The sequence below is a fragment of the Cannabis sativa genome, chromosome 8 (genome assembly GCF_029168945.1).
Source record: "Cannabis sativa cultivar Pink pepper isolate KNU-18-1 chromosome 8, ASM2916894v1, whole genome shotgun sequence".
Classification (NCBI taxonomy): Eukaryota; Viridiplantae; Streptophyta; class Magnoliopsida; order Rosales; family Cannabaceae; genus Cannabis; species Cannabis sativa.
The window spans coordinates 26,260,032-26,332,120 of record NC_083608.1 but is presented as its reverse complement, the minus strand read 5'-3'; the positions used below and the strand labels follow the sequence as shown (position 1 = coordinate 26,332,120).

The following is a 72,089-nucleotide window of genomic DNA, read 5'->3' as shown; positions in this document are numbered from 1 at the left end:
TGAACAATCGAGTTCAAGATATGAGCAGAGCATTTCATGTGAAGTAGTTCCCCTTTCATTAGTAAAGAAGCATTTCTCAATTTTTTTTTTCATTTGATCCATCATGGCAATGTTCACAGTACAGTTATCTAAGGTATGGGTAGACAACTTACGCTCAACAGACCATTCAATCAAACACTCCATCAACACTTTTGCTAGAAGTTTAGCAGTATGAGGTGCGGGCACATATATAAACCTGAATGTATACAAAAAAAATTATTAGCATATATCGATATCAAATATTGACATAATAAAAAAAATTCTAAGCAATTTATCATATTACCTGATAATTCGATTACGCAAAATCCAAGAATCATCAATATAATGTGCAGTCACCACCATATACCCTCTCTTTTGATTATTTGATGTCTACATGTCAGTTGTAATCGCAACTCTACTACGATTGTCATTCATTGAGTTCATCGTCTTGGTCTTTTCATTATCATATATCTTCAATATATCCCTCCTAATAGTAGTTCGAGATACATGTCTGAATAATGGCTGGAGAGAGTTGACAAAGCTTCTAAATCCATCATGCTCAACCATATTGAGTAGATACTCATGCAAAACAATCATCTTAGCAAGTTTTTCTCTTGAAAACTCTTGGTCAAAGTTGTGGGCAGCAAGAGAAGTACTTCCATCCTTCTTCCTACTTGGATTCAAGATAGATTGTTTTATATCACGATTCTTTCTAAGAGGACAAATCTTGAAGTGATTATGTAAATGTCTCGTTCTATTTCTGTTTGATTCTCCCAATTTCTTTTGACAGTAGTTGCAAATTGCCTTGTCAGGCCATGCATGTCGAGCAGGTCACTTTCGGGCATTCTCAGGTGACCTATCAGTGGCTATCCCCGAGAATGAAGTTTTTCCTTCCCTAAAATTAACTTTAACTAATCCTGAGGGTTACTAGTCCTAATTTGAGGTTAAAAATATCCAAAGGCAAGGCAAGTTTAGCAGGATTATGAGTAAAGAGTTCGTATAACAAATAAAAAAGAGAAACTTAGAAATATTAACATGATTACAAATAACATAAATGTCTTTAAACAAGTCTCTCTTGTGTAGGATATGGACACCGCATTGACAATCCGATTCGACCTCTCCACATTATTAAAACCAAGGCGCGAACAGAGAAGTAAGCCATGAAGGACTACCACAGCTTCCGCCACTGGATGGGAAAGGGTGCCCAAAGCTAGAAAAGCCACAAAAGCCAAATAATTTCCCAACTGATCATGCAGCAATGCACTGTATCCCACACATTTTTCGCACCCCAAAGCCCCGCATCAATGTTCAGTTTCAACAAATTACAACCAGGCAACACCCAAGCAGGAGCAATCAGACACAGAATAGGCAGAGCGGGACACACATTAGATTGAGACTTCTTTGCATTAGCAGTCTAAAAATTCTTTGTGACTCGGAAGCCCACCCCAAAACCCCTTCAGTGTTGACAAATTTCTTATTATAAATCTATTGGTTCCTACAAAACTAATTTCTCCAAAGCAAGACCGAAAAAATTCCATTTCATCTCTATTTAAAATCACCTCATGTTCTCCGAGAAAAACATGAAGGTTGGTCAAGGGCAATGAGGAAGGAGAACTCTAGGGGTGTTCATAAAATAGTCAATACAATTCAATTTGCACGATTTAATTCGCAAAATACGGATATCCGCACTTGTGCGGATTGGATTGGATTGGAAAATTCAAAATCTACACTTGTGCGGATCAAATGTTGATTGACATGTAAAAGTAACCGATCTAATTAAATTTACGTATATTTAGATAAATTATATATATATAAAACTAATATTTTATGTAAAAAAAATAGCAATTTAAAAATCTAACACATCTAATACAAATATATTCCAAAACTTAATAAATCAAATGTATATTCCATCCTTATGTATAATTTATTTTTTTTAACATAAATTTAAACAAAATTAAACATTTCTTTGTACATACAATTATTTTTTCTTCATTTGAATTTGTTATTTTTATTTTATTTATTTTAATTCTTTGTTGGAGACATAAAGCAATAATAATTTGTTTTATTTTTTATTTCTTTTGTAAGATAATTTATTTTATTGTTAGTTATGTGAAAAAAAATTTGATAAATATTAAATAATTTCATACTAAAAAGTAACCAATCTGAATGGTAGACTTCGTGGTTCATTTCAAGGAAGAAAGGGGCTTTGATAAGGAGATCCCATTTGTCCTCTTCTTTTCGTTCTTGTCATGGATTACCTTACTCGACTTCTAAGATATACTCAGGTACCAAAGGATTCGGATATCACCCCTTATGTAAGTCTCTAGGCTCATTAATCTTTGTTTTGCTGATGACTTGGTCATCTTTTGCAAGGGCAATGTGTCCTCTCTTCAAATTGTCCATAAGGCTTTTTCTGACTTTTGAGATGCTGCGGGTTTAGTAGCCAATAAGTCTAAATCCTCTATCTACTTTGGAGGTATTTCGGCTGATATCAAAAAGCACTTATTGGAGATTATTGATATCAAAGAAAGTTTATTTCTTTTGAATTACCTTGGGGTAAATTTACGGCCTACAAAATAGAAGTATGCTGACTGTGTTGGCATTATTGATAAGATTCAGAAAAAGCTGCATGGGTGGAGTACTAGGCACCTTTCTTTTGTAGGTTAAGCGCCATTAGTCCATTCTGTTTTAATGAGCATTAAGAATTGCTAGGTGAGCATAATTATCTTGCCTCAAAGAGTTACCAAGAAAATTGACAAGTTATGCAGAGATTTTCTCTGGGGATTCTCTAGTAGCTGATGCAAGCTCCATTTTGCCTCGTGAGAAAAAGTGTGTTTCCCTACCTGTGTATGTAGGAATCGGGTTTAGAGAAGGGAAAAAAAAACAAAATATTACTCTTATGGCTAAATAAATTTGAGCTCTTTCCATGAAACAAGATAATGTCTACGTTCGTTGGGTGAATGCCATTTATTTGAAGGAAGAGGACATTTAGATGTTCAAACCGAGCTTGAATATAAGCTGGTACTTCCGTAAGCTTGTTAATCTTCGAGATAAAATTAGTAGGCAGACCATGTTTGATGTAGAGGATGACGGGTACCTTTAAAGCTAAGAAGTTTTATCACTCTCTCATCTCGGTTTCGAAGGTTATTTACCGTAAAGATGTGTGATACAAACTTAAAGTCCCAAAGCACAAATTCTTTTTGTGGCAGGCCTGAATTCCAATCTCTTAAGTCGGGATCTCCTTGCTAGGTTCGTGCAACTAGACTCCTTGCTCTGTCCGATTTGTGTTAGCGCTCTTGAATCTCACAACTATCTTTTTTTTTTATTGCTTTCTCTAAAAGTGCTATCTTGAAGTTACAAGTTGGCTTGGTCAAATTGATTGGCCGTTAAATCTTGAGGAATGGCTGAATGGACTGAAAGGGAAGCAGGGCAACTTGATGATGATACAATATTTGCTGCTATTGCAGCAGTGGTCTATTACATTTGGCGTAATAGAAATAAATGTGTGTTTGAAGGGATTTGTGAGATTTAGCTTGAAGATCAAACCAAGTCTCAAGGCTAGAACCAATAGATAGCATTAGGTAATACTGGTGCCCAGTCTCTCTTTTTTGAGAGTGTTTAGTCTCTCTTTTTGAGTGTTGTCTTTTGAAAAGTTCCTTTTTGTCTTTTGTTATTCTCTGTTTGTTACTCTGTCAATCTTCTCATGGCTTCAAGCAGTAGTACGACTGATCCAATAACAAAAAGGTGGGCAGATATCTGTTTGGAAGAAGAAGAGGACCAGGAAGCCTTTTTCGATGATGGCAATGCAGAGGAGAATGATCCTGATTTTGATGATAGATGGTGTCTCGTTGGTCGTCTGTTAACTGGAAAAATTTCTGATTTTCAGATATTTCAAAATATTATTGCTGACTTATGGAAACCAGGCAAAGGTATGTTGGAATTTATTTTACCAGAATCTTAGATCTACTCACAATTATGTTTATTAACACCCTAAATATGAACTTTCTAAAACGATGAAATAAACACATATAAAGTTAAAGAAAACTTACATTGGGTGCAGCGGAATTAAATGACTCCTTCCGTTCAGATATCTAGCCCTTGATTCCTTTCTGTAGCAGAGCATTATCAATATCTGAACCTGGATCTCTTTCTCTGAATCTTTGATGCTGAAACCTCCTTCTTGCTGAAAGTCTTTCTTCACGATCTTCCTCACTATGATTGAGGTATTGCTTGATGTGTGTGGGCACTACTCTAATCACTAAGGATTTCGAAATTCTAAGGAAGAAGAGAGAGAGTAGTCAGCTAAAGATAGGGAGAGAGAAGGCTCAGGTTTTTCTCTGAAGGAAAAATAGAAAATTTAAGTGTAATTTTCCTGAAGCCTTCACTATCTATTTATAGCATTCCACTAGGGTTAGGTTTGAATTATTTGGCATTAAAATAATGAAAATATCAGTTTAAATTTCCTACAAAAGTGGCAGGCCCTATACTAGTGGATTTGGGACTCACTTTTTGTAATTTTGCAGTTTTATCTTTTCTGCATCTGATTTTCTCAAAAACGCCAATTTTCTAATTCAACCATTTAAATGCCAATTCTAACTATTTAATAACTATAAATAATTATTAAATAATATTGTCATTTATCATATTTATTAATTGAACCATACAAAGTATCATAATTAACAAATATGCCCCTATAAACTCTTTCTTTACAATTTCGCCCTTACTTAGTGAAAATTTCACAAATAGACATAGTCTAATTTGAGAATTATAATTGATTAATCAAAACCAATTATATGAGTCTTACAAGCAATATTATCTCAACTAGTGGGGGGACCATGGGTCTATATAACCGAGCTTCCAATAAGTAGATCAAGAATTTAGCACTAAAATTCACTAACTTATTAATTCTTCGTTGAATCCACGCATAGAACTTAGAATTGCACTCTCAGTATATAGAATGCTCTATATGTTCCACCATATAGACGCATCATTAGTTATCCATTGTTATAATCCTAATTTGATCAATGATCCTCTATATGAATGATCTACACTGTAAAGGGATTAAATTACCGTTACACCCTACAATGTATTTATTCCTTAAAACACTTGACCCCGTATAAATGATATTTCAGCTTATGTGAAATGAGTACTCCACCATTTATGTTCGTTTGGTCAAGCTCGAAGGAGATCATCCTTTGCTTACTATTCGCCAGATAGAAGCTATAGATTCCATGTTTATGCTAGCGCTCCCACTCAATTGCACTACTGTGTTCCCAAAATGTACGTATCACCCTGACCTAAAAGTAGGCTTAACTAACAAATCAAAGAACACGAATAGCCTCTCGAGATTGAGCCTAATCATAACAGGATTAAGAACATTTGATCTAGGATCAACTAGGCGATATTGACTTGAATAGATATTGCGGTAAGTTTAATAAATCTAAGTCAAAGTTCAATATCGGTCCCTTCCGATGCATACTCCATGCATCCAACCTGAGCTTTACTTTAACCAATGTTCTGGAAAGAACATAGTATTTCTCCAAATACAAGTAAACTCTGTTGTAGATTATCATATCAGTAAAACCCTGTGTCTGATAAATCTAGGAAACTTTATTCACATAGTCATGTTTACTTTCCAATGTGTTGACGGCACAATAAACAGGATCAAGTATGTGAAAAGGGTTTCAGATGAATCTATACATTATGTACATATAATCATGAAATAAATCATGTGAACCATGCAACATTAAATGTTATTTCTGATCTATATTAATAAGTAAATCTGATTATATTGAAATGAGTTTTATTTAGGGCATAAAACCCAACAAACTCCCACTTGCACTAATATAAAACAAAAAGTGCGTTTCAAATAATCTCAACATCTTGATATACAAATTAAGTGTAGTAGTAGTAAACTCCTCGTAATAGGATCTGAAAGGTTGAATTAACCACAACCTTTTCTCCACCATTACTCTTCCTTTAATCACAAAATCATTGATAATGTGAAATTCCTCTCTATATGTCTACTCTCTTGGGATACTGGATTCTATATCTTTGGCAACTACTTTTGGTTAATCAGGAAATTAACACTAGTAGTTTAAGGCAATTTGGAATGATGCCAAAATTGTATAGAACTTTCCTTAGACTGAATAAGTACCTTTCCTACAACCTTAACATTCAGTCTCTCTCTGGTAGACCTAGAGACTTCAGATAGGTTTTTACACTTCTCCAAAATCACTATTCCACCCCCAGAGTAACCACCATCTTATCAGAAAGATTTACTAGCACAAAGGCAAATTTCGAAATCTGATATGGTGTAGTCTAAGAGTTTTAAACACACCCTTATAGACTAACATATAGTTCCTCTTCTTTATCTTAAGATTTACTTGATTGTCTTCCAATGTTCTTCTCCTGGATTAATCTGATACCTACTCATTACTCCCACTCAACAGCAGATGTCTGGTCTAAGGCATACAAAAGCATATCTAAGACCTCTCAGTGTTGATATAAGAAATTCTTTCATGGCTTTATCTTTTCTGGAATAGTTGAAACTTTTCCTTAGATAAATAAAATCTATGTCTAAGAAGTTGTGAAGCTTCTATAGATTGCCATTAGAAAGAAAATGCTTCAGCATCTTACTAAAGTAAGTTGCTTGCATTAGAGTAAGTAATTACCAGGTATACCACAAGCCATAGGTTTAGATAAACTCAAACCTATAATACTAGGAACAGGAAGTTTGTTAAGTCCATTGAATAGACTTATAAACAAAAATTTCCTTTTATGTCCTTGTAATAGAAAACTTTAGGTTACTCCATGTGAATGGATTAAACCATAGTTCTATTGGCTTTCTTCTTAGTTTCTTATCTTGACAATCCATTACTTGTTTAAACTCACAATGGATTTTAACCACTAGTGTCTCCCAAGTCATAAGAAGGTGAGTTCCTAGAAACTCTCCCACTACGACAAGGTACCGTGAATTATGTCTAAGAAAACTAAATGGTATTGATCTCTTCGGTTGTGACAAGACAACAGAGGCAGTGGGATCATCATATGTTATATAAGATGATAGAACACTTTTGGAATCAAGAATTAAATATCTCCTTTATTTGCTACTTGTTTTTCAGACTTAGTCATTTTCTTAGAAAAGTAGTATTTGTTTGAACAAACACTTTCTTATCTATTGACAATGGGATGGCCCACCCCTAATCACTTAGAATAGCTAAGAAACCATGGTTAACAGTTCTAGCTTTTCTTAAGATTTTGATTAGGTCATCCATGAATCTAGTAATGATTTACATTAAGTATACAATCATTACATCATTCTGAAATTGTATTACCATAGAAGGAATTAGGCAACGACTAGTAACTAATCATCAACATGCAACTCGAAATTTCTTGGGAGGTAAGTTTGGATATAATTCAAAAATCAATTTAATGATCTTTGAACTGCAAATCTACTAACTATTTCTCCACCCCTATCAGTTCGCAAGATCTTTAACCACTTACCTTAATAGTTTTAACCATTGCTAGAAATTAATGAAATTTTTCAAACATTTCAAATTTCTTTGCTAAAAGGTATAATCTAGAGTTATCGTTTTAAGAATACAGCAAAAAACTCATATCCACCCCTGAATGTACATCCATCTGCGAATGAGATGAACTACTTTCAGTGGATATAGGCATATTAACTCTTTGCAGAGATTGATTTTGTCAAATCCACTATGAACAAGATACAAATGCCATAGATTAAAAAAAATGTGGTAGTGTCTATGATGACATAGGTTTAGTTACATGAAAGAGTTCTTAGAATACTGCAAGTGGATCCTGGTCACAGAATACCTAACTCATATTCCATACGCTTAATCCATTAATAGAAGATGGATATTAAACACTTGAGAAAGTGTAACTGTATTGTATCTGGAATTAGAAATATAAGAAAATTTCTGTTTGGATTCTAAAATTAAAGTCAAAGACTTAAATTCAACCAAATATAATGAGTAATTCTTTCTTGGACCACCACTACTAATACAAACTCTAAGTCAGATTTGCCCATACAAGTAGGAGATTTCTAAGATTGAGGATTTATATCAATTGGGAATAGAATTTCGGGATTATAATCATATACGTCATTTAATTTCTTAAGAGAAAATATAATGACATGAAATGATTTATAGACCATTCATCCAATGATATGTTTTGAAGCTAATTCGAAATGAATAAGCTAAGAGGAATTAGGATAATTTCGTTTATAAATAAGAATCCAACGATGCTTCGATTAGCGAAAGACAAAGTAATCTTATTTATGTAATCTTCTTGTTTCATATTGTAAAAATACTAGTCTAAGGTGTCATCAATTGATGAACAGTTAGATGTCGCATATACAATACTTATCTTTCGAGATCTTACACTATTATGTATGTCTAATGGTGAAAATCCATTAGGGATTTATCTCATTAGAAAAACAAACATGTTAGACCAACAATGAAGATTCGAAATTAAACTACAACTTAATAACAGAAAATAACATGGTTCAATATAAATTCATACACAATTCAGAAATTATAAACATATAGCAAGTAGGAATGACTAGTGAAAATACTAAAACATACAATCCTAAATAATTTCCAAGGTTTTCAACAAACTAATACAGTGTCCCGGTAGGCGAGACTCAAAGCATCATTTATTGAATAGAGTTGTCAGCTCATCTAAAATAGAAACCATTCTAGCAACCTTTTATTCGATCAAAATAAGAATCCAACGTTGTCCCGGTAGGCGAGAGTCAAGGTTATTCTCATTTTATGAGCTTCTACCATTGTTTCATGTTTTATGAGTTTATCTCTAAGTAGTCACCGTAGGGGAGAGTTTAATAGAGACGAAAACTCACAAAACACTTATCAAATGAAATCTTACGGTATTAAATGCGTTCAACGAATAACCATCCATAGGGGGACGAAGTCTAGCTTCTCGAGGTTATATTGAAAACATTTAACTTTTGTAAGACCAACAATGGAGATCGAATATCTTAATAATAATCAAGCTCATTATTTAAAGTGAGTTGTATTTTCTTTGATTCTCTTTATTTATTCTATTTATTTTAAATATATATTTATTTAAAATTTCTAATTTAGAATGAAAAATTCTAAATATAAATTTTAATTTAATATTTATAAATTTTACTTAGATGGATATAAAAATAACATGAATTATTTCCATCTTAGTAATAATTTCCAATAAATATTTAGAAAAATATTTAATTTAAGTTGTTACAAAATTAATATAAATTAATTTACAACTCAAATTTAATTTTCTATAAATATACATTGCATTTCGAAAAATTAAAGTCTTTAAGAATACAATTTTCGAAAAATGCATATTAAAATAAAAAATAAATCCTGGAAAAATTATTCTAATTTAACGTTGGCCCAAAATTAATTAATAAAATTAATTTACAACAAAAATTATAATTTTCCTATTTAATTAAATATATAAAAAAAATTTCAAATATTTAAGTATGATGATGAAAATCAACTTAAATATTAATTTTCTATTTAATTAAATACACTAGAAAAATACTTCAAGCAAAAATATCATCTATCTAGATTTTTCTTTGACTAATTAATTCAATTTCTAATAATATACTTTAATTTAATTTATTTTAAATTATCAATAAATGAAAAAATCATTGATTTAAGTTGATCCAAGAATTAATTAAAATAAATAATTAATTTACAACTTAATCTATTTTTCAAGATAAAATTCGAAATTCTAGCATTTAAGAAATGCAATTTCGAAAATTGATTAATAAAATAAAAAAAAATATATATATTTTGAAAATTATTTAAATTTAGTTGAAAAAATAAATTTCAACTAAAAATAATTTTCTATCTAATTAAATGTCATGAAAAAGAAATATTTAAGTATGATGATAAAAATCAACTTAGATATTTAATTTTCAAATTAATTAAATGTATTAAATTCAAGAAATAAATAATTAAGTGTAGAGAAGGCTTAATTATAAATCTCTAGTTTAATACTAGGAAAAAATATACTTAAAATAAATTGTACCAAAATTAATTATATAAATAATTAATTTCACAATGTATAATATTTTCCTATTTAATATTAGAAATAATAAGTAGTCTAGAAATAACTATCTAGAAAATATCTTATTTGACTAAGTATCTTTTCTACAAAATTTGAAAAAAATATCTAATTTAAGCTGTATTAGAAAAAATCTAGAACTTAAATATTTTTCAAATTTAAATTTAATTAAATATCAAAAATTAAGTTGTAACCACTTAATTTGAAAATATTCCATTTTAAGTTAATATTTGAAAATATATTAACTTAAAAAATATCTAAAGAATCTTAATAACCAATGCCTAAAATTCCTCAACTTAATTTTGAAATTTTGAATTCAAAAGATATTCAGATTTAAGTTGGTTAGTTGAAGATAACTAAATATCAACTTAAATAAGAATATTTAATGAAAAATTTAAATTAAGTTCCAGAAAGAATCTAGATGGTTATAATTCTATATTTAATTAAATACAAGAAAATACATATAGTTTAGCTTAGAATAAAAAATTCTTTAAACTATAATTTTCTTAAATTAATTTCAAAATAAATGAAATTAATTATGTTGCTAATCAATTTTATTAGGTTAAACTAGTGTAATTAACCTAGTACAGTCATTCAAATCAGGAAAATGGGCCTTCACAATTGGGGTGGTTTGTGTGAGGGGGTGCTGGGTTCAGTATGTCGTACCCACTTCTATGGCTCCCAACTCTCACACAAGGCCCAAAAGAGAGGAATTTAACCTTAATAAGAACAACTGTTATTAATTGAATAAGCCCAATAACTAAATGGGCCTAAATAAATTCTATCAAGAACTATGATAATTTATTTTAGCAACAACAACCTATATGTATCTATAATCAAATTAAACACATAGGCTCACACAGGCACACTTTGGATGGGTCCTATCATGTTGCTAGGTCAGATGAAAGAAGATTGTAAATATACCTGTTACAAATTATTAACTTGACCAAGGGAGCCATCAGATCAATAGATCTGGCAAAAAGTAACCATGGCTATTTGCAATCAAGTAATAATAGGTTTTGAAAACTTACACATAAGCTAAAACACATACTCCTGCAACAAGGTTAGCTGGATAGTTGGATGTAAGATTTATTTAATTTTAAATTAAATATTTAATTTTGAAAATAATTAATTAAATAAAAAATAATTTTTCGAAAATTTTAAAAAGAATTTGAAAATTCGAAATTTTAAAAAAAATTAAATTTAAAATTAAACCTACTATTTTGAAAAATTAGGTTTCAACCAACCTAAATATCATTTCAAAATTTGCTAACTACTTTTAAAAATTAAATGTTATTTTAAAAATAAAAATTAAATAAAAATTAGAAAAGATAAATGAAATATCTTTTCAGATTTTAAATTTAATTTAAATAAATAAAATAACAAAATTTAAAAGTTAGCAAAATATCTTATATCTATTTAAAATTACATGATTTATAAATATCTTACTTTAAATTTAAATAAGGTCAAAATATTTAAAAAGATTTAATTTTAAAAAAAATCTTAAAAGATAAGATATAATTAAAAATATCTTAAAAGATAAGATATCTTAAAAATATCTTAAAAGATTTTATAAATATCTTATAAAATCTAACCTTAAATTTAAAAAAAAATAAGATATAATCAAATTTAAAAATAAGATAGATTTTTAAGCAAGAAGATAGATACTAATTCCATTCAAATTCAAATTACACTAATATCTTGAATTAAATTTAAAAAAACATATTAAATTAATTCAAAATGATAATTAGAATTGAATTAGGAATAGTAATAGTATATATACAAAACCATACAAAAAATCGGAAGTTAATTACATGAAAAAGCATGAAAAATCGAAGAAAAACGAAAAAATTCGAAACTGTACGGACAGATTTGCGATCGCAGGAAAATATCGGACAAATTCTCGATTTTTTCAAATCTTCAAAAAATCATAACTAATTCAAATAAAATCCAAATTAAGTTCTGTAAAAGGCTAACTTGCTTAATTTTTTCCATACTATCCAATAAAAATAATTTCAGAGATGAAATCGCAATTATTTTTCACAAAAATTTCACAAACATCAATCAATCATCAAATAACACTCAATACAACATGATATCATCCAAAGAACATACAAAGAATCGTTTTAAAGTCCAAATTTCATGTAAGTAAATCAATTACCATGGCTCTGAGGCCAGTTGTTGGAATTTATTTTACCAGGATCTTAGATCTACTCACAAGTATGTTTATTAACACCCTAAATATGAACTTTCTAAAACGATAAAATAAACACATATAAAGTTAAAGAAACCTTACATTGGGTGCAGCGGAATTAAATGACTCCTTCCGTTCAGATATCTAGCCCTTGATTCCTTTCTGTAGCAGAGCATTATCAATATCTGAACCTGGATCTCTTTCTCTGAATCTTTGATGCTGAAACCTCCTTCTTGCTGAAAGTCTTTCTTCACGATCTTCCTCACTATGATTGAGGTATTGCTTGATGTGTGTGGGCACTACTCTAATCACTAAGGATTTCGAAATTCTAAGGAAGAAGAGAGAGAGTGGTCAGCTAAAGATAGGGAGAGAGAAGGCTCAGGTTTTTCTCTGAAGGAAAAATAGAAAATTTCAGTGTAATTTTCCTGAAGCCTTCACTATCTATTTATAGCATTCCACTAGGGTTAGGTTTGAATTATTTGGCATTAAAATAATGAAAATATCAGTTTAAATTTCCTACAAAAGTGGCAGGCCCAATACTAGTGGATTTGGGCCTCACTTTTTGTAATTTTGCAGTTTTATCTTTTCTGCATCTGATTTTCTCAAAAATGCCAATTTTCTAATTCAACCATTTAAATGCCAATTCTAACTATTTAATAACTATAAATAATTATTAAATAATATTGTCATTTATCATATTTATTAATTGAACCATACAAAGTATCATAATTAACAAATATGCCCCTATAAACTCTTTCTTTACAATTTCACCCTTACTTAGTGAAAATTTCACAAATAGACATAGTCTAATTTGAGAATTATAATTGATTAATCAAAACCAATTATATGAGTCTTACAAGCAATATTATCTCAACTAGTGGGGGGACCATGGGTCTATATAACCGAGCTTCCAATAAGTAGATCAAGAATTTAGCACTAAAATTCACTAACTTATTAATTCTTCGTTGAATCCACGCATAGAACTTAGAATTGCACTCTCAGTATATAGAATGCTCTATATGTTCCACCATATAGACACATCATTAGTTATCCATTGTTATAATCCTAATTTGATCAATGATCCTCTATATGAATGATCTACACTGTAAAGGGATTAAATTACCGTTACACCCTACAATGTATTTATTCCTTAAAACACTTGACCCCGTATAAATGATATTTCAGCTTATGTGAAATGAGTACTCCACCATTTATGTTCGTTTGGTCAAGCTCGAAGGAGATCATCCTTTGCTTACTATTCGCCAGATAGAAGCTATAGATTCCATGTTTATGCTAGCGCTCCCACTCAATTGCACTACCGTGTTCCCAAAATGTACGTATCACCCTGACCTAAAAGTAGGCTTAACTAACAAATCAAAGAACACGAATAGCCTCTCGAGATTGAGCCTAATCATAACAGGATTAAGAACATTTGATCTAGGATCAACTAGGCGATATTGACTTGAATAGATATTGCGGTAAGTTTAATAAATCTAAGTCAAAGTTCAATATCGGTCCCTTCCGATGCATACTCCATGCATCCAACCTGAGCTTTACTTTAACCAATGTTCTGGAAAGAACATAGTATTTCTCCAAATACAAGTAAACTCTGTTGTAGATTATCATATCAGTAAAACCCTGTGTCTGATAAATCTAGGAAACTTTATTCACATAGTCATGTTTACTTTCCAATGTGTTGACGGCACAATAAACAGGATCAAGTATGTGAAAAGGGTTTCAGATGAATCTATACATTATGTACATATAATCATGAAATAAATCATGTGAACCATGCAACATTAAATGTTATTTCTAATCTCTATTAATAAGTAAATCTGATTATATTGAAATGAGTTTTATTTAGGGCATAAAACCCAACAAGGTATGTATGTTAAGATCCTTGAACAAAACCGATTTCTATTTCAATTCTACCATGAAATAGATATCCAAAGAGTTATCTCAGGCAGCCCCTGGACCTATGATCGCAAACAACTTATCATCCAAAGATTGAAACCTGGTGAGGATCCGAAGCTGACTATTATGAACACGTTAGACATGTGGGTTCAGATTCATGATTTGCAAGCAGGGTTCAAAACGGATTGGGCAATACGTGAAGCTGCTCGTTACATTGGGGAATTTGTTGATACCGATCCTAATAATTTCCTAGGGATTTGGCATGACTATCTACGAGTTCAAGTAAGGATTAATGTTGATCTACCGCTGAAGAGAAGAATGAAGTTCTGCCGCAGGGGTGGTGATCCCTTCTATGCAAACTTCAAGTATGAAAGATTTCCTTCATTTTGTTTTATTTGTGGTGTCATGGGGCACACTGAACGATTCTGTGCTAAAATATATGATACTCCTATTGAAGATATTAAAAAGCCATACAATATTGAAATGAAAGCCCCGTCCAAAAGACAATCTTTTCTCACTACATCACCATGGCTCCGTGGAAGCCCGATGGAGAAGCGGCGTCAGGAGGAGGAGGCGACTGTCGACAAACATGATGAGAATTTTTTTGCCACCAAATCAGTCCACACAATCAGCAAAGAATGATTTAATTACCTCATCAAATCCCAATATTGAAGCTGCTCATACTCATATTATGGGAAATCAAATGCATGGCATTCATGACCATACTATTGTGGTCAACGATAATATCTCTGTTTTTAATACAGATACTATGCTTGAGATAAATGATTCCAAAAGGAAAAGGCTTGGATCTGATCCTCTTAATGGGCCAGAAATTGCTACAAAGGAGCCAATGGATACTGATGTCATCCCAAAAAACAATTCAGCCCAGAATGTTGTTAATGTGACAAAAAACATGAAGAAGGTGTGTCCTGGCTTCCAGGCCCACCAAGAATTATGAGTACCATTAGTTGGAATTGTCGTGGGCTTGGGAACCCACGGGCCCAACAATTCCTTGAAGACATTTGTGTCCAAAAGAAACCCAAGTTTTTGTTTTTAAGTGAGACTTTATGTAAAAAAGAAATTGTGGAGAGGGTGAAAGTCCGTTTGGGCTTTGAATGCTCTTTTGCTGTTGATGTTGTTGGTAGGAAAGGAGTGCTTGCATTCTTTTGGAAAAATTCTTCTGAAGCCCATTTACTTGGTTATTCTCAAAACCATATAGATGTTGAAGTGAAGATTTCTGGCCGAGAACCATGGCGTCTTTCTGGTATTTACGGAGAACCCAACCGAGCTCATCGCGATCGAACTTGGACCTTCATTCGTGCACTTCATGCTGAATCCACTTTACCGTGGTGCCTTATTGGTGATTTAATAACATTACCAGTAACACTGATAAAAAAGGGGGTCGGCCTTATTCATCTGCTCTTATTTCTGGTTTTCAAGCTGCAATCAATGACTGCCATCTCTTGGATTTGGACTTGCAAGGGTACCCGTATACCTGGGAACGAAGCTTGGGCACTAGTAGGGGTGTGGAGATTCGTCTTGACAGAGCACTAGCTTCCCCAAATTGGCTTGCTGAATTTGTTGAGGTAACTCTTACTAATTTGGGTTTTTCTTAATCAGATCACTCTCCTATTTTTCTTGAGCCTGAATCCTTAAATTCCCATGCCACTGCTTATCATTTTCGTTATGAAAATGCTTGGAGCCGTGAACCTTTATGTGCTCAAATTGTTGGGAATTACTGGGAGCAACATGGGCAGCAAAACATTGTTGATAAAATAAAAGGCTGTAGTCACCATTTGGCAGCTTGGGGCCGAACTCTTACAGGAAATTTTAAGGTGCGATTATCTCAAAGTAAACAGAAAATGGTTGTGTTAAAGAATTCAGAAGATGAGTTTGATGCTGAAACTTTTGTGGAGGAAAAGAACAATTATTTTGAAATTTTGGCTCAGCAAGAATTATACTGGAAACAACGATCCAAACAACATTGGCTACATTCGGGTGATAAAAACAATAAATATTTTCATGCTGTAGCTAGTGCCCGAAAGAGATCAAACAAGATTCAATATCTGCAAGATGAAAATGGCAGCTGGAGGACTTGGGGTACTGGTATTGACAATCTTATACTTGATTATTTCTCTGCTCTTTATACAACTAATTCAAGTTCTTGGTCTCATGTTATTGGCAACGTTCGTAATTCTATCACTGCATCTCATAATGAAGAACTGCTTCAGCCCATTGGTGATGATGAAGTCAAAAATGCCTTATTTCAAATGCACCCTGATAAAGCCCCTGGCCCAGACGGCATGGGACCTGGCTTCTTTCAACATCATTGGAGTATTGTTGGGGCTGATATTATTAATCTGGTCAAAGAATTTTTCTCAACTAGTGTCTTGCCTTGTAGTATAAATGACACAAATCTCTGCTTGATTCCTAAGAAGAAAAATTTCTCTACCATGAATGAGCTTCGCCCTATTGCCCTTTGTAATGTTATCTACAAGATCATTTCTAAGGTCCTTGCTAATAGAATGAGGGGGTTCATTGATCAAATAATTTCGGATACACAAAGCGCCTTTATTCCAGGAAGGCTTATCTCGGATAATGTCATGGTTGCTTTTGAAATTATGCACTATCTCAAACGTAGAAGGACCAACAAGAAAGGTTTCATGGCACTTAAATTGGATATGAGTAAGGCATATGATCGAGTTGAATGGGGATTTCTTAGTGCAATTATGTCTCGAATGGGGTTTTCAGAAAAGTGGGTTGATCTTATCATGACTTGTGTCTCTTCTGTCCAATACAAGATTGTTCATGGAGGTCATAGCCTTGGACCTATTACTCCCTCGAGAGGGATCCGACAAGGCGATCCTTTGTCTACCTATCTCTTCATTATCTGTGCAGAGGGGCTGTCTTCCTTAATCCAACAATTCGAAACAAGAAGAGTTATCCAAGGATGTCGTGTGGCTCAACGAGCACCTGCGATTACTCATATGTTTTTTGCCGACGACAGTTATCTTTTCTGCCAAGCAACAAGTGGTGCTGCTGATGGTGTTCGTTCTCTTTTACAGATGTTTGAAGTTGCCTCCGGCCAGAAGGTAAATTGCTCTAAATCTTCAATATTTTTCAGCCCCAATACTGAATTATCAACCCGAACACAAATATGTTCAATTTTCAATATGGCTGAAGCTACTGAAGGAAGTCTCTACCTTGGTCTCCCCAATATTATTGGTCGAAATAAAAAGATTATTCTTGGCTTCATCAAAAACAAAGTAATATCTCGCATCAATAGCTGGGAAGGGAAGTTTCTATCTCGGGCTGGTAAAGAGATACTCATCAAAACTGTTCTCCAATCTCTACCTACTTATGCAATGAGTGTCTTTCTCCTTCCGATTGGAACTTGTGATGAAATTGAAAGTCTAATGGCTAACTTCTGGTGGAAGACTAAATCAAGTAAAGGCCGCGGTATTACTTGGATGACTTGGGATCAGCTTGCTTCTTCTAAAGAAGATGGTGGCATGGGATTTAGGCATTTGCATGATTTTAATCTTGATATGCTTGCAAAGCAAGGATGGAGGTTGTTGTGTAACCCAAACTCTTTGGTAGGACGGGTGTTCAAGGCGAAATACTTTCCTAATTCAGATTTCCTTTCAGCTGATATTGGGAATAATCCTAGTTTTGTTTGGCGAAGCGTTTGGGGTGCACAAGATTTGGTTCGTTCAGGTGCTTCCCGGGTTATTGGTGACGGAGCTAATACTAAAATTATTGGTCACCCTTGGCTGCCCCAACCAAGTAACAGATTTGTAAGTTCTACTCATCCATCTCTCCAAAATAACACTGTTGATTCACTCTTTCAAGTTGGAATCCGTAGATGGGATAGTGAAGTTATCCATGATTTGTTCTTTCCTAATGAAACTGATTTGATATTGGGAATGCCTCTTTATGATACTGATACATCCGATTGCTGGTCCTGGGCTGAAAACCGAAATGGTTTTTTCACTGTTCGCAGTGCCTATTTACTGCTACAGCAGCAGCGTGCCAGATCTCACGACTCCAACAACTCTGGTTTTTGGAGAAAATTATGGCATCTGAAAATCCCTCCAAAGGTCATCAATTTTCTATGGCGTGCTATCACTGGTTGCCTCCCTACTTGTCTTAATCTTGTTGGCAAACATGTTCCGATTTCAGTTAAATGTCCAGTGTGGTAGAATCATCCTGAATCCACCACTCACGCACTCTTATTTTGCGATTTTGCTAAAGCCTGCTGGAATGTATTTGGCTCCCCTGTGAATGCTGACAGCTCAGCTTCTTTTGGTGCTTGGGTGGATGCGTTATTACATATTAGTGATGCTGATATGATATGTCGTGCTACTGTTCTCTGTTGGGCGGTATGGAAAGCTCGCAACCAAACTGTGTGGGATAAAAGAATTGCTACCGTGAATGATGTTATAATTTCTGCTTCAACTACTTTTGATCATTGGAAGAAAGCTCAGGATAAAACAACCCTTTTATCATTATTAATTGAGAATAATAAAGAAGGGGCTGAGTATTGGATAAAACCCGAAGAAAATCACATCAAAATAAATGTTGATGCAGCTCTTTTTCATCAAGAAGGTTCTTATGGCTATGCGTTGGTTGCACGAGATAGTTCAGCGAATCTCATCGAAGCTAAAACATGTTTTCAAGGAGGTTATTACACTGCTGAGATTGTTGAGGCATTGGGGATCAAGGAAGCACTGAGTTGGATAAAGAGAGAGAATTGGACTAATGTGCAAATTGAAAGCGACAGCTTGCTCTCGGTACAGGCTATTCGAAGTAACCAACACTTTTCTTCAAATTTTGGCTTACTTATTCAGGATTGCCAACTTTTATTGTCTTCTTTACAATCTGTGAATTTATGTTTTGTTAGACGATCAGCAAATGGTGTCGCTCATGCTATTGCAAGTCACTCACGATTTCTTTCTGGTTGTAGCATTTTTGAGCATAAAGCTTGGGCTGATTTAAAAGTCCTTTTGTACTCAGAATGCTAATATTTCAATGAAGTTAAGATTTCATCAAAAAAAAAAAAAAGGTCTCAAGGCTAGAGTTTTTTATTGTAATCATTCCAAACATAAAATTGGGGAAAGAGATATAATCCAAATAATAAACAGATTTTGATTTGTGTTGCTGGAGAGTTTCTTTGTCCTGTACTTGGTTAGTAGTTGTTGGAATAAAATTTATTTTTCTTGTTGTAAAAGAAAATAATAACCAATTCAAAGTAACTGATCCAATCCACACTTTTAACTATTGTGCGAGTTAAATTGAATCTAAAATATAAATCTATACTTAATGCGAATAAGATGCACTATAAATAAAATAGTTCAGATTAAATTAGATGAACACTCCTACAAATCCTCACCAAATTAACTTTTTCAATACTAATGAAAGTACGTAGCGAATTATTTTAGGACTTAAAAGAATGGGCCTTTTGATATTACTTTTATTAATTAGAACACGTAATGAATTATTTTTTATTGTGATTATATGCAGCAAAACATTAAAAAGCCATGTGACATGATGTGAGACTGCACCTATCATTATTTTTGTCAGGACCTAAAATCTGAATATATGATGTGGACAGGCAACTGATGACCACATGTGTCCATAATGGCAGAAGACAAGCAAAACTACATAGATTTCAACAGAAATTGAAGGAGGTTCACTTTAAAAAATAACTAAAGAAAAAATTCAGAGGTAAAGTGCCTCAAAAACGAAAGAATAGGAGATTTTTTCCCCCCAATGTTCAAAGTCAGTATCATACACAAGATGTATACCCTTCGTACATTTCGTTCACAAAAGTAATAATCAGAACCGAAGTTCGAATTTACTATTAACACAAATAATAGCTTTACATAATAAACAAATTTCTCACTATTTCCACGAAACCATCCAATCATATGATTTACAACCCAATTGTGAACTAAAACTTCACCCATTCACTTGTAGCCTCTCTCTCACACACACATATCTGTTCTTTACTTGTATTATTACACACACCTTTATAAGTATAAAACAAACTTTTCTTGCCAACATGACTTAATAAAAGAGCTAAAATTGTACAGTTGAATTTGCAGAGTTCTTATTTGGGTACCTGACTTTGTTGCTGGTGACCCTGTGGTTTGCTTTGGCAAGCAGCAGACATCACCCGTAGGCGTCTTGCAATCTCCGTAAAAGATGGACGGCCAACTGGATCAGGGGCCCAGCATTGCTCCATTAGTAATCTCCATTCGGAATCACAATAGCTTGGCACAGGTGGTCTTAATGTGTTATTGACAATACCTCCTGCAATTAAGGGACAACATCATGCTCAAATACAGACATTTCTTGTTCTACAAACTTATCTCAAAACTGTTATGATCAAAGGAATATATGTAAGGACAATTAGTCATCTAAACAACAAGGTGTCCTCCATGCATCAATAAGGTTTAGCTCTCGAAGTAAAAAATAAATTCGACATCATTTATTGGATAATGCCTCAATCTTTGTTCCAATCTTTGGTTGGATAGAAATTACAACTTCCAACTTGTTGGGCCTCAAATTCGGTTCACCTATGCTAGGAGGCCTAAGGCCAATTAGTCCTAGTAGTATATTTGGTTTATTTGGCTAGGTGTTATTCTTAGTGGCTGAGTTGTTTGTATTTTTCTGAGCTGTCATTATTAGTCCTAGCTGTCAATACTATGCCCTAGCCTAAACCTATAATACTTATACTAGAGCTAATTCTTTTTACAACTAGGGAGACACCAAGCAACTCGAATAGCTTGGAACCATTTGTATTCAATTGTACAATATCAATATAAATACCAATCTCAGATTCTTTCAAGAACTGAGTATAAGTTTTGGCTATCCTATCACAACTTCTCTCTGTTTTAGTAGATTCTACCTTCTAAGGAGCTAAATTGAATCATTTTCATCTTTTATGCAAGAGCTTCAAGGATGTAGTATTGAGGGTCTTTGGGTTACTTGTGAAATTAGTATTGGAGAAGCCCCTAGACTAAGTTTAACCCACACTCTCGAGGGTTAATATAGCCTCAAACGTGCCCTGGAGGTGAAAATTGTTAATATAGCCACTTGTAATTTTTTAGGCAATTTGGATGTATAGTGCCTCACATAATTTTCTTAAAAAAGGTACAGCACTACAAGAGAGAGCAAGGTTCGAATATTGATGTGAAGGCGGCAACTGCTATGGTGCTGAAGAGATTTTCATATATTTCTCTTTGTTGAAAGGACTTGAATGATTCACTGTCCTATTTATCTTTTCTTGCGGTGTCTTGCTTCTTGTTTAGTATCATATATTTTATCAAAACAGAATAAATAAAAAATTCTCAAAGATTCTAAAAACTGATTATAAATTTCACAAGTACCAAGAAACTAGTTAAATACACACCTATAATTGCTCCATAATGCATATTGGCATAAGGCTCCTCTCCAGTAAGAATCTCCCATAGAACAATACCAAAGGAGAAAACATCAACCTAAAACAAACAAAGCAGTGAAACGTTGCGAGCAATTGTCAAAAACTGATGAAAAGATACCTGGAACCAAAACTATGTGCGATTAAGTTTTTGTTTTACAATGAAATTGATGGTTGAAAATAAGATAACTTAACACTTCCTAAATTACAAATCGGTGATGGCCATTTGAATTAGAAAAATGCCACAAATGAAATTATTCCATTAAAAAATTGATGATGTTTCATCATCATCAAATTTGAATACACTACCAACTGTTTTCACTTTGTAACAAGCAACAGTATCACTAATAATATATACATATACAAACATCAGCCTTACCGTCATCTTCACAACCACAACCACCCACTTCCATACTATTATTGATAGGACAGTGTTTAATCTATGACAGAACTACCACATATAGATGTCATAATCTATTTTCTTAAATACTCGAGTAGGAAAAAATACACTAGCATTTTTCTGATAAAAGATCGGAAACTCTTTAAATATATTTGCCACTGAAGCCCAAGAGAAGCTAAAAACTAGATTCGCCCCCCCCCCCCCCCCCCCCCCCCCCCCAAAAAAAAAAAAAAAAAAGATAGATTATCATCATCATTAGTCACTACCATTACATAACCAAACTTGGCCACTAGGATGACTAGTATCACAACCCAGCCCCATTATTATTATATTTATTCAAGCGAGAATTTTGTACCACAAAACTAGTTAGTTACCCTTAAATCCATGTTCAATAAATGGAAACACATTCAATCAGGTGCCACGTTAGAACCCAAGTCAAATGTACTATCATAAAGACATACTTAAGCACACAATACACATTTGTGTAAATTTTGCAATTGCCCAAGAGTATATTAATAATTCATCATTAAGAAAATAATTGAAAAGTATACTTTACCTTTTCAGAAACCTTACTGCTGCTACCATTTAGCAATTCTGGCGCCATCCATGGAAGGGTTCCCCTCACACCACCAGTGACTAAGGTATTTCTTTTTATTTTTGACAAACCGAAATCTCCCACCTGCAAAATGTGTGGCATTCTACTAAGAGGGGGTTCAAAGATGACGAACCCAACAAAGTATATGCTACTTTCCCACTCAAATAACTAAATTTATCATATTCATTTGTTAGCAAGTATATGCACTAATATGCTACCTTCCCACTCCAATGCTACTTTATCATATTCATTAGTTTGCAAGTATATGCACGAACTAAATCAATAGCCAAAAAGGAAAGTTACCTTGCAGATAGGGCGTAAAGGGTCCTTCAAGTTGACAAGCAAGTTGTCGCATTTCAAATCAAAATGCACTATGTTTTTGGAATGCAGATATTCCATCCCAAATGCTGCATCCATAGCAATGATGAGCCTCTTACGACGATCTAGATGCCTGGCCACACAAAATGTTGATAATAGATTATGACTGGATGTTGTTATCTAGAATCTAGTAAACTTAAGAAGTAACAAATTTAATGATGCTACCTTTCTTTGCTAAGCAAAACATGCCTAAGAGAGCCATTCACCATGAACTCTGTCACAGTAGCCATTGTTCCCCCTGGCCCATCCTGAACTACACCATAAAATGCCACCACATTTGGATGGTGAAGCTTGGAAAGAATTTCAGCTTCACGCCAGAACTCAACTGTCTGGGAAGAAAAACACCCACTATTTAATTACATAATTTATGGGGGTAGAAAATTTCAAAATACAACATCCTAAGCACACTTGGACGTTGATAAATATCAAGATGTAATTTCATTATTTCTGAGATTGTGGAGTATTTCATTATTGTTCTCAATGCTATATGTTAAAGCTACCTCTCACACCATAGCCAGTGTTATGATAAAAAATTAGAAACAAGGACCACCTTCAATCCATACTAACCAATCTTTCTTGCTCTGATGATCTCCCAGTAAAGCAACTCTTTTTAATTCGTTTGATGGCAACATCTGTTCCCCTCCATTTTCCATGGTAAACAGTCCCAAAAGTGCCAGAACCTAATTCCCTCAGCTCTTCAAGATCTTCATTCTTTATAATCTGCTATGCAGCCAGAGGTAGCAATGAGATCAAACTTCAAATGACAGCTAAAGACCAGATTCCAGGAAGAAGAAAAAAAACAGAACACAGAAAACAAAATACAAAACTCATCTACAAACAGTGATGGACGATATGGTATTAAGAATTGAGAAACATAATAAAATTACAAGAATCAGACTGTCAATAAATTCTCAACTAATTACTGCCTAGTTCACTATCCATAAGTGTTGTAAGTATCTGTACTTGTTTTTGTGTTTAGTTTGATTAGAACTTTAATTTTGTGAAACCATGGCCTTCCTCTGCCATAAGCAAGGTCTCTCAATATACTTGGGAGTAGGTCACTTGTGCTCATGCCCTTGTTTCCTTTTTCGAAAAAAATTAAAAATTCAAATCACTTTTCATATTTCGTTATTTTTATTTTACTAATGTATCTTCTGCACAAGCAGGAACACTGATAAACAACATCAGAAAAGTTTTCTAGACTCTCATAGTAACATAATGAAAGAGAAGACGAAGAAAAAAGAAGCAGGATTACTGTGACTAAAAGAAGCTTTCGTTCATGTGCATTTTACTAGGGCCACCATGAGATGCCCATAAACAACTTTTCAGTTAACAATTAAAGCTCACTGGCCAAAGCATATGTTTATTGTTCTTTTTTCTTTCTTTCTATCATTTCAAAACTTGACAGGACAGAATTTATTTGTTTATTCCTATTTTACTTCTCTTTATAGCCACATGTTCTTTTTTAGCTAAGCATAAAAAAATATAATTAAAAAAATGAGGGGAAAACTGAAAAATAGAATGATAGAAAGAATACCTTGGCTATTTCACAGTATGTCTTTGTATATTTTAACTTTTTCTTGTATTTTGTATTCTTCTTTTTCTTAGTTTATACTTTCTTTATTAAATTTTAGTTTGGACGTGGGATATAATAATAAAATTTGTAGGTTAGCAAAATACAACCATTTAGGATAAACATAATTTGGAATTCCAACCCAACCACGTGAGTTTACATTCATTTACCATAGAGTCCAAAAAACATGCACCACATTTACATTTGAATTACACATTCTCAGTTGAGTTAGAACAACGGATTAAAAATAAACCAAGGAAAAAAAAAAGTAGGTGGGCAGCATCTATTTTTGACAAAGGGTTAAACAACAAAAACTGATATTCATAGTGATGGATTGCAGGAACACAGTGCTGGAAAAAGTGCAATCAAGCCTAAGAAATTCCACCTAACACTACAATATAGGGTAAATTTTCTGAACATTGCACAAACATAGACTAAGAGGCAAATTATGAATTGAGAGTCTACCTGCAAAGTTGTAATGTCAAAATCATCAAGACTAAGATCAACAAGTGGCACAGCTGTGTTCTGAATTTCCAGCTCCCCATCCTTGAAAATAAGACAACTTGAGGTTAGAGGTAAAGATTGTGGTGGAAAATGCTATCAGTCACAAAAGAAAAAAGAAATTGATGAAATACCTCGTAATCTGATTCTGGGATTTTTGGGTTCACTGCATCCAATTGTTCACTTTCCTTCTCCTTAAACTGAGTAGCATTGTAATCTGAATGTAAATTTATCGAGCTCGGAACAGTCATATTGGTTGATTCTTGGTTGATACTATCAACAAAACCCATATTGGAGTCAATGTGACCCAAAGCACCTCCATCAGATTTCAAAGGCGGGTGGCTGTAATCTATTGGAAATCCTCCCATGTTTGCCATCAGGGACGAGAAACCTAGATGGTCCTGATCCATAAGAGACACATCTTTTCTTTCAAATTCATCCTGGGCTAACTTTCGAAAGTATGACCAACTCTTGGGCTCATGATTCTCCATGTTGATGCTCACACCAGCTCCATCACCAGGCAGAGGACTGATGCCTGAAAGGTTTTGAGATATTCTAGCTTTTATGAAAATATCTGACAGAAAATCACGAGGAAAACGATCATTTATGTCAATAAGAATATCTCCATGTTCGGAAGCATTAACACCAGCAGGAGACTCTCCTTGTGCATCACCTGTGAAAGCAATTTCCTTCCTATCATGCTCTGGTGAACTTAGAGTAGATCCTTCCTTGGGTTTATCAAATCCTTGATTTGCCATTTGATGATTCAGCCCTGATGCTTCCTTATCATTTGTGGAGTGATCTTTTACCTGGACCTGATAAGGCTTCTGTAACTTCGAGTCAAGCACCTCCTCAGAAATTTTAGAGTTCATCTTATTAATATTTTCAACAAGATTTTGAGGGATTTTTTTTGAGGGATTTGATGGTAAAGATGACTGCTCAGCATGCCTAGCAACATTATCCTCCTGAAATTTACTAGTTGAATTTGATATTGGTTGCGAGTGATCAGAAAGTGCCTGAGTTAGTAAAAACTGAGAACCAAAAGAGTCATTAGATTTTGATAAACGGTTCAGTTCAGCTTGCTCCCTGGGAATTCGCTCAGATTTAAAGATCGGCTGAGGAACAACAGGTGGTTCAAGGGAGCTGTTAAAGTCAACAGGATCAGTCTCAGAAGGACCATATCCAGGTACTTGCAGTCCGCTAGGTGAGTGAACTTGACTTTCCTGATTATAATTTTTCCCTTCATTTACGATTTCAGGAGATAATGAAGTTTGTACCTGTTCCTGGAGCTTTCTATTGCTTTTTGTACCAATTGAAGGTGGCCCAATGTCTGCTGCCGAATTAGGAAAAGATGGTTCTTCCCTTGGCATGTAATGTGGAGATGAACCATCATGGGTATGTGAAGAAAAGTTGTGCTCACTTTCCATGGCCCTACTTGTATCAGTTTCAGTAACCTTTTGGAAAGAGCTCTCTCTTTTCATCACTGACTCTTTTGACATAGCTTCCTTGTCCAAAGATTGACTTTTTTCAGGTTCACTAATCTTTTGAGCTGAGCTAACTCCTTTTAGCTTCATCTCATTTGCAGATACTTCAGAATTATGGAGATGGACGCCACCATATTGCTTATCTTCAGGCAAAGCACCATGTTGACTTCCATGCCCTGGGATGAGTGTTGGACCTGAACTGTCTCCAACTGTTGCATAATTGGGAGGGTGGGAGCTATAACTGTATTGCAGAGGCGTCATATTTCCATCTACTCCAGAGAAGCTTTCCACGGGTTGGAATGTTGATGGAGGATGTAGGCCAGCTTCTCTCAAATGCATATCATGTCCCCAGTAAGCCTGTCTATTAGATTCATAAGCACTAGTTAAACTAGGAACTGCTGTATGAGAAGATTGACGAGTAGATGAAGGCAAATGGATTGTCGAAGCCGCAGTACTAGTACCAGCTAATTCAGGTGAAGGATGTTCTCTTTCAACATTTAGACCAAGTAGCTCATCCAAATTGTTACCAGAAGTGCTTCCTAAAGCAAATGAGTTCTTTCTTGAGCCCAGGTCCATACCATTTACAGCAACTACATATTGGACCTCAGAGTCACCTTCCATGCTTCCCAGACCAAGCTGTACATCCTCCAAATCGGCACTAGAAAACAAGAATATACGAGGTTTCAGTGATCCCCCATCATGCAGGCATTCCTCCATCATGTTCTGCAAATCTTCATCGCAAGAAACAGAAACCAATGCATCAAGATCTTCACCAGGAAGCTGATATTTTATTGTATGTGTTTGGTTGTATATGGTTAATATTTTCTGCATTAGTTCTTGCCAGGAAATATCCTTGCTTATCCTTATAATACGTGTATCACCTCCAACATATCTAAGTCTTCCATCACTTGGACGGGGCAAAATTTTTCCACCAAAGCTGCAAAGAAACTTCACCTTTGTGGATGAGCTATGAGATGCTCCTGAAGAGACATAACCATGAAGTCCACGGCCAATATCACTCCGTGATGAGGTTTGTGGTACGGATCGTATAGAACCATGATAACTCTTCTCTTCATTTACAGAAGATCCTTTCCTCTCAAAATCCTGGGTTTGAGATTTCTCCCTAGAATTAACCATAGAGATATCAGATCCACTTTCAGAAGCTGCATGGCTAGTTCCCAGTATGCCGTTTAGATTCATATAAGCAGGAGCATTGTTAGGATCACCACCATAAGCATTTGGAACATAGTGTTGCCTGGAATTTACTCTTTCACGCATAAACTCGAATTCCTCCCCAGTCTGAATGGAGAAATTCAGCCCAGGTCTAGTTCCAACAGACACATTGTAACCCGGTGGCCTCAAGTTAGTATTAACATTACTGGATGGATCCTGAAAATATCTATCATTTGTAGACCCATGTCCATCATTTCTTGGTTCCATATTGCTGTACCTAACTTGTTCATAGTTTTTTTGTTGATCCATGGCCCTTTTTCCCTGATTTCTGTCCATTTTTGGCTAAATTCATTCACATGGAGAAACATACAACCTGTGACGTGTGGATCATGATACATGAGCATGTTTCAAATTGCAAACAGCTACAAACGTCACCTGCATAGAACCTTCTTCCCATGGAGGTTACTCAATCCTCACCAGATTAACCTGTTGATACAAGGCACACACAAACTTTTATAAAGAATCATCTCAATAATCAATAACGGAATTCAAAGAATATGCTAAAGAAAAATGGGCTTTTCTGTTTAAGATGTTAAAAAAAGACTAGCAAACGTATCAAGCACAAAAGTTACAACAAAGTATTCCCCACCAACCCCAAAAGTGCACAGAAATAGAATCTCAAAATTTGGGTTCCACCCTAAAATCTCAGAAACTACAATCAAAATTCAGTTGCCCACCCCGTTAGCTTTCATGAACCGGGGGGGTCTTTTTTTTCAAAAGGAAAAGATTAACTGCAATTTCTTAAAACAGAAATTAATTCTAATTTTTTTATTATAAATAAAAAAAAATAAAAACTCTAATTGTATTAAAATGTTTGGTGTTGTTCTAAGAGAAACTACAACTATTAGAAATTTACATTCTTAAATTGTAGATAGTGAGACTAGAAAATAAATATCTTTATCTTCCACAATTGCACTACAAATTACCATATGCAAATACAAACTCCACAAAGTACATAAGCTAATATTTATCATCCACAATTGAACTACAAATTCACATATGCCAATAACAATAAGGGCGTTAATGGAAAATGACAGTATATTATATATCATCTTCAAGCTTCAGGCATTTTTGAATCAGTCTGTACATAACGATTTATAAAATATATATACCAAAACAGATTAAAAAGAATGGGTTTACAAATATATATCTTCAATTTATTTTATTCTTTGAATCATTTTGTTAAACATATCTCTTTGTGAGCCAATTCATCAAACATGTGTGTTAAATTAGAGAAACTGATAAGTATTTATAGAAAGGCTAAATCCTTGCAAATGTCACGACAGTAACCCAAAACGAAATCAATTCAAACTCATATGAAACTGCAACCTTGGAAAATATATATAACATACTACTGTTAAAAAAGCTATTCAACAAAAATCCAGTAACAAAATTTCATCTTTTTTAAAAAAAAATAAATGAAAAAGAATAAGATAAACCCACTTAATTGTTTGGTCAATTAGAGAGATCTCCAAAGATAATAAGAAAAACCCAGAAGATCTAGAGCGAGAAAATGGGGATTATATATCGATAGACCTAAGAAATTATATATCTATAGAAAATGGGGAGATTTGTTGTGAAGAGAGAGAGGAGAGAGAGAGAGAGAGAGTAATAATATTATTATGTATTGAAAGGAGGAAGAAGAAGAAGACAGCAACTGAAGATCGCAAAAACTCAAAAAAAAAAAAACTGAAACCATTGATTACCGATGAGTGGGAGCTATCAGAAGAATGGAATTGAAAGCTTGGATCCGCATGTCTGGGCGTTCAGGGATTTCAATTTCGAGCGAGAGGAGAAGACTGAAGTGAGAAAATCAGAGCACTCAGGGATTTTTCCTTTTTTATTTATTTATTTTATATTATTGTTATTATTATTATTATTATTATTATTATTTGTTATGAAGCTAATTCTTTAAACCTCAAGTGGCGAGTCCCAAGTTATGTATTGTGTAATATATAAACGCTTGAATTAAAAAAAAAAAAAAAAGAAAAAAAATCTTTATTTGAGAATTGAGAGTGTGAAACCAGAGATGAAAAGGAGGATTTTTTTATTTTTTTTGTTTTTATTTGAATGAAAATGAGGAAGACTTCAATAATAATATTCTTCTTCAATAATGAAAATGAGAATGCCAACTGACTTTTCTTTATTGGTTTTCTTAATTTTTTTTTTTTTTGAGTAAACATAAAAGAATAATATTAATATATATTATTTAGGGTAGTAAGATGAGGAGTTCTATTTACACTCAAAAAACAATAAGTAGGCTTCAATATTTAAAAAAAAAATAATTTTTAAAAATTTACACCTCAATACTTATTTTAATTTTTTTTAATCATGTATTTTTTTTTTTATTTTTTCTAATAAAGTTTTATACAATTTTTTTTTATGAATAAGAATCATTGTATTATTTAAAACCAAATTACATCCGGCCAATTACAAACCAAACAATTCAAACACATTACATATCACACCCACTAATTATTTACACCTTTGAGCAAACCAAACTCTTATCTATATTTTGAGCCATTTTTGGCATTAGAGTAATTTGTATATCTCTTTTGATTTTCTGTACTTTATACACCATAATTTCTTATTCAAAAATACATCATTTCGGACTCTCCAAATGTGGTATACCAACGCTGTCAGGGTAGCATACATGATATTTTTTTTAATAACACTCAATTTTTTTTATAAATCCATTATACTAGCTGCAGATAGATTTAATGAGGTTGTCGTCCAATCAAACCAATTTTTGATCCCCTATAAGTATTTCCTGTTGTACTGGCAGTGAAAGAATAAGTGAGTTATGCTCTCATTTTTCAGCTCCACATAATAGATATGTTTGATCAACTAAAGGATCAAACTTTTGAACTTGATCTCTAGTTCTAAGTATTTGCAACATTACCAACCAGAGCACTATTCTGTGTTTTGGAATGCTCAATCTATCCCAAATTATCTTACACCAATTTACTTGAAATGACTGATCAAATAGTAAATCATGACCAAGTTTGATATCATATCTCAAAGTAGCAAATGAAGAGAGATTTATCATAGTTTTAAAGGCATTTTTGACAACGACAAGTTTTTTTCAATGTCAGCTACAATCATTCGGTGTCTGGTACTCCCACCAATTTGCATCCTTCAAATAGACTCTATTAATCCATTTAACAACAAATTGTCTTTTATGGTGGAAATTACCGAGTCATATTTCCCCATGTTGTAATATTCCAATCAAGGATCTTCCGAAAGTCTAACCCCCTGCTTTTCTTGGTAAGCAAACTTGATTCCAAGTTACCAAACCAGGGCCAATGGTATCTGCCGAACGCTTCCAAAGAAAGGCCATGCACATATTTTCCACATCTTTTAGCAGCTTTTTGGGAGGATTGTGATCTGGGCCCAGTAAGAATGAATGACAATTAATACTGAGTTAATTAGTGTAACTCTTCTCATGTATGACAAGTTTCTTGAGCTCTAAACTTTGATCCGAGCAACCATTTTCTCTAGTATTTCATTACATTTTGATGCTGAAATTCTTTGAAACATATTGGTATGCCAAGATACCTAAATGGAAGTTATGATCTTACAAAACCTAACATTTCAAGCAAACGGGTAACCACTGTCTCTGTCATTCCACCACAAAACACAGTTGTTTTTTCTTCATTTGGGAACAAAGCAAATGAAGAGGAAAAGAGTTTCAATCCCTTCAACGTTAACAATATAGTGTTGGATATTATTTTATCAGGATCTAGATTTACTACCATGTATGTTGTTTAACATCTTGAACATGAATTTCTAAAACAATGAAATTTAAACATATATAAAGTTCAAGAAACCTTATATTGGTTGCAACAGAATTAAATGACTCCTTCCACTCAGATCTCTAACCCTTGTTCCTTTCTGTTGCAGAGTATTATCAAGATCTGAGCCCGACTCTCCTTCAGTTGATTGGATTCTTCACAGTCTTACACACTATGATTGAGTACCAACTTACTATGCATGGGCATGTACTCTATCACTATAAGGGTTTCGAAAATTGAAGACAGAGAGAGAGAAGGATTCAAAAATAGAGAGAGAAAGAGAAGGCTCAATTTTGATTGAAGGCTTAAGTTTCATTAAATGGTAAAAGAGAGCTTAAGTGGCCGACCATAGGATGTGGGCCCACCACTTGCAATTTTGTCATTTTTCTCAACTATTTATTCTTTTCTTTCACAAATGCTATTTTTTCCAATTCAACCACTTAAATGTCAAAATTATTATTTAATAATTAAAATTAATTATCAAATAAAATTTCATTTAATATATTTTTTAATTAGAATTAATAAAGTCTCTTAATTAACAAATTAACCCTAGAATCTCTTTTCTTTACAATTAAGCTCTAGCTTAGTGAAAATTCATAAATAAGACATAGTCTAATTTTAGAATTATAATTGATTAATTAAAATCAATTAACTGAGCCTTATGAGCAGTATTGTCTCAACTAGTATGGGGACCATGAGCCTATATAATGGAGCTTCCAATAAGCAGATCTAGAATTTACCAAGTAAATTCCCTAACTTATTAATTCTTCCTTGCACCACTATAGATTTGAAATTGCACTCTCAATTATATAGAATGCTCTATATGTTCCACGATATAGATACGCTATGAAAATTTAACCATCGTTCTAATCCCAATAATCAAAGATCCTTTATAGATGATTTACATCGAGTATGGACAAATTTACCATTTCACCCCTCAATGTTTATTATCCTTAAAACACTTTCCTATAAACGATATTTCAATAAACTAATATGACTACTGAAATAAGAGCTCTTCCAATGATCTCTATTAAGCCAAGCTCGAAGGAAATCATCATTTCACTTCTATGTCCAAATAGAAGCTATAGATTATATATCTATGACTAGCGCTCCCACTCGATTGTACTATCATGTTCCCAAGCTGTACGTGTTACTCGAACCAAATAGTAGGTTTTGACTAACAACTCTAAGAGCACAAATAACACTCTTGAGTCTTGAGATCGAACCTAACCATGTCAGGATTAAGATCTTTTGACCTAAGATCAACCAGTGATATTGACTTAGAAAGATACAACGGTAAGATTATAATATTTTTACCAAGATTAATATCGCTCTCATTCTAATGTATACTCCATACATCCAATACTAGCATACTATGTGAATGTTCTGGAAAGAACATAACACTTATCCAATGTGTAAGTAAGCTTTATCACTGACTATCACATCAGTGTAAATCCAGTACACTGATGAATCATGTGACATTATCTTTTGAAGCATAAAATCAAAATTACCTTCTACTGTATTAACATCACTGTAATTGTGAATAACTATATGTGATATTGAAATCATTTTATCCCAATCACAACGGTAGCTCTATTCCAACAAGGGGTATGACAAGAAACTGAAGTAAAAATCGCTCAGCTCTGTATTAATACTATAATTTATCCCAATCACACATATGTTGGTAACTTGAATCTTTTAATCCAACCTCAAAAGAATAAAGAGTACAAGACACTAAGCTAATTATAGAACAATCACATATTTTGACAATGATTATTCTAGAACAATCATTGTCAACATACCATATTTGCGAAGCAACAATTTTATCAAAAAAACTAGCTAGATATTTTTTTTCATCCCACTTTTGTTTCAAAGCACTATATTTCTTTTGAAATTTTTTAAAATTACCAAAATAACTTTTTTGAGCATATTTTGCATGGTGAAACATTTATGCCTAATATTCCCCTTAATACCACAAAAATGACAAATTGAAACAAACCGCCTTACCTGAGATCTTACCTTTTTGAACTTACTGGAGACTTTGCTTCTGAGACGATGCCTTTGCTATAGTAGGTAAATTTGATGGAACATTAGATTTTATAAATTTTGTGTTTCCATAACTTTCGGAACCATTTGATCCAAAACCACCAAAGCCTATTTGACATGCATTCTAAACTTCCTTAGAAATAGAAGAACTAGGGTTAAACATTTCAACATTTTTCTTGAAATCTCAAGTTTCTTATAGAATAATTTATTCATCTTTCAACAAAAATCAATCTCGTATTCTTTAATTTTCATTTCAAAAGATTTAATTAATAAGACTCAGCTAATAACTCGTCACAGATTTCAGATTCATTAGAATCAGAATCTTCTTTTTCAATGGTATTATTCAAACTAGGGCTGTACATCGGTCGGTTTAGTCGGTTTATACTATATATTTTCCAACCCAACATAAAGATCGAGTTATAAATTTTTGCATGCAAACTGCCCAATTTAAAAAAAAAAAAATTTGTACCCGACCGACGGGTTGGGCGGGTTAATTAACCCAAGCCCGAATTAGGATGTTTTTTTTTTTTTTTTTTTTTTTTTTTTTTCAGATTCAACTAAAATAAAAATTAATAACATTAAATACATAATATTCCAAATCTAAATTCAATTTAGGGTTTGGGTTTTTTTAATATATATTATATATTATATAATATATATAAAAAAAAAAAACTGAAAATCGGGTTAAATCGGTTTGGGCGGGTTCATTGGGCGGTTTGGGTCAAAATTCAACCCGCCCAATTTACAGATTGGGCGGTTTAGAATTTTGTCAAGTTATGTCGGTTTGTATTTTTTTTCGGTTTTGTCGGTTTGGTTTAGTCGGGTTATTCGGGTTGGGCGGTTTACGAAAATTTTTGTACAGCCCTAATTCAAACATATCAATCTTTCTTTCACCTATGAATCACAAAACAAACTAGAAGAAATTGAGGTTACTACAACATTGTAAGAATTATCTCCATCACTATCAGTTTTATCATCACTCCATGTGACATTAAAACTTTTTTTTATTCTTTTTAGTGTATTTGCACATTCAGACAGAATGTGACCAAAGCTTTCACATTCCCTGCATTGAATTCTCTTTTGATTGTTAGTCATTGAAGATTTTAAAAAAGTATTAACTTTGGAGAAATTTAAAAAATTATTTTTGTCACTTATCTTTTTCATGTATTTTTGAAAGTTTTTAGTTGAAACATCCATCTCATCTTCTTCTTCATCTAAAATTTATTTTTCAGCAACATTAAAAGTAATTCATTTACCTCTATCAACTGTGGACTTGGGTTTGTCTTTTTTCTTGATTTATTAATTTATTTCAAAGGTACGCAAGGACCCCATCAACTCCTCCACCTTCATCTTCCTGAAATCTTTTACTTCTCCAAGCCAATAACTTAACGTCAAATTTGTTAGGAAGGACTCACAATTTTTCGAACTATCACCGATTCATCAAGTTTTTTGCTTAAGAGAAGATTCGTTAGCAATATAAGATAATCTTTCATAAAATTTAGACATATATTCATTATATACATTCTAAGATCATCAAACTTGGTTTGAAGCATTATAAATCTAGATCGCTTAACATCAATTATTCCTTTGAATTTGGTTTGAAGAATTTTTCATGCATCTTTTGGCAGATTCATAAGAAGATATAAGTTTGATAAAAACTTCATCTATTCCATTAAATATAGCATGTAAAATTTTTATTGTAAGCATGTAACTTATCATCTTCACTAAACCATTCAAGTTTAGCTTTCAACATTTTATTACCTTTAGAATCTACCACAACCGAATGAGACGAGCCTGAAAGAATTGATCTCTATGCTTTTCATCTTGGGATTGATGATGCCCTCATTCTAACCTTCCAATATAAATAGTTAGAATCATTGAGAAGTAGAGGACGAACAATAGAACTTCCGTCTACAAAGGGAAATATGTTGCAAAAACACAAAAAACATTAAATAACTACACTAACAATTTAGTGTCCTGCTCTAATACCAACTAAAAACCCGTGTTTTAGCATATGCCAATATATTTATTAAATTTCAGTTATTAAAAAACACAACTTTAATAGTGTGCAGTAACAGATTGAAAACCGGTCATAGCAGAACACCAATTTGTATAATCAAAATAGAAACAACTATACAGAATGTAAAAACTTGACATAAGAGAATTATACGTGGTATCGGTGTTCTTTCGAACACTCCTAGTCCACAGAGCCACGCCCAGAGAATGAAATCAATTAGTAAAGTATCAAAGATTAGAAAAGTAATTGACTTAAGCAAATTTAGACTCCCTCTAATGATTTTCTGCAACCCTTGTAATTCACCTTGCTAGTATGATCTTTGAAACACACCAAGTAGTGAACTTCCCTCAGCCATTGATGTGTACTTACTTCCTCCTGAAGTAAGGCTTAAACAAATCTTCTCCCAAACATATATGCTCATTTCCTCCCGAAATGAGACTTCAAAAAGTCTTCTCCAAAAAATCCACACTTGTTCAAACATAGTTCTTCAACCAATTTTACGAACAATATAAGAATAATAAAAAACAACAAACACTAAAACCTATCTGAACACTTTAGGTTTTTACAAAAGATACTCTCTTTTCACAAAGATGAAAATATGAAAAATAAAACTAGGAGAGGTGAAAGAGTTTGGCTGCTCTCTTGGTCCTATTTATATATCATAGAAACCCTAGAGACAGCCACAAACACATTTTCACAGCTGTAAGATTGGAATCTACAGTGGCAGATTATGTAGAATTAAGAAAGTTTCCAAATAGGTTCAAGATGGTTGAGAGAGAGAGAGATAGGGCGAGGGCGAGGGCGAGGGTGAGGGCGGCAGAGATGTGCTCCATGAAGGCCAACGATGAGCTCGAATGCCACCTATAAACAATGAGAAATAGAGAGTTAGAGTTTGAGAGGTTCATGTTGGGTTTTATGCCCTAAATAAAACTCCATTTCAATGTAATCCATTTTATTCAACATAAATAAAGAAACAGAAGTATTTTTCATTCATTTGTGTATGTTTTGGTTCACCTTATCAATTGCTTGTCTATTTGATTTATAAATTCATCTGAAACCCTTTTCACATACTTGATCCTGTTTATTGTGTTGTCAACATATTGGAAAGTAAACATGACTATGTGAATAAAGATTTCTAGATTTATCAAACATAGAGTTTTACTGATATGATAATCTACAACAGAGTTTACTTGCATTTGGAGAAATGCTATGTTCTTTCGAGAGCATTGGTTAAAGTAAAGCTCAGGTTGGGTGCATGGAGTATGTATCGGAAGGGACCGATATTGAACTTTGACTTAGATTTATTAAACTTACCGTAATATCTATTCAAGTCAATATTGCCTAGTTGATCTTAGATCAAATGATCTTAATCCTGTTATGATTAGGCTCAATCTCAAGAGGTTATTCGTGTTCTTTGATTTGTTAGTTAAGCCTACTTTTGGGTCAGGGTGATACGTACATTTTGGGAACACGGTAGTGCAATTGAGTGGGAGCGCTAACATAAACATGGAATCTATAGCTTCTATCTGGCGAATAGTAAGTAAAGGATGATCTCCTTCAAGCTTGACCAAACGAAAATAAATGGTGGAGTACTCATTTCACATAAGCTAAAATATCATTTATACGGGGTTAAGTGTTTTAAGGATAAAATACATTGTAGGGTGTAACGGTAATCTAATCCCTTTACAGTGTAGATCATTCATATAGATGATCATTGATCAAATTAGAATTATAACAATGGATAACTAATGATGTGTCTATATGGTGGAACATATAGAGCATTCTATATACTAAGAGTGCAATTCTAAGTTCTATGCGTGGATTCAACGAAGAATTAATAAATCAGTGAATTTAGATTATAAATTCTTGATCTGCTTATTGGAAGCTCGGTTATATAGACCCATGGTCCCCCCACTAGTTGAGATAATATTGCTTGTAAGACTCATATAATTGGTTTTGATTAATCAATTATAATTCTCAAATTAGACTATGTCTATTGGTGAATTTTTCACTAAGTAAGGGTGAAATTGTAAAGAAAGAGTTTTTAGGGCATATTTGTTAATTATGATACTTTGTATGGTTCAATTAATAAATATGATAAATGACAATATTATTTAATAATTATTTATAGTTATTAAATAGTTAGAATTGACATTTAAATGGTTGAATTTGAAAATTAGCGTTTTTGAGAAAATGAGATGCATAAATGATAAAACTGCAAAATTGCAAAAAGTGAGGCCCAAATCCACATAGCCATGGCCGACCACTTTTATAGGGTTTATCATCTGATATTTTCATTATTTTAATGCCAAATAATTCAAACCTAACCCTAGTGGAATGCTATAAATAAATAGTGAAGGCTTCAGGAAAATTACACTTTCATTCAGAGAAAAACCTGAGCCTTTTCTTTCTAAAACCCTAGCCGCCACTTTAAACTCTCTTCTTCCCTCTTCAATTTCGAACCACTTAGTGATTAGAGTAGTGCCCACACACAGCAAGTGATACCTCAATCATAGTGAGGAAGATCGTGAAGATAGACATTCAACAAGAAGGAGTTTCAACACTAAAGAAGGAGAGAAAGAGATCCAGGTTCAGATCTTGATAATACTCTGCGACAGAAAGGATACAAGGGTTAGAGATCTGAACGGAAGGAGACATTTAATTGCGCTGCACCCAATGTAAGGTTTCTAATACTTTATATGTGTTTATTTCATAATTCTTTTAGAAGTTCATATTTAGGGTGTTAATCAACATACTTGTGAGTAGATCTAAGATCCTGGTAAAATAATTTCCAACAGTTCATGCTTTAGGTTGGGTTGAGAAGAAAGGAGGAAGATGAAGGTGATGATGGGTGGAGAGAGTGAATTAGGTTAGAGAGAGAGATGAGAGAGGGGATGTCTGAGAGGAGAATTAAGGTTAGAAGTTGGTTTATATTTTAGGGTTAGATTTTTTTAAAATGGGCCGAAGCCCATAGCTGATTCTATATTCCTTTTTGCGTCAGTTGTGCACCGACACTAATAGTGTATATAATGGCTTTCTGCGTCAGTTGTGCACCGAAACTAATAGTGTATATATTTTTTTTATATTTCATCTTTTGCTTCAATTTTTGTTTTACCATCGAATAGATAACTGACGCTAATTAATAATTATTTACGTTGGTGGATAACTGAAGCAAAAAAGTGTGGGTTGACTTTTGCTTCAGTCAACAAGTTTGACCAGACGCGTTTATCGACGCAAAAGCCCCTTTTTGTAGTAGTGAATACATAATTCTTTCTTATTGATTATTTAAGGAACATTAGATGCTTGAGATCGTTTTTGTCGGGAGGATCATTCACTTGGACTTTTGGAAATGACATAAACACCCTCAGATTATTGACCAAACGCTGCAAAGGTACTTTATAATTTTATTTTCGAGTTAAATTTTATTAATAATATTACAAATTAATTGAATCTAATATAAATTATTGAATGTAAGGCATTTGAAAGGGTCGGAGGTTCTAATGAGTTACTTGAAATGTTTAAAGGAGCAAGCACTACAGGATATCCAAAAAAGTCAAAAGGAATAGAATGTAGTTTTATGTAGGTACATCAATGATATTGTGAAAGGTCTAAGTGGGCATGCTATTATAAATGAAAAGGTAAGTTAATTAATTAGTGTATAATTAATTTATTTAGGAGAATTACCGCTTATACTATTATTTTTTAACTTTTTTTTTTTCAAATTTACGATTTGGATTATTCTAGTGGTTTCTATGTGAGTTGCTATGTGAATTTTGGTTGCGATTTAGGTTGCTCCGTTAGTTGTTATGAGAGTTTCTATGTGGATTTCAATAAAAATGCAAAAAAAAAAAGAAAACTATTTTGAAGGTAAAAATAAAAAAACCTCATTTATTATTTTTTTTTGAGAGAAAGTGGAAATTTTATTAACTTGAAAAGCACTCTTCTCTTACAATAGAAAGTAAATCAGATGTGGCAGTAGCCTCATCAAACATACGGTCTGACGTAAAACAAGACTCTCTTGCAATGCAATGAGCAGCCCTATTAGCAGATCGTTTTACAAAAGAAATAAAAACATTATGTAATTCAGAAAGTAGCACCCGACAATCCTGAACAAGTAACCCAAACTGAGATGGCATTTGAACCAAACCATTAATAGCTTGAACAACAACTAATGAGTCAGTTTCTATTTCCACATCAGTTAATGCCTTCGTCTTGATCCAATTTAAAGCCTCTTTGACCCCCATAATCTCAGCAATCTCAGGAGAAACCGCACCAAATTTACTACTTGAGAAAGCTTCAATTAGATTGCCATTCGAATCTCGAAGAAGGAAGCCCATGCCAAACCGATAGCCCCATCGACGTTGATCTTGAACTTTGTAGAAACAGGTGAAAATTATAATCAATTTATTTATGAAAGAAACTAATAAATTATAATCAAGTGAAAATTTACATTTTAATTTTACAATTTAGAAAGAAAGTTTCTTACAATGAAGAGAGAGACTTGGGACCATTACAATCAATGGTTAGCAAAATTGATACAATATTTGTGGTAGTTAGCTTTTAGGCTCAGACTTTTAATTTTAGACAAATATTTATTTTGTGTTCTAAACTTTTATTAATGCCTAGACTTGTGTACTTATCTTGTTGTAAACTTTAACTTTGTTAATATAATTAAACTGTATTTTAATTTTAAATTAAATCTTTACAATTATAATTAATTTATAATTATTTCAAAAATATTAATATAAATTTATATAATTATTATAATTAAAACAGTAATTAGAAATATGAAATAATAAAAAAAAACAGAACTCTAAGCCTAATAATTGAAGACATAGAACACCTTGTGTGTCTAATTGGTTATTCTCTCATAACTGATGACGTAGGGTTCACGTTCTCATATGATGCCTCACTTATGTCTTCGGTTATTTTATAATAACCGAAGACTAGGTCCCCTTTACGTCTTCTATAACGAAAATTTTTATAACTAAAGATAAATGATGTTAAAAATTGAAGAGAAATGTCTTTTTTCTAGTAGTGTACAGTTTACAGGCAAGGCTGATTTTTTTTTAATACAAAAATTGAACCTCGAGCTTACTATTTATTTATTTATGTTTTTAAAAAACAACATATAAATGTATAATGGACGTCCTTTATTATTTTCTTTTATATCTAATATTTTTGGACATGATAAAAAAAATATTCATGTCCATCAATAGTAGACATGAATTTTTTTCAAAATTTTTTATATTCAACACTATTTTTACTGAACATGAGAAAGGTACATGAAAGACATTATTTTTGTGAGTAGTTAAATGGTACAAATGTAATAATCAGAGCACTATTAATTGCTACATACTTAATAATTTTTTACGCCAATATTCCTTATTTTTATTATTATTTTGTCATATATGAAAAGTCACCAAAAATATTGAGCTATCATGATATTATGTATTGGGCCAAACTTTAAAGTAAAACCCATAAGACTTCACACCAAGAGACATTTGTGGCCAAATATATGGTCATTATTTATAAAATCCAGAAATTCGCACACATACAAAATCATAAAATAAAATAAAGGCACGACTGACGAGTATACGTGATAGTGGGATACGTCCTTTTACATGTTTTTTACAGTCATACTGTGATGAGTGTAAATTATTATATAGTAAATACTAATATACGCCCCACACACAGACCACACACACATATATTGTTTTGTTTTTATGCGTGGGCAAGGTGAGTTGCGAGATCTTGGGTGACCTCATTTGCTAGGTCAAGCAATGTGTGGGGATCTATAATCTCATCGTGGTGTTTCTCATACTCAAAACGCCAATGCACAATGCTGCCTTCACCCTCATTAGCTTTAGGAGTCACAACAAGTATTATTTTGAAGCTCTTATAATGCTCCATAAGGTCCCCTTCAATCAGCTTGAAAGTGATCGAATTCTTCTCATCATCTATAGCTTCCACTATTTGCTTAGATACTCTTCTCTTCCCATCTGAAATTTGTTAATCAAAGTTCACCCCAAATAAATTAATTCATATACACTACACATTTTTTTAATAAAAAACGCTAGCTACTCTTATAAAATTAATAATTTATCACTATGCGTACCGCATTTAATCAAATTTTATTTGTACATAAATATTTTTCCACTTGAAAAAAAATGGACCCTGAAAAAATGGTATAATTTCCAAAAATATCAATCAAAACATATGTATTAATATTTTCTCACAGAATTTTTTTTTTTTTTGAGGTCTGGGTTGGGTAGTCTGCTTTAACGGCTAGTTTAATAATATTATTATGCAAGGCGTGTTTGTTATTATTTGTGCCTCTAAATATATTTGACAAATGCTAAATTACTTTATATTACACACTATATAATTATACTCTATTTTGCTCTCTTTAAGCAATGAATTTAAATATATTTTATCTTATAATTTTTACATGTTCACTTAGAATAAAATATGTCGTCAATTACAAGATCACATATATGGGCAAAATATCATTATAAGAATTTAGTATATATAATAGGGAAATATATACAAAATATTATTTTTGGTAAAATTTTTATATTTTTATTTTAAATATATTTTTAATACTTTTACAATGTTGACATGCGGTATAAAAACAACACACAAATTAAAAAAAAAAAATAACATGTAACATGAAAAAAAAACATTAGTAATAAAATAATAAATAACAAAAAACCAACAATAAAATAACAAGATTATAACAAAACACCCTTTGGTAATAAAATCTTAAAGACTCGAAAAATATTTAAAATTTTGTACAAAATTATTTTTTTTAGTTGTTTTAATTTGTGTATTTCCAAATAATCCGTATATTATATTGTGCTTATTTATATATAATGGCGTGGTTATTATTACTTATGGCATGTAATTTGGAAAGGCTGATAAATTAGTTATGACTATATATTAATCAGCAACAACTGATTTATTGTAATAAGATTTATTGTGATTTGTGAACATATATTGATTTGAAATTGAGCTTAATTAATAGCTATAATATTTAATTACTTACCATGGAAGTAATCCCAACAAATGGTAGATCCAACAGTACCCCATTCCCCTTCATGTAATTCACAACCATGGAAGTTCTCAGTATGATTAGATACATTGTGAGGAGTGTGCTTGAAAATGTGGTGGAATTTCTCAGCTGGAGCTTTGATTTCTATATTAGTCTCTAGCTTCCCAGTAAGGTCAGAGGAAGAAGACATATTTGGTAATATACTGAGTTCGAGATCTTTGGTCATCTCATTTGCTAGGTCAACCAAAGTGTGGGGGTCTATAATCTCATCGTGGTGCTTCTCATACTCAAAACGCCAATGTACAATACTGCCTTCACCCTCAGCTTTAGGAGTCACTACAAGTATTATTTTGAACTTCTTATAATGCTCCATCAGGTCCCCTTCAATCAATTTGAAAGTGATAGAATTCTTCTCATCATCTATAGCTTCCACTATTTGCTTAGATACTCTTCTCTTCCCATCTGAAATTAGTTAATTCAACTTATGTATATATGAAGCAAAAATGTACATAAATACAGTAAAATTTTTAGGAAGTACATTTCTATGCAAAAATACTTTAAAACTAAGGCTCTTATCTAAGAAACTTTCTATAAATATACAATTTTTTTAAGAAAGTTATGAATATAAGTTTCCAAGTTAATCCTACTATTATTTTCTGAAGTGTAATTTATAATATTGTTGAAATAATTTAAGAATAAAATTGAATTAATAGTCTTGTATAATACACTGTCTGAAATAGAATGAGATCAAACCCGGAGTTGGACTTACTTCGGCGCACAAGCCGCTTCTAGTACGGAGGCAGAGACTGAGTTAGGTTCACCATATACATCATGTTTTTTTTTTTTTTTTAAAAAGAAAGAAAGAAAAAGACAAATATTGCATAGTTTATTTGTTGTACTAACTACACCTTTTTTTTTTCAGCAAAAACAATAAATAAATAAATAAATAAAAACCATTCAATTGTATATACTTTTCTGCAAAAGGTGTGTAGTATTTGGCCCCAATACTAGAACTTGAAATAAATGTAGCCAGTTTTATTGACTGGATTAATAAATTAGTGAAACAAATTTATTCGATTGTATTGAAACTATAAATTTATATATTTATAGATAATTTATGATTAGTATTAATTGTATATATATAGTGTCATATATATATTTTTTGTCAGGATAGTGTTATATATAATTGAATATTAATTATTATGAATATTTGCCGCACCCTAGTTAAGTTATTAAAATTATAATTCTTATAGTTCCGTTAACTTTCATAGGTGGGGTGACTAGAATGATACACGTTACCACTCAGTTGAGAAACGTTAAATGGATACTCATTATGTTTACTATTATTATAAAGTAATATTATTATTACGGTAACTTAACATCAAGTTATAATATTTGTTTTATTTTAATAAATATTATAAAAAAAATTTAATTAATTATAAAATGATACTTTATTAGAGTTTATACTATTTTAGACCATGTATTTTACAAAAGTTACTGATTAGACTATCTGATTTGTTAAATGATAAAATAGACAGTTTTCAAAATAGTAAAAATAGGAACCCTGAACTGAATTTTTATCAAAATAAAATTTAATAATAATCCGATCTAAAAGTGTTATGACAAAACTGTTTACATTTTCTGTATCTGTTCGTATTTTCAAGTTGGTTATATTAAAAAAAAATTGTCAAAAATTAAGTTAAGAGTCCTATGTATACCATTTTAGAAAATACACGGTCTATTTTATCATTTAACAAAATAGTTAATCCAATTGATAACTTTTATAAAATACAAGATCCAAAATAATATTTATCCATTTTTTATTAGAATACTACGCACCAGGGTACCTCATAGCAATACTCCACTCAATTGGACAAACTTTACATATTGACGATGTGACCGAATTAGGTGGTGAGAGATGTGATTAGTTACCACTAATGGGACAAATTACCAATTCAAAGTGACAGAATTACAGTTTGATAACTTAAGGTGCCGTTTGGTAACACTTTTGTTTTCTAATTTTTTAATCACAAAATGAGAGTAAAATTTTTGTTTTTTTAAAATTTTTTTTTGAAAAACAAAAATGCGTTCTGTAATCACTTTTGTTTTTCAATTTTAAAAATAGAAAACAAAAGTGTGTTCTGTAAAGTTCATTTTTATTTTAATTTTTTTAATTTTATTTACGTCGGGTCTAGGTCCGAGGTCGGATTTGGGTTCAAGTCAGAAGTCGGGTTCAGCGCCAGAGTCGTGGGGGGATTTGGGTCATCGAAGTCCAAGATATTGATTAAGAAAAAAAAATGTTTAAAAAAATATTGAAAGTGATTTTTTTTTGTTTTTAAAATTTTGATTCTCATTTAAAAAATTAAAAAGTAAAAACAGTTTTACAGAACATGTTTTTGAAAAATATTTTCACTTTTTCAATTTTAAAAACAGAAAACTGATTAAAAAAGTGTTACCACACAGCACCTTAATTTAGGTAGCTTTGCTGGTATCTGTTGATAATAAATATAAATCTTTCGGTAATTTTGCAACATATATCCCTAATTATATTTTTTAAGAATATATCTCTAATTATTAGTTAGTCAAGTTTGGAATTAAGCCTGATAAACTATAAGCATCTATCTGAAACTTAATTAAAATAATTGGCAACGATGGATTTATATATTAATTGAAATAGTTATCTATATTATTGTGACTATATATTATGTAACTAAATATATATATATATTGAGCTTAAAATAATTATATAATGACTTACCATGGAAGTAATCCCAACAAATGGTAGATCCAACCGTACCCCATTCCCCTTCATGTAATTCACAACCATGGAAGTTCTCAGTATGATTAGATACTTTGTGAGGAGTGTGCTTGAAAATATGGTGGAATTTCTCAGCTGGAGCTTTGATTTCTATATTTGTCTCTAGCTTTCCAATGAGGTCAGAGGAGGAAGACATTTCTCTTCTAAGGGAAAGAAAAGAAAAATAGTATATTAAGTAGAAAGATCTAGCTTTAGTTTGATGAAAGTGCTCCTGCTGCTACCACTATTTATAGAATAAGTTATGGATCCTGCTTTCATTGTACTAATATTATTATAATTGGAAATGCTATCAGGGTACCATTAATAATTTATATAATTAATTATCAGATTTGATATAATTTAAAATAATAGTTTTATAAAATATCGTTAAACAATCATAAAATATCACTTCTAAATATTGCTAAGCCTCGTACTTTATATTGCAATACTCTATTTCTTTTTACATGGTGAACATAGTCACACATGATTTACAATACAACACACTACAATTGGCGGTGGAACCCCTCGAATCAGGATAGCTTATTGTCTAACCAAAGGGTATGTTTTGCCAAACCATGAGCTGTGGAAATCAAATCTCCATCCACATAGGACAAAACTGTCTCCAGAAATATAGACAATAAAACTATAACATCTTTGAACAATACCCATCACCTTGAAAAACATCTTCCTTTTATTAATAGTTGTCGCCAGAGTTAACAAAACTAAAAAAAAAAAAAACATCACAACATAGTTATATTAGAATGACAATCTTCAAAATAAAAATTAATATACAAGTATAGAATTTAACACACAACCCAAATTACTAGCTCAAAATTACTAAAAAACTAATGAAACCAATAAAATTTCAAGAATAACTAGCCAAAGGTATTACCCTTTGGCTAGTAACAATATACTAACACCCTAATTTAAAATTGCTAAAAATCAATAATAAACAGATTATATTTAAAATTAAAACTTATCGACAAATTCTCTGTAAATGTAGGCCCTCCACAAAACAACTTACAAAATAATAAAAAAATAAAACTTCATTACCAAATAATATAATGAAAAAATGTGTGCGAAAGAAATGATGGTAAACCAATTAATCCATATTAAAATTAAGGACTTAAAAAGACTGGAAATACTAGTATGTTAAAATGAAAAAGTTATTGAAGAAACAAAAGTAATTACAAGACTTTTGTGTATTTTTACTTTATGATATGCTTATTTTGATTTTACAAGAAAAAAAATTAATATAAATAAGATAACAAAATAAAAAATAGAATATACTCATTTAGTACCCTATCTTTTTTCTTAAAATACACTTGGTACCTTGTGTGATTAATAGTACTTATTTAGTACCTTATATTTTGAAATAATACACATTTCGTACCCTAAAGTAAAGTTTAATCAATATAATTTTATTAATTTGACTAAATGATTCTCAGTTATATGTAATTAAATAATTAAATTTGAATCTAAAATTTGTAAAATTGAAGACAGTTTAATTGTATTGATAAAATTTTATAAAAGAATTTTGAGTTTAGGGTACCAAATGTGTATGTATTTAAAATACAGGGCACCAAATAAGTATTATTAAAAATACAGGGTACTAAATTTATATTTAGATTAAACATAAGGTACCAAATATGTATACACCCAAATAAAAAACAGTAAGAAAAAACGAAAAATTATTGTAAAGGATCTATTCCATTTATTAAAGAATTTATGATATATATATCTTTACATAAAAAGTATTAAATTATTTAAGTTAAAATGATTATAAATATTATCTAATAGTACATCTCTGTTGATAAATAAACAAGTATTAAATTTGAACCACCTTTCCTAATCTAAATTTCATGATTGATGTATTATTTTGATGAGAAAACAAAAATGTATCTTTAATTTTTTTTTTTTAACCAAACATCTGTTTTCTTAAAATTAATAAAGATGTAATACTATTCTCAACAATTTTTTTTTTTTTTTTAATTTTGGGGATAAAAAAATTATCAATCAATTCCTAAAAGCACCTCTTTTGTTAATATTATCCTTATTACTCTTTTTCATAGGGAAATGTGACATCTCATGCTTAAATTAAATGCATGATCTAATTAATATCTCTTTCTTAAATATTAAATAAACAGCATTGCTATTAGGCACCAGTGGTGACTAGCACCTTGCAACATGTCATGTTGCGATTGGCTAGCGATACTCCCTAAAAGCTATTATATTAAATTATATGAGATCCGATACTTAGTTGGACCAATAACGATATTGACACATAAGAGGGTGCTAGGCACCACGGGTGCCTTTAGCATTTCTCTTAAATAAAATATGTTACTTCTTTTTTTACCACCGATTTTACTCCTCAAATAACAAAACTATAAACTCCAATCGCTATCTCCCTCTCATTCCCGTCGCTCTCTTTTTCTCTTTAGAAACTCACACACACACACCCTTGTCAGATTTTTCATTTGGCGGAGCACCATTGACAACCAAGTGTCAACCCAAGCTCTCTACTAACATAATTCTTGATAAGACAATGAGTGTGTAATTTATTTAGTTATTATTGTTTGATTTAGTTGTATTTAGATTGAAATAAATAGATCTACACATATCATTCTGTAGGAAATTTAGCTCTGATACATAGGAATTAACCACTGTAAGATCACACTTAAACAAATAAAAGTCAAATCAAAACAAACAAATCAAGAACAAAAAATCAGCAAACACACAAACCAGAAAAATATAACACAGATGAATCTAAATGGCTGTCAGACACAATAACACAGAGATTTATACTGGTTCCGATCCTAAGTTCAATGTGAACTTGGTCATACTCCAGTTTGAAAGCATTGCCACCAATCTTTATTAAAAATGAGAACAAGGGATATTAATCTCAGGAGCTACAAGGAAATAATCACAGCAAGTCATCCATGGTGTAATCCCTCAACACACATTAACTCACTAACCCCAACCAACATAATCAATAATGTTGCTCAATACAATTTCCCCATCCCAGCCCTCTCTCTCTTAGATATCTCTCTCCATTTCTCACTCTAACCACTCTCTCTCTCTCTCTCTCTCTCTCTCTCTCTCTCTTGTGTTTGACTTCACTTTTTTTTTTTTTTCTTGTTATGAAATGAGAGGAGTAATTCTCTTTATATAGGCCAATGAACCCAATATGCAAGTTGTCATTTCTAATAGTTAAGTTAGTTAAAGACTAACTAACTAACCGAATCTTGGTTGTTGGGGGTTAAAGGAATAATACCACAAATTCCACCTTATTTCTTCAAGCCCCAACAAGCTAAGCATATATGTTCAATGGAGGTGGTAATGCTTTCATGTGTAGCTACTTAGCAACTAAGGTTGAGTAAGTCCAAGCAATGCTTGAACTTACTAACAAGTAACACCTTAGTGCCAATGTCAGCAGGGTTCTCTTCTGACTTCACTTTCTCCAACTCGATTACTTCTTCTTCTATCTTCTCCCTTATCCAAAACAATCGAACGTCAATGTGTTTTGTCTTCTCGTGGTACACTAGATTCTTGCACAAATGAATCGAGGATTGGCTGTCAGAATATACCCTTGCCTTTCCAACTAGAAGCTTCAACTCCTTTAGAATACTTTGCAGCCAAATTGCTTATTTGAATGCCTCTGTGGTCGCCATGAATTCTGCCTTTGTAGTTGAAAGTGATACTACAGATTGGAGTTGTGATTTCCAACTAATACAATCTCCATTAGTTTGAAACACATAAGAGGTAGTAGACCTTCTAGTATCCTTGCTTGATGCATAATCAGCATCAACATATCCTTTCAAAGTTACTTTCTCTGAAACTCTCTTGTAAGTCAATCCAATATCTGATGTCCCTCTTAAATATATCATCAACCATTTGAGTGCCCTCCAATGGTTTATTCCAGGATTTGACATGAACCTACTCAATATGCTTAAAGCATGAGCAATGTCAGGTCTTGTGCTAACCATGACATATATGAGACATCCCAAAGCCATTGCATATGCAATTTCTTCCATTTATTCTTTCTCTTCTACTATCATAAGGCTTTCTTCCTTGGTTAATACAAACTGTCCTCCAAGAGGTACTGAAGTGCTCTTAGAATCTTGCATCTTGAACTTTGTTAGGATCTTCTCAATTTAATTCTTTTGCTTCAAATGCATGACTCATCACTTTTGTATCTATGAACTTCTACACCAAATATCTTCTTTACTTGTCCCAATTCTTTCATGTCAAATTCTGCCTTGAGTTTATCTTTAATTCCTTTAATTACTGCCTTGTCTTTGCCCACTATTAACATATCATGTACATAGAGTAGAAGATACACAACTGTTGACTCTTTTAGGTGCTTGAAATATACAAATAATGATCCAAATTGGACCTTGTGAAGCCAATCTCCTGAACATAGCTGTCAAATCGTTTGTTCCATTATCGTGGTGATTGCTTAAGGTCGTATAAGGACTTTTCCAACTTACAAACCATCTCTTTTCCATCTTGTTCCACTTGAAATCCAGGTGGTTGCTTAAGGTCGTATATCTCTTCTTCTAGATAACCATTTAGAAATGCAGTTTTAATATCAAGCTACTCCACTTCTAAACCTTGTTGAGTTGTCATTGACAACATAAGCCTAATGGTCTTATACTTCACAACAGGTGAGAACACCTCAGTGTAATCTATCCTTTCCACCTGAGTGAAACCTTTGGCAACTAATCTTGCCTTAAACCTTACTAGCTCATCGTCTGTCACACCTTCTTTAATCTTTAGAATTCATTTGCATGAGATCACCTTCTTGTCCTCAGGTCTTGGAACCAATACTCATGTCTTGTTCTTTTTAAGTGAGCTTAATTCATCATCCACAACCCGAGATCACTCCTTCTTGTACTTTCCATTTAAAGCCTCTTCTATACTCAATGGTTCCGGTATGTTACATGAATAATCTATTGACAAAGCATAGGAAATCAGATCAGCTTCTGCAAACCGTGCTGGTATACGGATTTCTCTTCTAGTTCTATCTCTAGCAAGTTGGTAGTCAGACAGATCTGGTTGTTCCTCAGTCTCATCTGGAGCTGTGTCTGTGCTGTCGTTCTTCTCACTTGCTAGTTCAAAACATTTGAGCTCAATTCCAAACTCTGCTAAATCTTCCCTCTTGCCAGATGAATCTGCATCAGGTATCACACTGCCTTTCTCGACTTTCAAGTGAGGAAAATTATTTTCATTAAACACAACATTTCTAGAAATAATCACCTTAGGCTTCCCATTCTGGTTTATCCAGATTCTATAACCTTTTGTGCCTATAGGATATCCTAGAAACATGCCTTTGACAGATCTAGCATCACGCTTATCATCGGGTTGATGTACATATGCTGCACATCCAAACACTCTCAAGTGTTTTAGGTTTGGTATCTTCCCATACCACATCTCATAAGGTGTCTTCAAGTCTATGACTCTATTAGGACTCCTATTAATAAGGTAACAACCAGTAGCTAAAGCCTCTGCCCAATAAGGTTTTCCCAACCCCGAACTAAGAAGTCAACATCTCACTTTGTTCAAAAAGGGTTCAATTCATACGCTCAGCAAATCCATTCTGTTGTGGAGTTTTCACAACTGTCCTATACCTAGTTATCCCATTCTCATTACATAGCCTATCAAACTCAATGTTGATAAATTCTAGAACATTATCAGTTTTAAGTGTCTTAACCTTTAAGTTTGTTTTGTTTTCCACCAAAGCTTTCCATATCTTAAGCTGTTCTAGACACTCATCTTTGGTTCTAAGTAAATAGTCCGAACACATATACTAAAATCATCAACAATAGATAGGAAGTAGTGTTTATCTAAATGTGCTGGGGTTCTACCTAGCCCCCAAAAGTCAGCATGCACATACTCTAGGACTCCCTTTGTGTTGTGAGTTGTTGTTGTAAACTTGATCTTGTGTTGCTTGCCATAAACACAAGTCTCACATAATAGTAAGGCACATGTCTGAAGCTTTCAATGACTCCCTTATTGTGCAATTCCCTCATGCCTTGTTTACTCATATGTTCGAGCCTTTGATGCCATAGCTGCATATCTTTTTCTAAGCCTTTTACTATATCTACCTCAGCCGCAGGTACAGTTTCATCCTCGAGTACATACAACTCATGTACTCTCTTTCCTTTCATCACAAGAATTGAACCTTTTGTGATCCTTAGGCTCCCATTCAAGGACTTATAGCCATAACCTTCATCTTCCAAGGGTCCAAGTGATATCAGATTCCTCCTCAATTTTGAAATGTGCCTCACATTATGCAAAATCTTCACTTCACCATTGAATTATCTTATAGCCACCTTACCAATTCCAAAAACCCTGCAAGAAACATCATTACCCATTAGTACTCTACCACCATTATTGGTTTCTTGATAATCAAAGAAGGATTCTAAGTTGGGACACATATGATAAGTGCATCCTGAATCAAGGATCCACTCTTTACTGTTATTATTTTCTGAAATAGAAAATAATTCCCCATCTGAACTTCCATCTCCATTGGACAGGTACATGATGATGGTGTAGTAAGCCATCTCCTCCATCTCTGTAATTTCCTTTGGCTTCTTCTCAGCCAGCAACTTTTCATCCCCGAGTACCTTTGCAGATGATCATCGTAAAACTTTCATTCGGTAGTTAAAGAATATCATTCTAGCAAAGTTGAACTAACCGAATCATGGAGTATCTGATGAGTTGAGTCGCATTGCTCTTGCAGCAAATTTTTCGGTAGCAAAGCATGAAGCATATATTGTAAGGGGTAAATATTTTCATACAAAGTCAAGAGATGATGCTCGAGAGGTACAAAATAGTGACATAAGTATCGTCGCAGAAACCATTCATTTTTAAAGATAAAAACCTTGTTTAAGGTACCGTGACATATTATGGGGTTATTGAAGAAATATGGGACCTCAATTATTTTACGTTTCGATTCCATTTTTTAAATGTTCTTGGGTTGACAACAATGTTTGAGTAAAAACTGACGAGATTAGTTTTACTTTGGTTGATTTAAGTAAGAGAGGAAGCAAGAATGATCTATTCATCATGGCTAGTCAAGCAGTACAAGTTCTAATCCGGCTAATGATAAATGGTCTGTTGTTTTATCGACACTAGAAAGTAAGTTCTTAGAGAATGAAGAGGGTAAGGAGGATGCTAATTTATGTTATGATGACTTTATTGTTGGGCAACCAATTCATGAACAAGTTGCGGAAGTTAATTGTAACCTTGAAGAAGGCAATGCTGAATACATTAGAAGTGATATCAATGAGGGAATATGGGTCAATTGGGATTCAGGCAAAGATAAACAAAAAAAGAAAAGAAAATGTGTCTAATTGGTAACTTGTGATAATTTTAGTTTATGTAGTTACTGTTTGTAATAACTTACTTTTGATTGTGTTTCCTTATGTAGTTGCTCTGTTATAGCTAACTTGTGATTATATTTATTAATGATGTAATATGACAAACTCAGGTTCAGGCTCAAATTCATATTTGGACCCAATAGTAGAGTGTCCTAGGGTGATACCTAAGCATGGTAGAAGTGAGATGAACGAAATTAGTAAGTTAATTGACCAAGGAAAAAGAGTTACTCTCCTTGTCAACAATAAAGGACAATATTATGGAAAAAACTATAGTAAGCTAATATCGCCTTTAGGAGTTAAATGTCGTATGACAATTGGGTTGTCCTATAAAAATTAGAAGCAAGTCAACCCTGAACATTAAAGTTAAATTTGTAAAGATATATAGGTAAGCAGTTACTTTTTAAAATTTTTATTTGTGTTTGATTAATTCAGATGTTAAGCCTAATAATGTTTATTTACCTTATAAGTAGACGAGTTTTATAGTTTGAGATGATTTTAAACATGACTACATGGTCATTATCAGGAAGTTAATGAAAGATTTCAAGAATAAAATGACTAAGGACATCATTACTCCCACATTAGAAGAAAATAATTTGCAATAGTTAGCCCACATCCCTGAAAAGCTTCCTGAAATCGACAAAAATGACTGGTTGAAATTTGTTGCAAGTTTCCTAACTCGTGAATTTTAGGTACTAATTATATATGTTAAGATAAACTTTTAAATACAAGTACTAGTAGCTAACATATTATTTTTTTTATGGTAGGAAATGAGTAAAGTAAAAAGGGAACGATTAACAAAAAACCAATCTAAACATCAAAGTGGTCGAAGCAGAATGGTGAACGATAGAGAAGATGTTGTAAGTAATTAATATAATGAATTTCTAGAAATGTACATCAAAATGTAATACTACTCATTTAAGTTTTGTAAAATAATGCAAGAAAAAAAAAAAAAGAAACTTGAGGTTTAGGATCCCCCACGCCACCGTATTTGGATCAAATCTTAGCAAAAAAAAAAAATCAAACTTGTCACTGATTACGACAAGAAAATCGCCACTAAGATAGTAAGTATTAATCGCTAATAAAGTAATAATGAGTTAATATATATAAATTATATACTAATTGCTTGAATATGTGCACTAGGCTCAATTGGAGGAGCAAGTTAGTCAGAGACAAGTTAAGGCTCCATGGCCAAAATGACATTCTGACGCACGCGCTCGGGACACCAGAGCATCTTGGACGTGTCAAGGCTACGAGGTATGCTAGTACTTGAAAAATGTTATTTCATTAGGAAGGCATATAAACTTTTTGGTAGGAAGAAAATGGAAGTTTTTGATGTTGTGGCTTAGAAACATAGAGAGATTGACAAATTAAAAGCAAAAATTAGATCTCTTAAATAGAAGAAAAATGATGTCGAACAAGAGCAAAATGAGAATGAAGATGAGGAAGAAGAACATGCTCCAAATTATGTTCCACTAGAACATGCTCATCAGGCGTATGTTCCACAAGAACATGCTTAGGAGTATGTTCCACAAAATTATGCTCAGGAGTTTGTTCCCCTATATGAGCCACCTCTCATGTACAATTTTCCTGAATAGAGGGTAGTTGAGATAGTATTTTTTTGCTCAGAAAATATCGACAACAGAGTAGTCGTAGCTTGTTTGTACGAACATGATGGTCACATGCCTACGTTATAATTTTAAAAATACTGCAAGAAGATGCTGAAATTCTAATATCAATTGAGGGGTAGTGTAGATATGTTAGGAAGTAGCGAACATGTTCCTTCCTTGGCCTAAATATTTAATTTTAATATCCGAGGTAAAATCTCTATCCTAGAAATAATCATTACAAATTATACATACACATTTTGATATATTATGGTGTTTTGTATAGGGTCCACTTGCTCAACCACCATCAAGACGTGCTATGTCAAAGGAAAAAGGTCCCATGCCTTGTCAAAAAGGCGGTAGTGATCAAGCTGATCTAATTATTCGCTCTAGAGATCAGGGATCAACTCCCCATGTCAATCTGATGTATAGTTGAAGAATTTTTGAGAATAAAAAAGAAAAATGCTATAATTCCAATTTCGGTACCACGTGGATTCATAGGACCTCGTACCCAGATCACGATATCTGGAGAAGATTTACAGTAGGTGATGTTGTGCTACTTCATTGGAAACTAATGAATGCTTTTTGGAATGATGTATACTCTTTTTAACCTAATTAACTTTATATATCAATTTTTACTAAAACTATTATAAAACTTTAATACTTAACAATTTAATGCAGGCACATTTGGGAGGGGTTATATGGTCTGAGACGATTTTTTATGTTGTATGACAGAGAGCTTCTCGCATTGCACGGTAAAACGTACTGATATAGAGAAGGAACAATCCTTTAACATTGCATCACAAAGATTGGCTCATTGGTTATCATTGATGAAAAGGCAACACCAAATATTTTTTATTCCCTAGAATATCAGGTAAGCACTACTTAAGAGATAATTTAAAATTATTTTCTTTATTATAACTTAAAACTATTTTTACAATATCCTACGTACATGTATATATATATATTTTTTAGACTCTATTGGATGCTAGAATTCATTGCGTCAGAGAAAATTATCTATTTAAACCATATAGATGGCCAAGAAATTTCTTAATAAATTCATGGGATATTAAAAATATAATAATTTAATTACTTTTAATATACTAAATATTTTAATTAACTAATATGTAACACCCTAACTAACTTAGGCGTATTACGTGATTTTTAAACGTACTGTCCAGCTCGTTGCTAATCAACGAGGTTTATGGAAAAACGTGATTAATTAAAATTTTGCTTTTTAATTAAACTTATAAAACAGTATTACAAAAGACTCGGGATCCCGATTATAAAAATTATTTACAAAAAGTTTAACTGTTTAACTGTTACATAAAAATAAAGATCGTCTAACGACCAGTTACAAAATCAGCCTTGCTGTCCCGAGGATCGTACGCTCCAGGCCTAACCGCCCCGACATGTACAATCTCATAAGCTCGCTCACGGTCCATCAGCTATAGCCTTACCTTTACCTACACATGAACATAAACTGTGAGTCGACAGACTCAGTAAGAAAAGCATAATAATATCATACATAATTCTAACTGCCGTGTCCAACACGATACTGAGTCCCGCTACTGCCATGTCCAACATGGTGCTGAGCCACTACTGCCATGTCCAACATGGTACTGTGTTTTGAACGTTCATAGGGACGGTACTATTGACACGTAACAACCTGATCGGTCGAACCGGTCATACTCCGGCTGCTGGTCATACTCCAGCATGTACCGACGTGTTACTATATCCTCCTGATCGGTCGAACATGTCATACTCCGGCTGCTGGTCATACTCCAGCCTGTACCGACGGGATACGTCAATAGCACGGAACCACCAACCAAGTTTCAGCCTGATCGGTCAAACCGGTCATACTCCGGCTGCTGGTCATACTCCAGCCTGTACCGACGTGACAGGGTTGGATGGTTCGAAGCCAACATACAACTAATGTAATCTAATAGGCTTCCTACATGCACGCTAAACATGTAATCTACATATGCATACTGTTATACTAATCTTACCTGGATTCCGAGTTCAGGTGTGCCGGTCAACCTGACTGGAACTGAAGCTGAGCGGCGGATTACTGGCTCCTAAACCATAAAAATCACAACGCTATAAGTGACACGCTAAATCACTTCCCGGGGACTAAAACTAGGAACTAAAAGTTTCCCTATCGATAAAAAGCATGGCAATACCCCCTAAAACATAAAAACGAGGAAAACTAGGGTTTCTGAAAATTCCCCAACCGGTAGACCGGTTGCCCAACCGGAATTCCGGTTCTGGGAATTACTGGACACCCATCCGGAATTCCGGTTGCACAACCGGAATTCCGGTTCCTCGCAGGAATTTTTCAAAAATTCCTAACTCAACCAAATCAAACCCAATTGGTTCCAAACCTTCCAGACCTGCTCTAAATACCGCAAAGAACAAATCTAAGGCATCAAACTAACCCAGAATTCACAGATACACAACTTGCCATTAAAGCTCAAGCTTTGAGTTCTAAACTCAAACTTGAGCAATTCCCACAATCATGCAATCAAACAAGCTAGAATCTACTAAATCATGCATAAACAAGCCTCTGAAATCAAGTAAAATCATACACAACAACCCAGCAACAGATTCACAATATTTTCACCAAAATCACATATTTAAGCTTAAAAAAATCTCAAAGCTTTGAACAACACAACTAGCATGCATTCCAACCTAACTAAACATAATTAATCCAACATTTTGAACATAAAAACAACAATCACAAGCAAAGAGAACAACAACCAAATTAACATGCATTTACTCATATTTTTCATCAAAAACTCAAGAAATTAAGGAAGGGAGAAGATGAGCTAACCTAGCTTGCAAAGGATCTTAAGATGAGATGAATCAACAAGTAAAAATCAAAGGAGAAAAACCCACTCCCCTTGTTTGCCTTTCGATGCTTGGCCGAAAATGGAAGGGAAAGAAAGAGAGAGTTTCTTTTTCAAAGTTTCTATTTTCAACACTTAGTCTAATTTGTAAAAATTGGAGAATAAAGCAAAGCCATTTATCTCATTTATTTCAGCCAAATAACAATTAAATAAACATTTAATTTCCAAATAAAAAGTCACTAAAAGACAAAAAGTCATTGGGGCAAAAAGACCATTTTGCCCCTCCACCATAAAATCACATAAATCATACTAAAGGGGTATTTTTGGGAAATTCGAAATTCCCGGCCATTCCCGACATTCCCAATGTCTAAAACCCGTCCCTAAACTACTAACATACTAAGTTGTGATTTCTACTGAGCCAAACGTCGAGTTCCAAATACCGGACAACGGAAATGCAAAATATGCAAGCTACTGAATAACATAAATAACAGTAATAAATTATTTAAATAGCTATAAATAATTTCATAATTAATCACAATCAACTGATAATTTCCAAATTAACTAAGCGGGCTTTACAACTTTCCCCCCCTTAAAATGATTTCGTCCCCGAAATCTAACCTGAATAACTCTGGATATTGAGCTCTCATATCTTACTCTAGCTCCCAGGTGGCTTCTTCCACCTTACTGTTTCTCCAGAGAACCTTGACCAATGCTATGGTCTTATTCCGAAGGACTTTATCCTTTCTATCCAGGATCTGCACTGGCTGTTCCTCATAGGTCATGTCTGGCTGTAGCTGAAGACTCTCATAACTGAGTATATGAGAGGGGTCTGAAACGTATTTTCTCAACATCGAGACATGGAATACGTTGTGAACTGCTGATAACGCTGGAGGCAATGCTAACCGATATGCCACTTGACCTATCTTCTCGAGAATCTCGAAAGGTCCTGTAAATCTAGGGCATAACTTGCCTCTTTTCCCGAAACGTTTAATCCCCTTCATCGGAGATACCCGTAAAAACACATGTTCCCCTACTTGGAACTCAACATCTCTGCGTTTCGGATCTGCGTAACTCTTCTGTCTGCTCTGTGAGGCAAGCATTCTAGCTTTTATCTTCTCTATCGCCTCATTGGTCCGCTGCACTGACTCTGGACCTAGGTATTTCCTTTCCCCTGTCTCATCCCAGTGGATAGGGGATCTACACTTCCTACCATACAACAGTTCATAGGGAGCCATCCCTATCGTACTTTGATAACTGTTGTTGTAAGAAAATTCTATCAACGGTAGATATTTACTCCATGAGCCCTCAAAGTCCATAACACAGGCTCTCAACATATCCTCCAATATCTGAATTGTCCTTTCGGACTGACCATCTGTCTGAGGATGGAATGCTGTACTGAATTTTAGCTTTGTACCCATTGCCCGTTGCAAACTTTGCCAAAATTTGGAGGTGAATTTCGGATCCCTGTCCGAAACTATAGACTTCGGTACCCCGTGAAGTCTCACTATCTCTCTGACATATAACTCTGCCAACTGATCCACTGTAAATGTTATTCTGACCGGCAGAAAAATGAGCAGATTTCGTAAATCGATCCACCACTACCCAGATGGAATCAAATAAACCCGTGGTCCTAGGTAACCCGACCACAAAATCCATCGTAATATCCTCCCATTTCCATTCTGGTAGGGTTAGAGGCTGCAACAACCCTGCTGGTTTCTGATGTTCAGCCTTAATCTGCTGACACGTGAGGCATCTCGATACGAATTCTACCAAATTCTTCTTCATACCGCTCCACCAGAAGTACGGTTTCAAATCTTGGTACATCTTGGTGGTGCCGGGATGCAGAGAATACGGGGTAGAATGAGCCTCCTCAAAGATCTCATTTCTCAGTTCCACACTGTTCGGAACACAAACCCTGGCTTTATACAAAAGCATCCCACTATCTGACACTGAAAAGTCCTTGGCTTGACCAGCCAACACCTCATCTCGGATTTTCACTAACTCTGGATCTGTCATCTGAGCGACTTTTATTCTTTCCAGTAGATCAGATTGCAGCGTCAAGTTGTGAAGCTGACCTACCACAAACTCAATGCTGGATCTAACCATATCCTCTGCTAGCTGAGGTGAGATCTGAACCATACTAGCTACTTGCCCGAGACCCTTTCTGCTCAGGGCATCGGCCACTACATTGGCTTTTCCGGGATGATAGAGGATCTTACAATCATAATCCTTCACTAATTCCAACCAACGCCTTTGTCTCATGTTCAAATCTTTCTGAGTAAAGAAATACTTGAGACTTTTATGGTCGGTATAGATCTCACACTTCTCCCCATAAAGGTAATGCCGCCAAATCTTCAGTGCAAAAACCACTGCGGCTAATTCTAAGTCATGAGTCGGGTATCGTTGTTCATAATCCTTTAACTGACGGGAGGCATAAGCGATGACCCGATCTGCTTGCATCAATACACACCCCAAACCCTGTTTGGATGCGTCACAATAGACTACGAACTTCTCCTTGTCCGAAGGCAAAGCTAGCACCGGAGCAGTAATCAACCTCTGCTTCAGCTCCTGAAAGCTAGCTTCGCACTTATCTGACCAAATAAACCGCTGATTCTTCTTTGTAAGCTCGGTTAGGGGCATTGAAATTTTGGAGAACCCCTCCACGAACCTACGGTAGTACCCAGCTAATCCCAAGAAGCTTCTGATCTCTGTCACTGTCTTCGGTCTCGGCCAATCCCTGACGAATTCAATCTTCCCGGGATCCACCTTGATCCCATCTTTACTCACAATGTGCCCTAGGAAGGACACCTGAGATAGCCAGAACTCACATTTCTTGAACTTGGCATAAAGTCTATGTTCTCGAAGCCGTTGCAGTACCATAAGAAGATGTAACTCATGCTCCTCTTCTGATTGAGAGTACACGAGGATGTCGTCGATAAATACAATCACACAGATATCGAGTAAATCCTTGAATACTCTATTCATCAGGTCCATGAATGCTGCAGGAGCATTGGTTAGTCCGAATGACATAACCAGAAACTCGTAATGTCCATACCTAGTGCGGAAAGCCGTCTTTGGAATGTCCTCCTCTCGGATTCTCAACTGATGATAACCCGAACGGAGATCAATCTTAGAAAAGACCGTCTTCCCCTGAAGCTGATCGAACAAGTCATCGATCCTAGGTAATGGGTATTTATTCTTCACCGTCAGCTTGTTCAACTCCCTGTAGTCGATGCACATCCTCATAGATCCATCATTCTTCTTGACGAACAAAACCGGGGCTCCCCAGGGTGACACACTGGGCCGAATGAACCCTATGTCAAGCAACCCTTGGAGCTGAATCTTTAATTCCTTAAGTTCAGCTGGAGCCATCCTATACGGGGCTTTGGAAACCGGTTCCACCCCTGGTGCCAAGTCAATCACGAAATCAATCTCCCGCTGAGGTGGTAACCCTGGAAGTTCTTCGGGAAAAACGTCCAAAAATTCCCGAACCACTCTGATGTCCTCTGGCCGAATGGTGTCTGGCCGAGTGGTGTCCACCACCACGGCCAGAAACCCTAAGCACCCGCCGTGCAACAATTCTCTCGCTGACATAGCCGAGATCACCGGGATCCGAGATCCCTGAACTGAACCCACGAATACAAATGGTTCTTCACTTTCCGGTTGGAAGACCATCATTTTCCTTTTACAGTCAATGCTCGCCGAATATTTAGATAGGAAATCCATTCCTAAAATAATATCGAATTCGACTAAACTCATCTCTATCAGATCAGCGCTTAACTCTCTACCATCTATCCTGATCGGCATAGACCTAATCCACCTATTGGAGATAACCAATTCTCCGCCAGGTAACAGGGTTCCAAACCCTGATTCATATCTATCAAAGGGTCTACCCAATTTACTAAAGACTCTGGCCGCCACATAAGAATGTGTAGCCCCAGAATCAAACAGCACTGAATATAGCGAGTTGTTAATAGAAAGCTGACCTGTGACTACTGATGGGCTGGCATCTGCATCAGCCTGCGTGATAGCGAATACCCTGGCTGGAGTGGGTATCGCTGGAGCTCTCGGTGCCTCTGGTCGGAGCTGGGGACATTCCCTCTTGAAGTGTCCGGGCATGCCACAATGAAAGCATCCCTGACCTTTGCACTCACCCCGATGGTGCCTCTTGCAGCTAGGGCACTCGGGATAGGAGAATCGGGTCTCATTACCACCAGGACGACTCCCTCGGTTCTGGTTCCCCCGGAACCTCTTGTTCTGACTCGAGCCACCGGAAGCAGTGGGTGCTCTCTTCCTCTGATCAATGGCCGAACCACTACTCCCCCTGCTAAAGCCTGATGCAGGAGGGGTAGGAGCTCCGCCACTCACCGGAGTACTGGCTGATTCTGACATACACCCCACTGCGCCCTCAACTCGCAGTGCCTTCTCCACCATCTGAGCATAGGTGGTGCTGTCGTCGGTGGTGATCATCAGGTCATGCCTGATCTTGGGATCCAACCCGTCTAGATACTTCTCCTTCTTGCTGAAATCAGTCGGCACAATTCCCGAGGCTAACCTCGCCAACCGATCAAACTGAGTAGTATACTCAGTGACGCTCATGTTCTCCCGCTGGGTCAGGTGAACGAACTCTTTCCTCTTGGCGCTTCTGACCGCCTCATTGTAGTATTTCGCATTAAAGAGTTCCTGGAACCTTTCCCAGGTCATGGTGGTGACGTCATGGATCTGAGACACCATGTCCCACCATACCAAAGCGTCCTCCTGGAACTGAAACGTGGCGCACACCACTCTGTCGTTACCGGTGACACCCATGAAATTCAGTATCTTGGTGATCACCGTCAGCCATTGCTCGGCTTTCATTACGTCCGGACCTCCCAGGAATACCGGAGGTGCTTGCTTCCGGAACCGCTCATACAATGGTTCCAATCTATGGGCCGCCACCACTATCTCGGCCTGGGCAGCAGGGGCAGGTGCCACTGGAACTATGGGCACAGGAACTGCAGGAGCACCCTGCTGTCTCAACCTCTGAATCTCGAGGTCTTGTTCTTCGATCCGGGCTTGCATTTCCGCAAACCGCAACTCCCAGTTCGGGGCTCCCTGATCGGCTGGGGGAGCCTGGGCAGCCTGTGGCGGGTTCTCATCACCCCGACCACGAGCCCTGCCTCGGGGACCTCTACCTCGCCCCCTAGCAGGTGGGGGAAACTGAGCTCCCTGTCCTTGGTTCGACCCTACGGAGTTGCCCTGACTCCTGGTAGTCCGCCTGGCGTCCATCTAGTTAGAACCGCCTGCGAAACCAAGAGTTGGCATATCAGGTCGTATTCAAGGAGAGCTTACTAATGCCGCTTAATTTGGAAATTAAAACGAAACATGCGCCTATTCTAGTATCAGGCTACTAACATGCTTCCTAACAGGCTTTTCTTTTTCATAACTGAATAAAATAAACTACTAAAGCAATAAAGGCTTACTGAACCGTGAACCGAGCTAACTGCTGATGATGATTGTACATGTCGTGACGATCTTCGGAAGACAACCTGGCGGCTCTGATACCAAATTGTAACACCCTAACTAACTTAGGCGTATTACGTGATTTTTAAACGTACTGTGCAGCTCGTTGCTAATCAACGAGGTTTATGGAAAAACGTGATTAATTAAAATTTTGCTTTTTAATTAAACTTATAAAACAGTATTACAAAAGACTCGGGATCCCGATTATAAAAATTATTTACAAAAAGTTTAACTGTTTAACTGTTACATAAAAATAAAGGTCGTCTAACGACCAGTTACAAAATCAGCCTTGCTGTCCCGAGGATCGTACGCTCCAGGCCTAACCGCCCCGACATGTACAATCTCATAAGCTCGCTCACGGTCCATCAGCTATAGCCTTGCCTTTACCTACACATGAACATAAACTGTGAGTCGACAGACTCAGTAAGAAAAGCATAATAATATCATACATAATTCTAACTGCCGTGTCCAACACGATACTGAGTCCCGCTACTGCCATGTCCAACATGGTACTGAGCCACTACTGCCATGTCCAACATGGTACTGAGTTCTGAACGTTCATAGGGACGGTACTATTGACACGTAACAACCTGATCGGTCGAACCGGTCATACTCCGGCTGCTGGTCATACTCCAGCCTGTACCGACGTGTTACTATATCCTCCTGATCGGTCGAACCGGTCATACTCCGGCTGCTGGTCATACTCCAGCCTGTACCGACGGGATACGTCAATAGCACGGAACCACCAACCAAGTGTCAGCCTGATCGGTCAAACCGGTCATACTCCGGCTGCTGGTCATACTCCAGCCTGTACCGACGTGACAGGGTTGGATGGTTCGAAGCCAACATACAACTAATGTAATCTAATAGGCTTCCTACATGCACGCTAAACATGTAATCTACATATGCATACTGTTATACTAATCTTACCTGGATTCCGATTTCAGGTGTGCCGGTCAACCTGACTGGAACTGAAGCTGAGCGGCGGATTACTGGCTCCTAAACCATAAAAATCACAACGCTATAAGTGACACGCTAAATCACTTCCCGGGGACTAAAACTAGGAACTAAAAGTTTCCCTATCGATAAAAAGCATGGCAATACCCCCTAAAACATAAAAACGAGGAAAACTAGGGTTTCTGAAAATTCCCCAACCGGTAGACCGGTTGCCCAACCGGAATTCCGGTTCTGGGAATTACTGGACACCCATCCGGAATTCCGGTTGCACAACCGGAATTCCGGTTCCTCGCAGGAATTTTTCAAAAATTCCTAACTCAACCAAATCAAACCCAATTGGTTCCAAACCTTCCAGACCTGCTCTAAATACCCCAAAGAACAAATCTAAGGCATCAAACTAACCCAGAATTCACAGATACACAACTTGCCATTAAAGCTCAAGCTTTGAGTTCTAAACTCAAACTTGAGCAATTCCCACAATCATGCAATCAAACAAGCTAGAATCTACTAAATCATGCATAAACAAGCCTCTGAAATCAAGTAAAATCATACACAACAACCCAGCAACAGATTCACAATATTTTCACCAAAATCACATATTTAAGCTTAAAAAAATCTCAAAGCTTTGAACAACACAACTAGCATGCATTCCAACCTAACTAAACATAATTAATCCAACATTTTGAACATAAAAACAACAATCACAAGCAGCAGCAACAACAACCAAATTAACATGCATTTACTCATATTTTTCATCAAAAACTCAAGAAATTAAGGAAGGGAGAAGATGAGCTAACCTAGCTTGCAAAGGATCTTAAGATGAGATGAATCAACAAGTAAAAATCAAAGGAGAAAAATCCACTCCTTGCTGCTCAATGCTTGGCCGAAAATGGAAGGGAAAGAAAGAGAGAGTTTCTTTTTCAAAGTTTCTATTTTCAACACTTAGTCTAATTTGTAAAAATTGGAGAATAAAGCAAAGCCATTTATCTCATTTATTTCAGCCAAATAACAATTAAATAAACATTTAATTTCCAAATAAAAAGTCACTAAAAGACAAAAAGTCATTGGGGGCAAAAAGACCATTTTGCCCCTCCACCATAAAATCACATAAATCATACTAAAGGGGTATTTTTGGGAAATTCTAAATTCCCGGCCATTCCCGACATTCCCAATGTCTAAAACCCGTCCCCAAACTACTAACATACTAAGTTGTGATTTCTACTGAGCCAAACGCCGAGTTCCAAATACCGGACACTGGAAATGCAAAATATGCAAGCTACTGAATAACATAAATAACAGTAATAAATTATTTAAATAGCTATAAATAATTTCATAATTAATCACAATCAACTGATAATTTCCAAATTAACTAAGCGGGCTTTACAACTATCCCCCCCTTAAAAGGATTTCGTCCCCGAAATCTAACCTGAATAACTCTGGATATTGAGCTCTCATATCTGACTCTAGCTCCCAGGTGGCTTCTTCCACCTTACTGTTTCTCCAGAGAACCTTGACCAATGCTATGGTCTTATTCCGAAGGACTTTATCCTTTCTATCCAGGATCTGCACTGGCTGTTCCTCATAGGTCATGTCTGGCTGTAGCTGAAGACTCTCATAACTGAGTATATGAGAGGGGTCTGAAACGTATTTTCTCAACATTGAGACATGGAATACGTTGTGAACTGCTGATAACGCTGGAGGCAATGCTAACCGATATGCCACTTGACCTATCTTCTCGAGAATCTCGAAAGGTCCTGTAAATCTAGGGCATAACTTGCCTCTTTTCCCGAAACGTTTAATCCCCTTCATCGAAGATACCTGTAAAAACACATGTTCCCCTACTTGGAACTCAACATCTCTGCGTTTCGGATCTGCGTAACTCTTCTGTCTGCTCTGTGAGGCAAGCATTCTAGCTTTTATCTTCTCTATCGCCTCATTGGTCCGCTGCACTGACTCTGGACCTAGGTATTTCCTTTCCCCTGTCTCATCCCAGTGGATAGGGGATCTACACTTCCTACCATACAACAGTTCATAGGGAGCCATCCCTATCGTACTCTGATAACTGTTGTTGTAAGAAAATTCTATCAACGGTAGATATTTACTCCATGAGCCCTCAAAGTCCATAACACAGGCTCTCAACATATCCTCCAATATCTGAATTGTCCTTTCGGACTGACCATCTGTCTGAGGATGGAATGTTGTACTGAATTTTAGCTTTGTACCCATTGCCCGTTGCAAACTTTGCCAAAATTTGGAGGTGAATTTCGGATCCCTGTCCGAAACTATAGACTTCGGTACCCCGTGAAGTCTCACTATCTCTCTGACATATAACTCTGCCAACTGATCCACTGTAAATGTTATTCTGACCGGCAGAAAATGAGCAGATTTCGTAAATCGATCCACCACTACCCAGATGGAATCAAATAAACCCGTGGTCCTAGGTAACCCGACCACAAAATCCATCGTAATATCCTCCCATTTCCATTCTGGTAGGGTTAGAGGCTGCAACAACCCTGCTGGTTTCTGATGTTCAGCCTTAATCTGCTGACACGTGAGGCATCTCGAGACGAATTCTACCAAATTCTTCTTCATACCGCTCCACCAGAAGTACGGTTTCAAATCTTGGTACATCTTGGTGGTGCCGGGATGCAGAGAATACGGGGTAGAATGAGCCTCCTCAAAGATCTCATTTCTCAGTTCCACACTGTTCGGAACACAAACCCTGGCTTTATACAAAAGCATCCCACTATCTGACACTGAAAAGTCCTTGGCTTGACCAGCCAACACCTCATCTCGAATTTTCACTAACTCTGGATCTGTCATCTGAGCGACTTTTATTCTTTCCAGTAGATCAGATTGCAGCGTCAAGTTGTGAAGCTGACCTACCACAAACTCAATGCTGGATCTAACCATATCCTCTGCTAGCTGAGGTGAGATCTGAACCATACTAGCTACTTGCCCGGGACCCTTTCTGCTCAGGGCATCAGCCACTACATTGGCTTTTCCGGGATGATAGAGGATCTTACAATCATAATCCTTCACTAATTCCAACCAACGCCTTTGTCTCATGTTCAAATCTTTCTGAGTAAAGAAATACTTGAGACTTTTATGGTCGGTATAGATCTCACACTTCTCCCCATAAAGGTAATGCCGCCAAATCTTCAGTGCAAAAACCACTGCGGCTAATTCTAAGTCATGAGTCGGGTATCGTTGTTCATAATCCTTTAACTGACGGGAGGCATAAGCGATGACCCGATCTGCTTGCATCAATACACACCCCAAACCCTGTTTGGATGCGTCACAATAGACTACGAACTTCTCCTTGTCCGAAGGCAAAGCTAGCACCGGAGCAGTAATCAACCTCTGCTTCAGCTCCTGAAAGCTAGCTTCGCACTTATCTGACCAAATAAACCGCTGATTCTTCTTTGTAAGCTCGGTTAGGGGCATTGAAATTTTGGAGAACCCCTCCACGAACCTACGGTAGTACCCAGCTAATCCCAAGAAGCTTCTGATCTCTGTCACTGTCTTCGGTCTCGGCCAATCCCTGACGGATTCAATCTTTCCGGGATCCACCTTGATCCCATCTTTACTCACAATGTGCCCTAGGAAGGACACCTGAGATAGCCAGAACTCACATTTCTTGAACTTGGCATAAAGTCTATGTTCTCGAAGCAGTTGCAGTACCATCAGAAGATGTAACTCATGCTCCTCTTCTGATTGAGAGTACACGAAGATGTCGTCGATAAACACAATCACACAGATATCGAGGAAATCCTTGAATACTCTATTCATCAGGTCCATGAATGCTGCAGGAGCATTGGTTAGTCCGAATGACATAACCAGAAACTCGTAATGTCCATACCTAGTGCGGAAAGCCGTCTTTGGAATGTCCTCTTCTCGGATTCTCAACTGATGATAACCCGAACGGAGGTCAATCTTAGAAAAGACCGTCTTCCCCTGAAGCTGATCCAACAAGTCATCGATCCTAGGTAATGGGTATTTATTCTTCACCGTCAGCTTGTTCAACTCCCTGTAGTCGATGCACATCCTCATAGATCCATCATTCTTCTTGACGAACAAAACTGGGGCTCCCCAGGGTGACACACTGGGCCGAATGAACCCTATGTCAAGCAACCCTTGGAGCTGAATCTTTAATTCCTTAAGTTCAGCTGGAGCCATCCTATACGGGGCTTTGGAAACCGGTTCCACCCGTGGTGCCAAGTCAATCACGAAATCAATCTCCCACTGAGGTGGTAACCCTGGAAGTTCTTCGGGAAAAACGTCCAAAAATTCCCGAACCACTCTGATGTCCTCTGGCCGAATGGTGTCTGGCCGAGTGGTGTCCACCACCACGGCCAGAAACCCTAAGCACCCGCCGTGCAACAATTCTCTCGCTGACATAGCCGAGATCACCGGGATCCGAGATCCCTGAACTGAACCCACAAATACAAACGGTTCTTCACTTTCCGGTTGGAAGACCACCATCTTCCTTTTACAGTCAATGCTCGCCGAATATTTAGATAGGAAATCCATTCCTAAAATAATATCGAATTCGACTAAACTCATCTCTATCAGATCAGCGCTTAACTCTCTACCATCTATCCTGATCGGCATAGACCTAATCCACCTATTGGAGATAACCAATTCTCCGCTGTGTAACGGGGTTCCAAACCCCGATTCATATCTATCAAAGGGTCTACCCAATTTACTAAAGACTGCGGCCGCCACATAAGAATGTGTAGCCCCGTAATCAAACAAAGATCGAATATAGCGAGTTGTTAATAGAAAGCTGACCTGTGACTACTGATGGGCTGGCATGCATCGGCCGCGTGATAGCGAATACCCTGGCTGGAGTGGGTATCGCTGGAGCTCTCGGTGCCTCTGGTCGGAGCTGGGGACATTCCCTCTTGAAGTGTCCGGGCATGCCACAATGAAAGCATCCCTGACCTTTGCACTCACCCCGATGGTGCCTCTTGCAGCTAGGGCACTCGGGATAGGAGAATCGGGTCTCAGTACCACCAGGACGACTCCCTCGGTTCTGGTTCCCCCGAAACCTCTTGTTCTGACTCGAGCCACCGGAAGCAATGGGTGCTCTCTTCCTCTGATCAATGGCCGAACCACTACTCCCCCTGCTAAAGCCTGATGCAGGAGGGGTAGGAGCTCCGACACTCACCGGAGTACTGGCTGATTCTGACATACACCCCACTGCGCCCTCAGCTCGCAGTGCCTTCTCCACCATCTGAGCATAGGTGGTGCTGTCGTCGGTGGTGATCATCAGGTCATGCCTGATCTTGGGATTCAACCCGTCTAGATACTTCTCCTTCTTGCTGAAATCGGTCGGCACAATTCCCGAGGCTAACCTCGCCAACCGATCAAACTGAGTAGTATACTCAGTGACGCTCATGTTCTCCCGCTGGGTCAGGTGAACGAACTCTTTCCTCTTGGCGCTTCTGACCGCCTCATTGTAGTATTTCGCATTAAAGAGTTCCTGGAACCTTTCCCAGGTCATGGTGGTGACGTCATGGATCTGAGACACCATGTCCCACCATACCAAAGCGTCCTCCTGGAACTGAAACGTGGCGCACACCACTCTGTCGTTACCGGTGACACCCATGAAATTCAGTATCTTGGTGATCACCGTCAGCCATTGCTCGGCTTTCATTACGTCCGGACCTCCCAGGAATACCGGAGGTGCTTGCTTCCGGAACCGCTCATACAATGGTTCCAATCTATGGGCCGCCACCACTATCTCGGCACAGGCGGCGGGGCAGGTGCCACTGGAACTATGGGCACAGGAACTGCAGGAGCACCCTGCTGTCTCAACCTCTGAATCTCGAGGTCTTGTTCTTCGATCCGGGCTTGCATTTCCGCAAACCGCAACTCCCAGTTCGGGGCTCCCTGATCGGCTGGGGGAGCCTGGGCAGCCTGTGGCGGGTTCTCATCACCCCGGCCACGAGCCCTGCCTCGGGGACCTCTACCTCGGCCCCTAGCAAGTGGGTGAAACTGAGCTCCCTGTCCTTGGTTCGACCCTACGGAGTTGCCCTGACTCCTGGTAGTCCGCCTGGCGTCCATCTAGTTAGAACCGCCTGCGAAACCAAGAGTTGGCATATCAGGTCGTATTCAAGGAGAGCTTACTAATGCCGCTTAATTTGGAAATTAAAACGAAACATGCGCCTATTCTACTATCAGGCTACTAACATGCTTCCTAACAGGCTTTTCTTTTTCATAACTGAATAAAATAAACTACTAAAGCAATAAAGGCTTACTGAACCGTGAACCGAGCTAACTGCTGATGATGATTGTACATGTCGTGACGATCTTTGGAAGACAACCTGGCGGCTCTGATACCAAATTGTAACACCCTAACTAACTTAGGCGTATTACGTTATTTTTAAACGTACTGTGCAGCTCGTTGCTAATCAACGAGGTTTATGGAAAAACGTGATTAATTAAAATTTTGCTTTTTAATTAAACTTATAAAACAGTATTACAAAAGACTCGGGATCCCGATTATAAAAATTATTTACAAAAAGTTTAACTGTTTAACTGTTACATAAAAATAAAGATCGTCTAACGGCCAGTTACAAAATCAGCCTTGCTGTCCCGAGGATCGTACGCTCCAGGCCTAACCGCCCCGACATGTACAATCTCATAAGCTCGCTCAAGGTCCATCAGCTATAGCCTTGCCTTTACCTACACATGAACATAAACTGTGAGTCGACAGACTCAGTAAGAAAAGCATAATAATATCATACATAATTCTAACTGCCGTGTCCAACACGATACTGAGTCCCGCTACTGCCATGTCCAACATGGTACTGAGCCACTACTGCCATGTCCAACATGGTACTGAGTTCTGAACGTTCATAGGGATGGTACTATTGACACGTAACAACCTGATCGGTCGAACCGGTCATACTCCGGCTGCTGGTCATACTCCAGCCTGTACCGACGTGTTACTATATCCTCCTGATCGGTCGAACCGGTCATACTCCGGCTGCTGGTCATACTCCAGCCTGTACCGACGGGATACGTCAATAGCACGGAACCACCAACCAAGTGTCAGCCTGATCGGTCAAACCGGTCATACTCCGGCTGTTGGTCATACTCCAGCCTGTACCGACGTGACAGGGTTGGATGGTTCGAAGCCAACATACAACTAATGTAATCTAATAGGCTTCCTACATGCACGCTAAACATGTAATCTACATATGCATACTGTTATACTAATCTTACCTGGATTCCGATTTCAGGTGTACCGGTCAACCTGACTGGAACTGAAGCTGAGCGGCGGATTACTGGCTCCTAAACCATAAAAATCACAACGCTATAAGTGACACGCTAAATCACTGGACACCCAACCGGTAGACCGGTTGCCCAACCGGAATTCCGGTTCTGGGAATTACTGGACACCCATCCGGAATTCCGGTTGCACAACCGGAATTCCGGTTCCTCGCAGGAATTTTTCAAAAATTCCTAACTCAACCAAATCAAACCCAATTGGTTCCAAACCTTCCAGACCTGCTCTAAATACCCCAAAGAACAAATCTAAGGCATCAAACTAACCCAGAATTCACAAATACACAACTTGCCATTAAAGCTCAAGCTTTGAGTTCTAAACTCAAACTTGAGCAATTCCCACAATCATGCAATCAAACAAGCTAGAATCTACTAAATCATGCATAAACAAGCCTCTGAAATCAAGTAAAATCATACACAACAACCCAGCAACAGATTCACAATATTTTCACCAAAATCACATATTTAAGCTTAAAAAAATCTCAAAGCTTTGAACAACACAACTAGCATGCATTCCAACCTAACTAAACATAATTAATCCAACATTTTGAACATAAAAACAACAATCACAAGCAGCAGCAACAACAACCAAATTAACATGCATTTACTCATATTTTTCATCAAAAACTCAAGAAATTAAGGAAGGGAGAAGATGAGCTAACCTAGCTTGCAAAGGATCTTAAGATGAGATGAATCAACAAGTAAAAATCAAAGGAGAAAAATCCACTCCTTGCTGCTCAATGCTTGGCCGAAAATGGAAGGGAAAGAAAGAGAGAGTTTCTTTTTCAAAGTTTATATTTTCAACACTTAGTCTAATTTGTAAAAATTGGAGAATAAAGCAAAGCCATTTATCTCATTTATTTCAGCCAAATAACAATTAAATAAACATTTAATTTCCAAATAAAAAGTCACTAAAAGACAAAAAGTCATTGGGTCAAAAAGACCATTTT

General features: G+C 35.4%; 3 protein-coding genes across 5 annotated transcripts; 1 reads left to right on the top strand and 2 right to left on the bottom strand.

The window, feature by feature from the left end:
* The first annotated feature begins 15,181 nt into the window (after positions 1–15,181).
* LOC133030514 (uncharacterized) lies at positions 15,182–19,251 on the top strand. The gene is made up of 3 exons (XM_061103283.1): positions 15,182–15,716; positions 15,848–18,425; positions 18,522–19,251. Exons 1-3 carry the CDS (start codon positions 15,182–15,184, stop codon positions 19,249–19,251), a joined length of 3,843 nt encoding a protein of 1,280 aa, XP_060959266.1.
* An 808-nt stretch (positions 19,252–20,059) lies between these two features.
* LOC115699086 (uncharacterized) lies at positions 20,060–29,751 on the bottom strand. Of its 3 annotated transcripts, XM_030626320.2 has the most exons (10): positions 29,542–29,735; positions 25,792–28,261; positions 25,253–25,692; positions 25,083–25,163; positions 23,612–23,764; positions 23,210–23,373; positions 22,970–23,117; positions 22,628–22,750; positions 21,645–21,732; positions 20,060–20,542 (listed from the first exon to the last, which is right to left on the bottom strand). In XM_030626320.2, the coding sequence occupies exons 2-10, from the start codon at positions 28,109–28,111 to the stop codon at positions 20,340–20,342; spliced, it is 3,720 nt and encodes a 1,239-aa protein (XP_030482180.2). In that variant the 5' UTR covers positions 28,112–28,261; positions 29,542–29,735; the 3' UTR covers positions 20,060–20,339. The 3 variants fall into 3 exon arrangements, with proteins under 3 accessions (XP_030482180.2, XP_030482178.2, XP_030482179.2); XM_030626318.2 differs by having other exon boundaries at positions 25,253–28,261; positions 29,542–29,751; XM_030626319.2 differs by having other exon boundaries at positions 25,253–28,261; positions 29,532–29,727.
* An 11,444-nt stretch (positions 29,752–41,195) lies between these two features.
* Positions 41,196–45,822, bottom strand: LOC115700862 (MLP-like protein 34). Its single transcript, XM_030628528.2, has 3 exons — positions 45,505–45,822; positions 42,741–43,208; positions 41,196–41,694 (listed from the first exon to the last, which is right to left on the bottom strand). The coding sequence occupies exons 1-3, from the start codon at positions 45,698–45,700 to the stop codon at positions 41,417–41,419; spliced, it is 942 nt and encodes a 313-aa protein (XP_030484388.2). The 5' UTR covers positions 45,701–45,822; the 3' UTR covers positions 41,196–41,416.
* Positions 45,823–72,089: the final 26,267 nt, after the last annotated feature.

Excerpts from the sequence above, each read along its gene's own strand:
- LOC133030514 (XM_061103283.1), top strand. The coding sequence starts at position 15,182 with ATGAGTACCATTAGTTGGAATTGTCGTGGGCTTGGGAACCCACGGGCC. Across the intron at positions 15,717-15,847 it reads TTGGACTTGCAAGGGTACCC|ATCACTCTCCTATTTTTCTT; the intron begins GTATACCTGGGA and ends TTTCTTAATCAG. Across the intron at positions 18,426-18,521 it reads TCAGTTAAATGTCCAGTGTG|CTCAGCTTCTTTTGGTGCTT; the intron begins GTAGAATCATCC and ends GAATGCTGACAG.
- LOC115699086 (XM_030626318.2), bottom strand. The coding sequence starts at position 28,111 with ATGGACAGAAATCAGGGAAAAAGGGCCATGGATCAACAAAAAAACTAT. Across the intron at positions 25,164-25,252 it reads TCCCAGAATCAGATTACGAG|GATGGGGAGCTGGAAATTCA; the intron begins GTATTTCATCAA and ends CTTATTTTCAAG. Across the intron at positions 22,751-22,969 it reads CTTTACGCCCTATCTGCAAG|GTGGGAGATTTCGGTTTGTC; the intron begins GTAACTTTCCTT and ends CACATTTTGCAG.
- LOC115700862 (XM_030628528.2), bottom strand. The coding sequence starts at position 45,700 with ATGTCTTCCTCCTCTGACCTCATTGGAAAGCTAGAGACAAATATAGAA. Across the intron at positions 43,209-45,504 it reads TTGTTGGGATTACTTCCATG|ATGGGAAGAGAAGAGTATCT; the intron begins GTAAGTCATTAT and ends AACTAATTTCAG. Across the intron at positions 41,695-42,740 it reads TTGTTGGGATTACTTCCATG|ATGGGAAGAGAAGAGTATCT; the intron begins GTAAGTAATTAA and ends AACAAATTTCAG.